The following is a 72089-nucleotide window of genomic DNA, read 5'->3' as shown; positions in this document are numbered from 1 at the left end:
AAAGGCATTTATTATTTTTTGTTAAAAGATGAAGGTATCCTTTAAAAGTAGCCATTACTACTGGGACAGAGGGGTGAGATTGCCACACACTATCACAGTCCTACTATAAGTCACCGATCACCGCCATTACCAGTATAGTGTCATAGCTATGTAAATTCCACTGTATATGTGTATACAGGGGCGGACTGACCATTTGGAAACTCGGGCACTGCCCGAGGGCCCGGGGTCAGTAGGGGGCCCCATGAGATGCCCTGGTACCTTTTTCATAGGCTTTTTTGAGTTTGGGCAAGGACACAGGGGCCCCATGATCCCCTATTGCCCAGGGGCCCCATGAGTTGTCAGTCCGCCCCTGTGTGTATATATATTGCATGTGTGTATATATATACGTATATACTGTATATATATATATATATATATATATATATATACTGTAGTTTGTAGACACTATAACTTTCACACAAACCATTTAATATGCACTTATTACGATTTTTTCACTAAAAACATTTGATTTTATTGGATATGTTTTCTAACCAAAAGTAGAAAATATTGTTTTTTTTCCAAAATTTTCAGTCTTTTCTGTTTATTTGTGTGAAAAAACTGATATAAATGTCTTTTCAGTACAGTGTTGCATGATTGCCAGTTAAAGTACTGCAGTGCTGAATAGGAAAAAATGTTCTGGCCATGAAAGGGGTAAAACTTTCCCGGAGCTCAAGTGGTTATCATATATACTGTATATTATAATTCTATTTATTATTATTATTATTATTATTATTATAGTATAGTTTGTGATTATAGACTGTAGACAACTATACTCATTACACACTTAGGCTCGGCTTCCTGACTTGCAATGCTACACAGTGGTCATGTTTTACTGCTCTTTTTTCACTGAAAACAATGCACTCCCTATGTAACAGATACCTTATCTCAACAGTTGTTTAGAAAGGAGGCAGTATAATTGCAAACTGAGTGTTGTCCCCCGTCTAGTGGCTAACCTACAAATTCTATATTTAATACAGTAACACATGTGGATGTGCAAACAATAAAGAATGTGACATACATGTTGCAGAAACAATTGAGTACTGTCCGTGATACTTTATTTATTTTATTTGCACTAACATACAATTTCCAGGACAAGCTTTTGGGGTATGTCCCCTTCTTCAAGGTCCATGCAGTACAGGTTGGACCTTGAAGAAGGGGACATACCCTGAAAGGTTGTCCTGAAAATTGTATGTTAGTGCAAATAAATAAAGTATCACGGACAGTACTCAATTGTTTCTGTCGCAAGTGAACTAATATGGCTTCAACCACCACATTCATGTTGAAAACCATATAAACATTGCAATAATAAAAATATTTGTGTGGTAAAAAGACACTTTCCAGTTCGTATACTATAATAATGACAATACTTACAAAGACCAATACTGTTTGGTTCTTCATTATTTACTTCTTTTCTCCCTATTGATGTCGTAGACTTGTCCTCTTCAGAAAATGTTGAGCTTGTTGACATTTCTTCATTCCTAAGGTTTTTTTCACTGGTTAGTGGTGACTTGGTAACTTTTACTGGGATAGCTGTGCTTAGAGCGTGATTAGAAGATGGAAGTGGACTGATATTTTCTGTATTAAATGTAGTTGTTGTGGTTGAGTAATACTGCTTTTATAGACTATTGTAGTTGTCATGGAGTGTTGAAAAATTGATTTGCTCTCAATTTTTATATCACTGGTTACCAGATGGAGAGATGTTGGCTGATTCTGGGGCCCAACACTACTAGACAAAAATTGGATGACATTGCCAGTTCTTTTCTGCAACTCCATAGACACCGTGCTGTATATTTATTGGGTAGAAACAACAGTGTGGATGGTTCTAGATGTGCTTACTAAATAAGTGGATAAATGTTGTTGACTCTTAGTCAACACTTGGTGCTGATTTGTTTGCTGCCTGCCAATAGTGATATCAGTGGGTGAAAGATGAATGGTGGTCTCATTTGTTTTCCATTGCTCTGTACTGTACTGGGTGCAATATTTCCATCAGTAATTTCATTATTGTTATGTGATGATGACAAAGTGAAGACTTCAGATTTAGGTGTCACCATCTCATGAATGTCCATGGGCAGCTGAGTAGAGGTTTTAGTCTTGATTGTACTAAGACTACTTATTATAGGTTTGGGTGATTGTGGCTGACTCATGTTGGTTACTGTGATATGTTGACCATTTGTTAATTATATTGTCATTAGATAGAGTTTGGATAAATTTAATTTTTCTTTTGCATTTATTAGGCATTGTGATATATATATATATATATATATATATATATATATATACAGTTGCAAGAAAAAGTATGTGAACCCCTTGGGATTACGTGGAGTTTTGCATGAATTGGACATAAAATGTGCTCTGAACGTCATCTAAGTCACAACAATAGAAGAACACAGTCTGCTGAACATAATACTACACAAACATTAGATGTTGCCATGGTTTAATTGCACATAACATGTAAACATTCACAGTGCAGGGAGGAAAAAGTATGTGAGGCCCTAGCTTAATGACTTCTCCCAGAGCTAATTGGAGCCAACCTTGACTCCAATCAGTGTGATGATATTGGATGTGTTGCTGACAGCTGTCCTGCCCTTAAAAAACACACACCTGTTTTGGGTTTACTGGTTTCAAGAAGCACTGTCTGATGTGAACCATGCCTCGCAGAAAAGAGCTCTCAGAAGACCTACGATCAAGAATTGTTGACTTGCATGAAGCTGGAAAGGGTTACAAAAGTATCTCCAAAAGCCTTGATGTTCATGTGTCCACGGTAAGACAGACTGTCTACAAATGGAGAAAGTTTAGCACTGTTGCTACTCTCCCTAGGCGTGGTCGTCCTGTAAAAATGACTGCAAGAGCACAGCGCAGAATGCTGCATGAGGTAAAGAAGAATCCCAGAGTGTCAGCTAAAGACCTACAGAAATCTCTGGCACATGCTAACATTTTTGTTGACACATCTACAATAAGGAAAACATTAAACAAGAATGAAGTACATGGGAGGACACCACGGAGGAAGCCATTGCTGTCCAAAAAGAATATTGCAGCACGTTTGAAGTTTGCAAAAGAGCACCTGGATGTTCCACAGCACTACTGGCAAAATATACTGTGGACAGATGAAACCAAGATTGAGTTGTTTGGGAAGAACACACAACACTATGTGTGGAGAAAAAAAGGCACAGCACACCAACATCAAAACCTCATCCCCACTGTAAAACATGGCGGAGGGAGCATCATGAATTGGGGCTGCTTTGCTGCCTCAGTGCCTGGACGGATTGTTGTCATTGATGGGAAAATGAATTCCAGAGTTTATCAAGACATTTTGCAGGAAAACGTACGACCATCTGTCCGCCAACTGAAGCTCCGCAGAGGATGGGTGATGCAACAGGACAATGACCCAAAGCATACAAGTAATTCAACAAAACAATGGCTGCAACAGCACAGAATACGCCTTCTGGAGTGGCCCAGTCAGAGTCCTGACCTCAACCCGATTGAAATGCTGTGGCATGACCTTAAGAGAGCGATTCACACCAGATATCCCAAGAATATTGCTACACTGAAACAGTTTTGTGAAGAGGAGTGGTCCAAAATTACTCCAGATCGTTGTGCAGGTCTGATCTGCAACTACAGGAAACGTTTGGTTGAGGTTATTGCTGCCAAAGGAGGGTCAACCAGTTATTAAGTCCAAAGGTTCACATACTTTTTCCTCCCTGCACTGTGAATGTTTACATGTTATGTGCAATTAAACCATGGCAACACCTAATGTTTGTGTAGTATTATGTTCAGCAGACTGTGTTCTTCTATTGTTGTGACTTAGATAACGTTCAGAGCACATTTTATGCCCAATTCATGCAAAACTCCACGTAATCCCAAGGGGTTCACATACTTTTTCTTGCAACTGTATATATATATATATATATATATATATATACAGTACATATATGTTGTGTGAGTTTGTTCTTTCCATCATTAGGTGTAATTGCATTGTGGTTGCCTGGAGTGATGATATGTCCAGTTTTAGGTTTGAAGAGGATGTTATGGTCCATTCTTGACTGTTTACTATTTTTATGTGCTCTCTGACATTTATTAGGCATTGTGCTGTACACATGTTGTGTAGGATTTATGTTTTGGATATTGTTATTATCCCCCTTTCTGGAAGATACACCAGAATGATCATTATTTGGATTTGTTTGCCTTTTCTTGCACACTTTTGAACACAAATGTCGTGTCCTTTTCATGCCAAGCATGACTATTTTATCAGAGAACACTTGAAAAAAATTACAGAAAAAAAGGAAAATGATCAGCTCCTAATGGTAAACCACATACTGAATGTCACTTAACTGTTGGAAGAATTATGTTGTAAAATTTTGCCTTTTGTTCTCCTACACTGCATAAACTGTCTGTGTAATCCTGTCTCGAGATGTTTTGATAAATGAGGCCCACTGGAATTTACATTTAATATCTACAGTGGGGTTGATTTATTAAAACTGGAGAGTGCAAAATATGGTGCAGCTCTGCATAGAAACCAATCAGCTTCCAGCTTAATTGAACAAACTGAAGTAAGAAGCTGATTGGCTCCCATGCACAGCTGCATTCGATTTTGCTCTCTCCAGTTTTAGTAAATCAACCCTAATGCTTTTGTATGTATTTCTCTTTATTTAATATGGTCAGTACTGAAAATATAAAAAAAATGATACATTGTGATTATTTTTTTCATAACCAATTCTAAAATGGGAGCTACTTTCTCCTTTTCTCATTACCTGTCTCTCTGTATCTGTTTTGCTAACAGAAGCCTTTTGTTTACAGAGCTTAGTAGCTCAAACTGAAGTTTATACAAGCAAAAAAAATAACAGTAACTCCTCCCCACTCTCACTATACTGCTCATTACAAGCTCATTACAAGCTCTACTCAACCACAGAGTGTCTGAAAGGGAACTGCTTGTGCTGTGCTCCCTATTTAGAGAGCCCAGATTGCTCTGGGCATCCTGTGTCACTGGAGTGCTATTTAAATAAATAAATAAATAAATAAATAAATAAATATATATGTATATATATATATATATATATATATATATGTATATATATATATATTAGTAAAATAAAATGTAACGTGCATCATTGAATGTGTATGGGGATTGCTGCTCTACCCAGCTAGGCCGTGTAGTCAGGAGATAAGGACCGGCCACAGCCTACATGTATCTTCTAAGCCACTCCCCCTGGTGTATAGTCATATACAAAGTCATTAGACCATATGATTAAACCCCCGGTGGGCACAGTGAAACGTATCAGGGAACGTGACTTAGTGGAGACATGTAGGCTGACAGGAGATATAACCGTCCCTTGTGCTATCCAAACTGAAAAAAAATGTTTTGCCTGTAGTACTTCTACTTTAAGAAAACGTTTAAGCCTCTGCTGTTTTTTATTTTTTTTTTGCTGTCTGTGTCTCAGTTGAGAGATTTCACTTCAGTTCCTTAAAGTATGTCTAAATAGTTTTATTCTATTTTGGATAGAATAGGGGAGGGCTACAAATGATGTAATTTTTTGCCATTTGAATATTAGTAAGGAGATGTTCCTTCACTTTCTGTCCTGCAGAGTTAACAGGAAATGAGAGAATACATTTTAAATGTGAGAGAAATCCCTGCTTAGAAAGTAATCACAGGCACAGGGGCGGACTGACCATTCGAGCACTCAGGCACTGCCTGAGGGCCCGGGGTCAGTAGGGGGCCCCATGAGATGCCCCTGGTACCTTTCATTGGCTTTTTCATAGGCTTTTTTGGGTCTGGGCAAGGACACAGGGGCCCCATGATCCCTTATTGCCCAGGGGCCCCATGAGTTGTTAGTCCGCCCCTGCACAGGCACAAGTACCCCTATTAGCAGATTTCGACTCTTTTCTTGTTCTGGTGGCAACTCAGAATTTTGGATTTGCCCTCACTTTCATTCTGGGTGAAATTGGTGATAAGGACTGATAGGGGGAGATTTACTAAAACTGGCACACTCAGAAACTGGAGCAACTGTGCATAGTAACCAATCAGCTTCCAGGTTTTATTGTCAACGCTTAATTGAACAAACTGAAGTTAGAAGCTGATTGGCTACCATGCACAGCTGCCCCAGATTCTGAGTGCTCCAATTTTATTAAATCTTCCCCATAGAGAGAGTGAATCTCTATAATGAGGACACAGACAACAATAAACACCTGCTGGTGCTTATAACCCCTCATCACTCTACATAAATCTAAAATAAAAAAACTTTTTCTTTTAGTTACCATTTAATATTGTAACCATTTGGGTTTTCCAGTTTAGGCTACTGAAAAAACTATTTTTCAGACAGCCAGGAGGTAAAAGATAAAAGAAATGTACTGAACTCCACAAAGACCTCATGTAAACCATGCATTTCAACACAATTCTTTAAATGATGTTAAGAAATTTGTTACCTGCTAGAAGGACAAACATTGCCAGGATGGTTACATTGCTGGTTCCCAAAAATCCTCATAGTTGCTAAGGAAGTGTATTGGATATCGTCTCCGCATTCCAAAATTAAGGATTTAGGTGTTTTGCTCTCTTTATACATTTGGAATGGGTGTGAAGATGTGTTATGGATGATCTCTTTAAATCATTGATAACATAATAGTATTATAGTAAACATTCACCAGGATCCTGATCCCAATCCAAGCGCTGGTGAATTTTAAATACACTAGGTGTGCGGTTGTGTTGTATAAAGGTGTGTGTAACTTTTTATAGCAGATATTAACAGAGATAAGTGATCATAGGTAATATAGGCAGCACCGGCAATGACAATAGATGCCTACAAATTGCAATGTTTTCAAAAGGTAGCAAGCTGGAATGTTGACAGAGAGGTGGTTGTGGATGTTTTAGACAGAATCCTAATGGTGGGGATTTACTAAAACTGGAGTACTCAAAATCTGGTGCACTTGTACATGGCAGTCAATCAGCTTCTAACTTCAGCTTGTTCAATTAAGCTTTGACAAAACCTGGAAGCTGATTGGTTTCTATGCAGTTTCACCAGATTTTGCAATCTCCCGTTTTAATAAACAACACCCAATGTGTATGGTAAAGCATAACCCCAGGCAAAAATTGCTCTTTTTTGATTTGTTGTATATACAATTGGAAACATTTTGTTATATCTGCTTGGTAAGTGCAGCAAAATACCCTTATATCCTCCATGAAATCTTGTAAGCTGATAATGTCCTGATAAGCTGATAATGTCTCTGTCCCTGATGACTGTGGAGTTAGTATTGTTCTTAGCTGTCTCTGTGGACAACAGACAACCTCCCCTCTCTGTTATGGAAAAGGGGGTGGGGGAGGTGTTCTATAGTTGTAACACATTTCCTTCCTTCATGCTCCTCTATGCATAAACTAAAGTGAGCGTTGTCACCCTAGGACAGGATAACCAGGTAAAAATACACACTAGGTGTATGGTATTTATTTTTAACACACATACATTTTATATAACTGTACTGCTAACTTGGCACCACTTTCTAATAAACTGAAAGCAAGAGAAGGTTTACACTCATGATTACATTACAATCAGTTGATTTCTGTATCTTATTCTTTTTGGATAGATACAGATTTCCCCTAAAATACATCAGCAGAACATATCTCTTACTCTTTTATCTTATCATAATGCAATAACAATTGAGAATTATTACTGTATTACACCCAGTAAAATCACCTTGAAGTTTGTGGAGGGAGCTGCTGCCGAAAGTGAAACTCCAAAGAATGTTTGCATAATCTTTGTCAACCTACAAGATTCCCTTTCTTATAATTCGGTACTGCTCTTGGAGAGGGATAGTTAAATACTGGAATTCCCTTGTAGTGTTACCCCTGGAGGACCTCGTGGCTTTGTTGGATCCTTCTGCCTGCCTTCCAGTGATGAACCACTCCTGTACCTGGACCTGAGAACACAGATTAACAGTTTTAAATATGCTTTATTACGAAGTCACTACCCTGTAAAGTAAAGGGTGGGTTAGACAAAAGTGATGCAACAGTAACCAGATATACAACCAATATAGTGATAACAGTTTTGACTTGTGACCTGGAAACCTTGTGGAACATCTCTATTCTTTGCTAAGAGCAGATAAGGGCAGGAAGTGCCTGTTTGCATGTCTAAGATGACATCTTGGTGATCTATCACTAATGCTGCAACTGCTTTGCGAGCCCACCCATCATCAGGAATTTCTATCACCACACTTGTCTCTGGTTTTCCATTATTTTCTTCACACTACCTGGCAGCAGTGATTGGGTCCATGTTGGCTACTGACGTGGTCATCACTCTGTGATAGGATTCAGAAGGAATCCCGGATGATGCCCCCACTTGTGAATGAGGCCTAATTATACTCTCTGCTATAATGCAGACCTGTTACACTGACTGTTACATTGCCCTACATATACAAAGTACAGGTTTGTTCTGGGGTCTATTTATGACATTGTTCTATGTGCTGTCGTAGTTTCATAGAAACTATACCAACACATTTTTCCTGTCTTGTTTTCATGGTAATACCTTTTAATATGTTACACATGCATTGTCTTTGTGTTTGCCTATATATAATTGTGTTCTTTCCTCACTCTGTAGCTAGGGCATGTTCTTTGTCGTTAGTCCCTCCCTTCTTCATGCTTAGTCTCCATTTTTGTTTTCCTTATGTACTGTGTTCAGCTGGAGATATACACATCATGTATTTTTGACCTGATGATTTGATGTTCATCTGTATGATCTTTATGAATTTTTGAGTAAAACTTTCTACGATTTGCTGGATGTCATTTGGATTTAGAGTCACTGTGTGCTAATCCTACTGAGGTTGTGAGTATGACATCTCATTCACTGGGCCAGTCCGAGATTCCACTTGCAGTGCTTAGATTGGAGAGGCAAAACACTTTTGTTGTGCGATACTCCAAAGGAGTTCTGTTCAAGGTACAGTTCCAGTGTTTCCTCTTGCCTTGTTGACCAGAATCAGCATGCTTCATACATATTGCGGAGCGTGCAGTGCAATATAACAAACTTCAGAGAAAGAATACCAGATCAGAATACTGATTACTATACTACAGTATTATACAAAATTCAGATAATTTCCATCCCCTCCATGCGGGGGGGGGGGGCTTGGGGAGGCAGAGGAATTACATTTAAAGGTTTGGTTTTAAGGTTGGCTTTAAAAACTTTGTACACCCAGCATGTTTCTCCAGATAAATTAAGGAATAATTAAGGAATGGCACAATTAGGGATACAGCTGAGCTATAACATAATCAATGAGCCTTGAGAAAGGAGCAGTTACGCTCTGAAACATGTAGCTACTCTCCCCACAGTGTGTCCCTCCCAGGTGTGACAACATTTCCAGTCTTGTGTAGTCCATGATTCTCCGAGGTGGCTCCAGGCTTTCTGGTTTTGTTCCTGTTAAAATTATACTTTTTAAAAATGCATTAGGTTACATGCATAAGTGTGAACCGTGTTACTGATTAAAGCAAACTAAATAGCAATGTAAGTTCATCCAGTGAGCACCCATATGATAATTTGCTTAAAAAACAAAAACAAAAAAAACCTGTGTTGAAGTAGTTAGATAATATACTTACATTTGAAGCTCCTAAAACATCAGCAAGCTTGTGAGTGAGAATGCTCCACTCCTCCATGTAGACAACCTTTAAATCAGCTAAGTAACTCCTCTTCCTATTTTACACCAGTAATTCACCATTATTCCTCGCTATGCCTGGAATCCCTTCAATACTATCATGTACTGTAGGTTTTTTGATTATGTCTCTGACTCCAGCTCTTGACTTATCTTGATTGTTGATAGTGCACAGATAGATAAATCCAACATTAATGGTGAAAAAAATGTGAAGTGTTGTATCCTGTGTGCCAGGCTCTCATCTACTGTGCCTAATGATATATCCAGCCTTTAGTAAATCTATAATCCTATTCTCTAATGTAATATGTACATCAAAGCAAAAGATCACATACTGTTAGTACTACTGCAGGGCTGGTGAGGACACTTTTGATACAAAGTTCCTGCAGCCCACTTATGTGTTATGTTGCCAACTATGCCAAGAAATCAACCATTATTTACAGCTGGTATCCAAGGAAGGATTTTATCCTTCAGTCCTTCTTAATCAGTGCAACTAGAGTTACACCTGAAATTATGCCTAGTATAGATCTTTGTGGTTACTCTTTTGTATATGAACAACCCAGAATCCCTCTACAGTGTATTGGTTTTTGTATTATGTTTCATCTCCATGCCTGTCATCTGGAGATCTTCATGTAAGGCAATCTGGTGAGAACAATAATTCTAGCATCAGAACTTCTGTGTGACTCTAAACTGGTAACTTGTAAAGGCTTTTAGAACATTGCCTATGAAGATTTTTAGGTATCATAGTTTGGTACCATTCCACGTGCATAAGCAATTTTAAAGCGTGACATGTTTGCTATCTATTTACTTGATGTAACATCATCTTTTATATTTTGCAAAAAAGGGTATTATATTGTGCTTTTGTGCATTAAAATTAATTAAAGTGTTTGAAAAACCACTGCGCAAATACAATGTGACATAAAATGTATGCAAAACCCACCATTTTATTCTCTAGGGCCTCTGCTTAAAAAAATATAACGTTTAGGTGGAACACTTCCTCCTGCCAAACTTCGATGACTTGCTGCTCCTTCCCAAATGTCCTCAAATCCCACATTGTGATAGTCCTAACAGCCGCGTCTTGCATTGCCCTGGTCCTGAGATTTTCTATTCTCTTCTGAAAGTCACATGCCCTTTCCCTCTCTCTTCCACTCTCTCCATCAGTCTCTCCTAGTTCTCCCCCCCTCTCTTTTTTCTTTTTCTTTTTTCTGTTCACCTTTGTCTCCTTCCTCATGCCTCATATGGAACCCCTAAATGTTCAGTGGGAACAGTGTTCCTTTTCAATTGCTCATTCAGGTCCCATCTTCCCTTGTAGCACTGTGCCCCTTTATGTTTTCCTATGGTTCCTTGCAACAAGTCTTTTATACAATAATCCTCCTTCTCTGTAGGACACCAAGTTTTCTTTTTGTATTTATTTATGTTTGTACATGTTAATGGACTGTCCTATGCCTGTTTCCTTCTCATGTATCTGAAATTAATAAAAAGTTTGAACATGGAAACAAATATATCATGTTTGAAGATTTCAAAGTACTTTTCTAGCAAAGAATTATGTTTTTACATGTAGGAGAGGAATGTCAGAATTGGCCTGGACTGTAGTGGTTAAATAAGAATATTATTAATATTAATACAAATAATGATGATAATAATTATATATACCGTATTTGCCGGCGTATAAGACGACTTTTTTGCCCTGAAAAACATGCCTCCAAGTGGGGGGGTCGTCTTATACGCCGGGTGCACTTCAGTTGGGATAGACATAGCTGCCATAGTGGCCTTCCGATACTCGCCCGGTGCCCATAGTGGCCTCCCGATGCCCACCCACCTCATTCTACATACCATCCAGTATCGCGCGGTATCCAGTGTGGCCGCGGCGGGTCATCAGCATGGCTGCGGCGAGCATCAGCAGCGATACAGGGGTGCCAGCCTTTTCGGCGTGACCGGCCCGTTCTGCTCGGCGGGAAGCAGTGGCGCTCCGGCCCGCCCCTTATCTACGCAGAGCTCACACATGTGGACTTGTGCACTAGTGCCAATTACAGGGAGATGCAGGGACTGGCCGGAGGCGCTGCGGTCGCGTTGTGGCCGTACAATGGTGACAATGACAGGTACTGTAATGACACTAATACTAATGGAACTCATGTGAAACCGGTAACAATAAATGCACACAGGGGTATACTTTTATACATTTTACAACTTTCTCCTCGCCCCCTCCCCCCTTCTTATGCATACCTTGATAAATACTCCCTATCCAAATCTCTTATCAGGTCATAATATACCGTATGTCACTTGGTATTAATATATGGTACGGTACTATAATACTGGTACTATCCATAATATGGATTAAAGGGCGGACCAGACTGCTGCTAGTGACATGGAGACAGGGAGACAGGGAGGGCATCTACCCGTCCATAGGGTTCACTTGGAGTGTTGCTTGCGCTGAGGAGGGAGTGTGTTTTCTTTAGTGAATTACGTTTAATAAACTGGCACTGTTTTATGTTTACTGTACATATTTGATAACATACAGCCTTGTGACAGTTTTCCTGCATGTCATAAGTATTCGAATATAAATTAACATGTTGAAATCAAATCTGATGTTCTTTTACGTTTTATTTGGTGTGTGGAAGGTGTGCGGAAGAGGGGGTAGTCTTATACGGCGAGTATATAACAAACTCTATATTTTGAGTGGAAATGTTGGGGGTCGTCTTATACGCCCAGTCGTCTTATACGCCGGCAAATACGGTATATATATATATATCTATATATAGATATATATGTGTGTGTGTATATATATATATATGTGTATATATATGTGTATGTCTATGTGTATGTATATATATATATATATATATATATATATATATATGTGTATGTCTATGTGTATGTATATATATATATATATATATATATATATGTGTATGTATATATATATATATATATATATATATATATATGTGTGTGTGTGTGTGTGTAATTTAAATCCTATTATATTCGTAGCTTTATGTATTTGTATTTGTTTGCCCCTATATATTTTACTAATAAATGTGTTCATAAGTTCAACTTTTTTTGCCTCCAGATGCAGAGCTGAAAAATAACAGACATAAGGTTAGTACAAACATTTTTACATAATAAAGAAAGTAACTGACAATCAGATACAAAATTGTTTAATACATCACAAATGAAAAAGATTACAAACAAGCATTGCATGAAATGTTTGGGAAACAGGTGTCATTTATTCAGTCATATACACACTGACCAGCAGATATCACTGTTGCTTCGCATCTGTCTACAGCCAAGCCATGGTAAAGTTTCTTACAGAACCACATTCCATGCTGTGATCTCATTCACAGTTCTCAAGATCCTTGAACTAACAATGTTTAGCATGTACTACAAGTACCAGCTTGTTTTTTATATTTACTTGTTTACATTTCCTACAAGGCTCAAACGAAAACATTAAAATCATAACAATGTCAACCTTGTTACATAGTTACAAAGATTTTAAAAATAATGTTCATGGGGACTTTTGTGACAGAGTTGGTGAAACTAAACAGGTATTGCACAGTTGTGTGTGTTTGGAGGACCTTAGGTCAGTAAAGATCCAATGGGGACATGTATATAATAACCAAGATATCATTACATCTTGAAGCTTAGGGGCCCATTCACACCATGATGCAGTGCGTTTTTGTCAGTGTAGGCACTTGTGTTAAGCAGACTGTTAACTTCACCTTCATACAAAAAAATAGGTCCTGTGTGATTTTTAAGAGCTGATCAATGCCAGTACACAGAGCATAAGTATCTGTGTGTATAACAGGTCCACTGTAGTGCATTGAAGGGCAATGCATTGCAATGCGTGCCCCTGCGTTATGGCAATTGTGCATTATAATGTGAGTTTTGGTGTGAATGAACCCATAATTTTACTTGTCCATAAAAATGTATTGTCCATTAGAAATAATGTGTCCACAGCAGTTAAATTATATATGAGCCCTTATTTGCTCAGTATAAGCAATGTACAAAACCGCTTGAAGTGATTATAATCCCACACCTTGTAAAACAACCCATTCAGTTTAAAATAGAAATGAAAGGAAAAACAGTTGTGTATACATATAAAAACATTATAAATATTGTTTTCCACTTTGTTAAAAGTGATCACATACCCTCTGTTCTTAGCTGCATAAGGAGCTCAGAGTGCTGGCAGAAGAGAAACAGCAATACACTGATCTTCCCAGTGAATGGCTGTGTGTGTGTTTGTGTGGGGGGGTAGTAGGGTTGGGGGAGTGGGGAGGGGGGGTCAGGATAAGGCTGGCCATACATTTCGGATGAAAAAGCGTTCGGAATTTGAACCATGTATGGCCTGCATTAGTCTGATCATTGGAGGCGAGCAGACTGAGTTCTCAGCAATGCTAGAAAACTGACCACAGTGTGCTGTCATTCCTAGTGTGGTCAGCTTTTGACTGGCAGGAACACCCAGTATTTCACACAAAGGAAGCAATACAAAGAGAGCAAGATACTTTTTCATACAAGTACATGTTACAGCAGGCACATATCAGGAATATGAAATGGTGGATTTACATATTCTTTAACAAGTGAAGTATATATTTCCTTCTTAAAATAGAAAATACTGTATGTGCATGCCATTACTTCCATCACAAGCCATAACATAAGAGATTATTTCCTCAAATAAGGCGTGTGGGCCCATGCAAATCATTTCTTGGTAGTCTGTCCATGTGTGCATCCAAAACCAAAGTTGGCCATACACTAGCAGAATTTTGTTTTAAGAACATTCATTCAATGTTCTAATCCTTAGTGGCCCAAATTAATGTTCACTTTGGACCGCAGGGATTCAATAATTCAAAGGAGCAGGAAGGAAAATGTTTTTGTTTTGGAAAGTTCATTTGTTCCAAAATTGAATTTTAAAGGCAAACAAAACTTTGAAGTATTTTTCGAATGACAATTTTCAAGTCATTGAACATATTGAGAATTTTCATATTCTTTTTTGTATGAATGTTCTTGTGAAATTTTTTTGGAAACCATCTGTATTGAGAATTTTCGTATTAATTTTCATACAAATATTCTTGCAAATATTCTTTCAGAAACCTACTAGTGTATGGCCAGCTTAATGGTTTATAACCAGGGGCAGACTGACAACTCATGGGGCCCCCGGGCAATAGGGGATCATGGGGCCCCTGTGTCCTTGCCCAAACTCAAAAAAGCATATGAAAAAGGTACCAGGGGCATCTCATGGTGCCCCCTACTGACCCCGGGCCCTTGGGCAGTGCCCGAATTTCCAAATGGTCAGTCCGCCCCTGTTTATAACATAGATACAGCATCATAATATAGAACAATTTTTTCCAAATTTTACTGCTTTATTTGTTGGCCATCAGCAGTGCAATGCATGAAAACAATAGCTGCTGTGCAGTAGAACTTGCTGGTCATCCCCAGTTGGCTGTTATCTCTGCTCTAGTATGTTTGAGGGTATGTAGTTTTTACAATAAAAATAAGTGCTTTTATTGAATACCATGTAAAGTGATATACTACACGTGGCTACTAACTGTCCTGCACTGACTTAAAGGCATGGTATATTAACTTATTTATATTTAGTTCTAACAAAAGTTTTTTTTTTAAATCAAGTGAATATGAAATACTGCTGATATGTGGTGGGCTCGGAGTTGGGTATCCATTTTTTAGTTCATCGAGAAACTACATTTTGAGATAAGCAGTAGGAGAGATCAGATTACACAGACTATGATTTACTATAACTAGAGAGTGCAAAATCTGGTGCAGCCCTGCAGAGAAACCAATCAGCTTCCAGGTTTTATTTGTCAAAGCTTATTTGAACAAGCTGAAGTTGATACCATGCAGAGCTGCACCAAATTTTGCACTCTCCAGTTTTAGTAAATCAACCCCTATGAGTTGACTGAGAGAACAAATACCCCACTTTGTTAGCGGTGATGTGCAACTTGCCCTCCAGAGGATTTACCCCCCTTCCCGACTAGGCCATTTTTGAGCTAAGGCGCTGCGTTACTTTAACTGACAATTGCACGGTCATACAACATTGCACATAAATGAAATGTATGTCCTTTTTTTCCCACAAATAGAGCTTTCGGTGATATTTGATCACTTCTGTGTTTTTATTTTTTTGCACTATAAACAAAAAAAGACCGACAACTTTGAAAAAAACACAATATGTTTGACTTTTTGCTATAAAGCATATCCAATGAAAAATTAAAAAATCTAATTTCATCATAAATTTAGGCCAAAATGTATTCTGCTACATGTCTGTGCTAAAAAAAATCCCAAAACGTGTAAATTAATTGGTTTACGTGAAAGTTATAGTGTCTACAAATGGCAGTATATATACTGGAATTTTAAATTTTGTTATACTAGTAATGGTGGCAATTAGAGATGAGCGAAGAAATGAAAAATTCGATTCGACTGATTCGGCGAATTCGTGGACAATATTCAATTCGAGTCGAATAAATTTGCTGTGAATTTAACTTAAAAAAGGGTGTTTCTAGGCTTCAGAGAGACTTAATATTAGTGCAGAACACTGTACCTTTAATTTAAATGCCCTTGGAGTCTGCTGGGGAAGAGAAATAATACTGTCACTCAGTATGACATGCAGATGAGTGCCGTCGATCTTAGAATCACCGCACACTTCACTCATTTGGCCAGTCACGGGGCCAAAACCAGTGTTTGGAGCCACAGTGTGGCAGTGGAGGCAGCAGCAATGGGAGGCCATACAGCAACCTATGACAAAATGGAAACCAGCAGGAGTGTGAGGAGACCTGAAAGTGGCACATGGCAGAGTGGGAGCAATGGGAGGCGGTACAGGGACCCAGGTCACACTGTGGGCCCAGCAGCAGCGTGACCAGGCGGTACGGGGGCCCATGGCAGATTTGGGGCCTGGCAGCACCTATGGGAGGCCTGTAATCTGCCAGCACCCTATGACAAAATGGAACCCTGGGCTGGGGCAGGCAGAACCGCCGTATCTTTATCACGGTTTTCCCAGGCCACCGAATGGCGACGCTGCATATGCTGACGCAACGCTGTAGTCCCAACATGGGCCCCCTGGCCACGCTTGACTTTCTGGCCACATAGTCGACATACGGCTACGTTTACTTCCTCGGGCGGCTTGACGAAAAATTGCCACACCGCAGAGTAGGAAACTTTGCCTCCGCTACTCCTCACTGGCTGACTGTTACTTCCTCCGTGCACACCGGCACCACTACTGGCCGTGGTGGTAGGCTGCAGTGGAGCTGGTGCTCTACTCCGTGGCCGTTTGCCTCCACTGACACTGCTGCGACCCTGCTGCCTCCTGGCAGCAGCAATGGGAGGCCGTACAGGGACCCATGAGAGACTCTGGACTTGGCAGCAGCATGAGGAGGCGGTATATAGGGGCCCATGGCAGATTAGGGGCCTGGCAGCAGCTATGGGAGGCCCGTAATCTGCCAGCACCCTATGTCAAAAAATTCAACACACCAGCAGTGTGAAGAGACCTGAATGTGGCACATGGCAGAGTGTGGCGATGGAGACAGCAGCAATGGGAGGCCGTACAGGGACCCATGAGAGACTCTGGACTTGGCAGCAGCATGAGGAGGCGGTATATAGGGGCCCATGGCAGATTAGGGGCCTGGCAGCAGCTATGGGAGGCCCGTAATCTGCCAGCACCCTATGTCAAAAAATTCAACACAACAGCAGTGTGTGAGGAGACCTGAAAGTGGCACATGGCAGAGTGTGGCGATGGAGACAGCAGCAATGGGAGGCCGTACAGGGACCCATGAGAGACTCTGGACTTGGCAGCAGCATGAGGAGGCGGTATATAGGGGCCCATGGCAGATTAGGGGCCTGGCAGCAGCTATGGGAGGCCCGTAATCTGCCAGCACCCTATGTCAAAAAATTGAAAACACAAGCAGTGTGAAGAGACCTGAATGTGGCACATGGCAGAGTGTGGCGATGGAGACAGCAGCAATGGGAGGCTGTACAGGGACCCATGAGAGACTCTGGACTTGGCAGCAGCATGAGGAGGCGGTATATAGGGGCCTATGGCAGATTAGGGGCCTGGCAGCAGCTATAGGAGGCCCGTAATCTGCCAGCACCCTATGTCAAAAAATTCAACACACCAGCAGTGTGAGGAGACCTGAAAGTGGCACATGGCAGAGTGTGGCGATGGAGACAGCAGCAATGGGAGGCCGTACAGGGACCCATGAGAGACTCTGGACCTAGCAGCAGCATGAGGAGGCGGTATATAGGGGCCTATGGCAGATTAGGGGCCTGGCAGCAGCTATAGGAGGCCCGTAATCTGCCAGCACCCTATGTCAAAAAATTCTACACACCAGCAGTGTGTGAGGAGACCTGAAAGTGGCACATGGCAGAGTGTGGCGATGGAGACAGCAGCAATGGGAGGCCGTACAGGGACCCATGAGAGACTCTGCACCTGGCAGCAGCATGAGGAGGCGGTATATAGGGGCCTATGGCAGATTAGGGGCCTGGCAGCAGCTATGGGAGGTCCGTAATCTGCCAGCACCCTATGTCAAAAAATTCAACACACCAGCAGTGTGTGAGGAGACCTGAAAGTGGCACATGTTTGAGGCATGATTCATGGCGGATTTAGTCAGTTGTGTCAGGAACTGGTGGTTTGAAATCCAGACTAATCCACGCCTGATTCATTTTCACAAACGTGAGTCTCTCCACACTTTGGGTGGACAGTCGTGTCCTCCGCGGAGTTACAATACCTCCTGCCGCACTAAACACGCGCTCCGATGCCACGCTACTGGCCGGGCATGACAGCCTTTCAAGGGCAAATTCAGCTAGTTGGGGCCAAAGGTCAAGTTTCGTTGCCCAGTAGTCAAGGGGATTGTCTACCTCGGTTGGCAGGGTGCTGTCCAAGTAGGCCCAAGCCTGTTGTTTGAGCTCCTGCTCCAGGTCCACCTGATGCTGCTGCTGCTGCTGCGGCTGGTTAGTAGTTTCCTCACTGCGCTGGTGAAGAAAGCTACTCATCATCGACTGCAGACTGAGGCAGCCGCTGCTGGTGGAGCTGCCACTGCTCCTACCACCCCACCCCTCCCCTGCTGCCATGCCAGCGGAACGCGAGCGCACAGGGCCCACAGTGTCTGAGGATGGACGTTGGCGCACAAAGGCAGAGACCAACTGACTACATAGGTGGTTTTTATAGTACGTAATTTTGGCCTCCCTCTCAGCAGGTGTGAAAAAGGCCACCATTTTGGACCGGTAGCGAGGGTCCAACAAGGTGGACAGCCAAAAGTCATCCCTCTGTCTGATGGTTATTATTCGGCTGTCGCTACGCAAGCAACCGAGCATGCTATGGGCCATTTGTGCCAAGGAATGCGAGGGACTCCCTGCCTCCATCTCCACAGCATACTGCCACGGTGCGTCTGGGTCCTCTGTCTCCTCCTCCTCCTCCTCTACCAGATGCTCCTGCTCCTCCACTCCTGTCCGCTGAGTGGAAAAACCACCCATTTCACTCAATAATTCCTGAGCACAAATGTCCTCCTCTACCTCCTCCTCTTCTTCCTGTCCTGCCCCCACAGGGGTCATGTGGCGTTGAGATCTGTGCGCCACGTCTACCGCACCCTGACCAGCCATTGTTAACAGCATTTGTTCCAGGACGTGCAACAGAGGAATGACGTCGTTCATCCCATAGTCCTGCCGGCTCACGAATAGCGTGGCCTCCTCAAAGGGCCTGAGCAAGCGGCAGGTGTCACGCATGAGCTGCCAATGGCTGACATCTAAGTTACACAGGGGAGTACCTTTATCCGCTTGTAACATAAGGAAATCGGTGATGGCCTTTCGCTGCTCGTAAAGGCGGTCTAACATGTGTAGGGTTGAATTCCACCTTGTTGCAACGTCGCAGATCGAGCGATGCTGTGGAATTCCGTTCTGCCGCTGCAGCTCAATGAGGGTGTTCTTTGCGGTGTAGGAATGGCTGAAATGCATGCACAGTTTACGTGACATTTTAAGGATGTCTTGCAGTGGGATGGTGGATTTTAGGAACCACTTGACAACCAGATTGAACACGTGAGCCATGCATGGCGCATGGCACAACCTTCCTTGACGCAGAGCAGACACCATGTTCTTTCCGTTGTCGGTCAACATGGTTCCGATTTTAAGTTTGCGCGGAGACAGCCATCTGTCGATTTCTCTGTTCATTACACTCAGCAGTTCCTCCCCTGTGTGACTACGTTCGCCAAGGCATACCAGGTGCAGCACAGCGTGACACCGTTGCGCCCTGCACATGTGATATGCCGGTCGGGTAATGGGACTTGGCACGGGGGTGGCGGCTGAGGACACGGCGGAAAAAGAGGTGGTAGAGGCGAACATGTTTGCTGGACCAAGGACGTGCAAACGTGGAGGCAAAAGCGTCGTGACCTGTCCAAGTTGCTGGTGCGGCTGTGCCGGCACCACGTTCACCCAGTGGGCCGTAAATGACATGTACTGTCCCTGACCGTAGTTACAGCTCCACACGTCGGCACTGCCGTGCACTTTGGCAGAGACCGACATGCTCAAAGACTGGCCCACCATCTCTTCTACATGTGAATGCAGGGCTGGCACTGCCTTTTGGGCAAAGAAATGACGGCTTGGCACTCTCCACCGCGGCGCGGCACAAGCCATCATTTCTCGGAAAGGTGCTGAGTCCACCAGTTGGAAAGGGAGGGACTGCAGCACCAGCAACTTGGACAGGAGGACGTTCAGCTTTTGCACCGTCGGGTGCGTGCTCGCAAACTGTTGTCTCTTGGAAACGGATTCCAAGAAAGACTGTTGACGGAATCCGAGAAGAGGAGTAGCAGGAGAAGGAGCATCTGAACGAGCGGAAGATGCCAACGAGCGACAACTCCCCTCAGCAGAGGTGTTGGAGCCTTGACTGGCTGATAGAGGGTGATTGACGACGTCGGGTGACGGAGCAAGTAACGGAGCGGGTGATGGAGCGGGGGCTGGGGCAGGCAGAACCGCCGTATCTTTATCACGGTTTTCCCAGGCCAACGAATGGTGACGCTGCATATGCTGACGCAACGCTGTAGTCCCAACATGGGCCCCCTGGCCACGCTTGCATTTCTGGCCACATAGTCGACATACGGCTACGTTTACTTCCTCGGGCGGCTTGACGAAAAATTGCCACACCACCGAGTAGGAAACTTTGCCCCCGCTACTCCTCACTGGCTGACTGCTACTTCCTCCGTGCGCACCGGCACCACTACTGGCCGTGGTGGTAGGCTGCAGTGGAGCTGGTGCTGTACTCCGTGGCCGTTTGGCTCCACTGACACTGATGTGACCCTGCTGCCTCCTGGGCAACCCACCGACTGTTTCGCTCGCTGCCAAGCTGGCACCCTCTTCTCCTGATGATGCGGAAGAAATTGCCTGATGACGACGAGGCAGCCAAGTGCGATCAACCTCCTCATCATCAGGTACGGTCTCCGCCTCACTACTAGCCCCCTCGGCTGCGTCTGGGTCAGGAGACAGACCTGTCTCTAGACCGGCTACAGAGCCACTCTCCTCGCCAGTACTTCTTCGCCTGGCTGCTGAAAAGGCCGATGTCTCCCCCCGTTCCTGACCGCCCTCTGTTAGCTCTTCCTCACTGTACAGTGGGGCTGAGCCCACAGCATGCGATACTTCGCTTGGTGAGGGAACAGCAAAGGACAGGGGCAGGTAGAGGACATGTGATTTCAGTGGGCTTGCTCCCGGGCCATGCCAACTAACGGTTGTGTCTGACGTACCCACCGACCGTTGGCTGTAGGTGTCAGAGGTGACCTGGGAAGAGGAAGACGACCGAGCCAACCAATCAATGACGGCAGGGTTGTCGGTGGAGACACGACCGCTGGATGACACCGGGAGCACTGGCCTCTGGCTGCGAATAGTGCTGCCTCGACCCCTTCCTCTGCTGCCACGTCTGCTCGCTCCTAAAAAATTGCCTCCTCTGCCACTCCTCTGCATGTTGTCTGACATACTCTTTAATTCAACGATTATGTGTCCCTGAGTAACAATTCTCTGGCACTCAGTAACAATTCTGTCTGTCCCTGAGTAAAAATTCTGTGGCCCTAAGTAAAGTTTCTGTGGCCCTGAGTAACAATTCTCTGGCACTCAGTAACAATTCTGTCTGTCCCTGAGTAACAATTCTCTGGCACTCCGTAACAATTCTGTCTGTCCCTGAGTAACAATTCTCTGGCACTCAGTAACAATTCTGTCTGTCCCTGAGTAAAAATTCTGTGGCCCTAAGTAAAGTTTCTGTGGCCCTGAGTAACAATTCTCTGGCACTCCGTAACAATTCTGTCTGTCCCTGAATAACAATTCTCTGGCACTCAGTAACAATTCTGTCTGTCCCTGAGTAACAATTCTCTGGCACTCAGTAACAATTCTGTCTGTCCCTGAGTGAAAATTCTGTGGCCCTAAGTAAAGTTTCTGTGGCCCTGAGTAACAATTCTCTGGCACTCAGTAACAATTCTGTCTGTCCCTGAGTAACAATTCTCTGGCACTCAGTAACAATTCTGTCTGTCCCTGAGTAACAATTCTCTGGCACTCCGTAACAATTCTGTCTGTCCCTGAGTAACAATTCTCTGGCACTCAGTAACAATTCTGTCTGTCCCTGAGTAACAATTCTCTGGCACTCAGTAACAATTCTGTCTGTCCCTGAGTAAAAATTCTGTGGCCCTAAGTAAAGTTTCTGTGGCCCTGAGTAACAATTCTCTGGCACTCAGTAACAATTCTGTCTGTCCCTGAGTAAAAATTCTGTGGCCCTAAGTAAAGTTTCTGTGGCCCTGAGTAACAATTCTCTGGCACTCCGTAACAATTCTGTCTGTCCCTGAGTAACAATTCTCTGGCACTCAGTAACAATTCTGTCTGTCCCTGAGTAACAATTCTCTGGCACTCAGTAACAATTCTGTCTGTCCCTGAGTAAAAATTCTGTGGCCCTAAGTAAAGTTTCTGTGGCCCTGAGTAACAATTCTCTGGCACTCCGTAACAATTCTGTCTGTCCCTGAGTAACAATTCTCTGGCACTCAGTAACAATTCTGTCTGTCCCTGAGTAAAAATTCTGTGGCCCTAAGTAAAGTTTCTGTGGCCCTGAGTAACAATTCTCTGGCACTCAGTAACAATTCTGTCTGTCCCTGAGTATGAATTCTGTGGCCCTAACTAGCGTTTCTTTGTCCCTAAGTAACAGTTCTGTGGCCCTGAGTAACAATTCTGTGTCTGTGCGAGTAACAATTCTGTGGCCCTAAGTAACAGTTCTGTGGCCCTCAGTAACAGTTCTGTGTCTGTGCGAGTAACAATTCTGTGTCTGTGCGAGTAACAATTCTGTGGCCCTAAGTAACAGTTCTGTGGCCTTCAGTAACAATTCTGTGTCTGTGCGAGTAACAATTCTGTGTCTGTGCGAGTAACAATTCTGTGGCCCTAAGTAAAGTTTCTGTGGCCCTAAGTAACAATTCTCTGGCACTCAGTAATAATTCTGTCTGTCCCTGAGTAACAATTCTCTGGCACTCAGTAACAATTCTGTCTGTCCCTGAGTAAAAATTCTGTGGCCCTAAGTAAAGTTTCTGGGGCCCTGAGTAACAATTTTCTGGCACTCAGTAACAATTCTGTCTGTCCCTGAGTATGAATTCTGTGGCCCTAACTAGCGTTTCTTTGTCCCTAAGTAACAGTTCTGTGGCCCTGAGTAACAATTCTGTGTCTGTGCGAGTAACAATTCTGTGGCCCTAAGTAACAGTTCTGTGGCCCTCAGTAACAGTTCTGTGTCTGTGCGAGTAACAATTCTGTGTCTGTGCGAGTAACAATTCTGTGGCCCTAAGTAAAGTTTCTGTGGCCCTAAGTAACAATTCTCTGGCACTCAGTAACAATTCTGTCTGTCCCTGAGTAAAAATTCTGTGGCCCTAAGTAAAGTTTCTGAGGCCCTGAGTAACAATTCTCTGGCACTCAGTAACAATTCTGTCTGTCCCTGAGTAACAATTCTCTGGCACTCAGTAACAATTCTGTCTGTCCCTGAGTAAAAATTCTGTGGCCCTAAGTAAAGTTTCTGTGGCCCTAAGTAACAATTCTCTGGCACTCAGTAACAATTCTGTCTGTCCCTGAGTAACAATTCTCTGGCACTCAGTAACAATTCTGTCTGTCCCTGAGTAAAAATTCTGTGGCCCTAATAACGTTTCTGTGGCCCTAAGTAACAATTCTCTGGCACTGAGTAACAATCCTGTCTGTCCCTGAGTATGAATTCTGTGGCCCTAACTAGCGTTTCTTTGTCCCTAAATAACGATTCTGTGGCCCTCATTAACAAGTCTGTGTCCCTGAGTAATGGTTCTCTGTCCCTAAGTAACTTTTCTCTGTCCCCAATTATCGTTTCTGTGGCCCTAACTCTGTCCCTGTCACTAGTACAGAGCGGTCTGCCTCTGTTCAATGACTGCAGGCAAATGAAGAATTCCAAAATGGCCGCTATTTATAGCTCGACCATTACACAGTGCTGGCTGGCTGCTGATTGGCTGATGCGATCACATGTAGTTGAGGAATGCATTATGGGTCAGTGCGCCTTGTCTGCGCGCCTTCCCAGACATCCCCGCTCCGTCGCCGCACATGTCAGCCGCCATTTTCTGAAAAATTTCGATTCGCGCGTCCGAATTAGGCTATTTTTCGGATTCGGCACGAATCGAAATTTTTCCGATATTCGACTCGAATTCCACTTCGGATACTTCGATTCGCTCATCTCTAGTGGCAATCAGTGACTGATAGCGGGACTGTTGCAGGCATTCTGACACTGGGTGGGAACTGATTAACTGCCACTCACATCCCCAGTGACATTAATACAGTGACCAGTGCTAATAAAAAGCACTGACACTGTACTAATGACACTGGGCAGGAAAGTGTTAACATCTGGGGTGATCAAAGGGTTAACTCTGTGCTGTGTGTATTTTGCTAGGGAGACATGATATATTGTTTCCCTCTGCTGTGCAGAGAGATACAAAGCAGCATGTCCATGCTGACAGGAGAGAGACCTGTTTAAACACAGGTCTCTCCCCTGTCAGCTTTCCCTGACGATTGCTGAACGCCGGCCGGGAAATCACCGTCCGGGACCTGGTGATTGACATCTCCAGCTGCCAATTGCGGCGCACGCCCCCTACCCGGAAAAGCAAATCACATATACTGTATATATATATATATATATATATATATATATATATACACGTGATTTTGCTCAGTCCTTCTGCCCTGTAGAGGTATTTCTGCTATAGGGCAGAGGGCAAGTGGTGTTTATACAGGCTGTTAGCCAGGAAGCAAGAGAAGCTGATTTCTCAATTAAAAAGCCCAATGTTGTCTAAAAGAACTACTACCAAGAGCATGCTTTGCATTAAATATTTATTGTCAAAAGTTTTTATATGAATAATGAAAAATGTATAAATATCCATTAATTAAAATATAACTTAAAAAAATAAAGTTTTCAAAATCACGACTTTTTTTTAGCTACCACTTAATTACTTATTCCAGCAGGTGTTCAATGATTGGATACCTGTCAGTTGTAGAGTATTTTTTTTTGGTTGACAATCAATCAGAAGGCAGTAAGTAAAATGAGGGCACATATTTCAAGAGACAACTTTCCTAAAGCATTGGGTATAGAACAACAGCTACTGACTTGGGAGAGAATGCAACTAAATCAAGTTATAGGATCTTCCAGGTTTTATTGCCAAAGCTTAATTGAACAAGATGAAATTAGAAGCTGATTGGCTATCATGCACAGCCGCATTGGATTCTGAGTGCACCAGTTTTAATAAATGTTCCCCTTTATGTTCTATGAAAATTAGATATTAGATAACCATAAGTATTTTTTTATGATGCTATAAATTAAACAGCTTAGAGTGAATCCGTATCTTTCTGTAGTTTCTGTTCACGTATATATGGGGTAAAAGGTATATGTATTTACCTTCTGCTTTGTTAGCTGGGATAAATGGTGAAGCAAAAGACACCTGTCTTGCCTTCCTATAATAAAGCTTTTGGTGCCTCTCACTGGAGGGCGAGGGGAGTGTGAGTAAGCCTAAGTTCACATTGCAGTGGGTCCTGAGCCCTGTTTTTGCAGCGGCACAGCAGCCCATTCATTTGAATGGACTACTGTGTCTGTAGGGAATGCAGGGAAAACTTCCCTGACCCTCTTTTAAAAAGCATGCACATGAAGCTGCATGCTATGGCACCATGCACAGCATTTTACGATGTTGGAGGCGCCATTAAAAAGTAATGGCACCCCTGTGCGTCTGCAGGTTGGGACCATGTGTGATTTACACACATGCCTGGACTTGCTACAATTTCCAATGCATTCCCAGACTTTGATTAACCACACACCATGAAATATAGCCTTTTCTCCTAAGAATTAGGAGAACATGCTTGCTTGCTGAGTATGAGCAAAATACAAACACCACTTAAAGCCACTGCTGACCAAACAACCAAATTGTATTTATATATTCCTTTTGTGCATAAATGCTATAGGGCCCTTAGAGTTTACCACTAGATCTAGATCCTTTGATTTAATAACCAACATACATTGCTTGAAATTGCTAGCTAAGGTGAAACTATGCCCCAAAGATACTGTATATGATAGCATTTTGAACTTTTAAATTTAGCAATTTAACCATGATCTACAGAGTGTTAACAAGATTAAACAGAAATAGAAAACATTTGTCATTGGAGTAGCTCTCTTCTTGGTGATGCGTTTTGTATTTGTGAAGAACTGCGTGGAACAAGTTTTTCAGAGGAACATATTCCGAGCTTTAAATCAAGTGCATAAGAATTGCTTAGGAATGGCCTCCTGCATTTATGATGTAATCACTTTACACAGTTATCATTGGCTATCCTAAGCGATAGATTATGTTCAAATGTCAGCTAAACATTTCCTTCCAGGATAAGGAAATGTCCAGAGGCAGGTGCATTTCAGTGCAAAGATTTCTGAGGACTGTTCTTTGTCATCAAGTGTTTCTCCATCATGAACTTGTTAAGATGGCAACATCCTAAGGCACGTGAGATCTGGATGAGATAAAAATGAAATGTTGATGAGGAAATGATTGACTGTCTTAACATTGAATTACGAAACTTTAAAATAAATTAACACCATGACACCGTGATAAGAACATTTGATTGTTGGCTTCTGAAGGGGCATGACTTTTTCTGCCATATATAAAAATTAGGTTGAAACAAATAGTCTATCTACCAGGAAAATTTTGACTCACTGTTTTGATTAAAGAATCATGCAGCTGGGTTGCGTCACAACACATTGTAGATTTGGTGTATGCCCCACTCACCTCCAGAAAGAAGACCCTCCCCCTGCTACCAAAGAGGAAAGCCCTGTGATACCACTCAACCAGCAAGAAGACTGCACTGAAAAGGTAAGTATATGGTGTTTTAAAAAAAAGATCGGGATGGGGGGACAGGGCTTGGTCTTCAGGAAGAGAGGCATTTTAAGTGCAGAAATGTAGATCTAGCGTTCACTTTGAATTACCGGTGAGTTTATTATATCTCTGGGTACTGTATTGGTGAAATATCTGCGCTATGTGAGTTCCCAGGTCTCCACACCTGCTGTGCCCATTATGCAGGACTCCCAATCTGGTTACATTTCTTTGTTTTTTTAATTTTCACTATAGAGAATGCTACAGAAGAAACAAAGGGCTAGTTCAGCTTACTATGTTCCAAATATAACTAAGATGTCACTTTTGGATGGCATGACTCTTTTAATGTCCATTTGTTGGTATGGAAAAACAATGGAACACCATGTTGTAGGAGGATCCAACCATGCCTGAGAAGCCTGCACTACTCCAGGACCCACCTAAAACATGGCCAACTCAGACCTAGCACACAGGTCACCGACAGTCCACAGCCCACTCAGAACTCTGTTGCACATGTACATGTATAGTGTATCTTAGACATGGTGTGCCCTGAATACACCATCATTATACTCAAGGTCACCCTTAGCAACAACTCTCCTCTGGCTGGGGACACTTCTTCCATCAGGCCAATGTCTTCCAAATGGTTACAGAATAGAGCTCTCCTACTTTTCTGTCCACCACCAACCTCTAGACTTACCAGGTTTTCACAGAGTTGCTCCGAGGGATCCTACCTTCCAATATGCAACAGTCTAGCAATAGGCTAACAGGGGTGCTATCTCACTTAACATCATCAAAAGTACCAGGGATTCATTTCAGACACTTCAAGCAGCTACAGGCTTGGTACAACTGAATTTAATTGAGGTAGTTCCTATTCATAGTTCTTTTAAGTGCAATATCTTTCTCTCAAAGAAAAGAATTCTTCCTTATGTGACAGTGTGCCTTCAGGCCCCAGTAGCAGGGGTGCCCAATTGGGGTAGGAAAAAAAGTTCCAAATCCTTATCCCTCTCTCTGAGCAGGCTCTTTCCTTCCAATCAGCTGGCAGAATCTGAAACTGGCTTGTCTCCACCCTACAACTGGAAAAGGTTGTAAAGCCAACTGCTTTCACACATTTGGCTGGCAAGGTAGCATGTAGGCAGAGGTTCTAGGAAATGATTCTAGGAAATGATTCCTAGAAGGCTTCAAATTAGAAATCCTTCTTAACGGTTGACAAATTAACGCCTGCCTACATGGTACCTTGCCAGCCAAATGTGTAAAAGCAGTAAATTGTGATATATCTATAAAGTGTTCCCCACACATGCTCAATATGTAGTCATTTTATTAATCTTTAGTTGTAAGGATACATGATACCTAATTACAATGGAGCAGTGTGGAAAAGGAAAGACCTGAATTAAAAAGAAAATAGGGAATGTTTACTTACAGGCATGCTTTTCCATATTTTCCTATTTTATAATACACATACAGAATTGTGGCAGCTATTTTTATTTTATTGCAATCTGCAAGCCACCTTCTTTAAAAAAAACAGCTCCTTTAAGATCTATGACACATAGGGATTAGTTAGATGTAGGGTATAGTTAGAACCATTGTAAATTTTGCCAATGGAGAGATTTCCTTTCACTTTCTGTCCAGGAGATGCAACAGAAAGTGAAAGGAAACCGTTGTCAGCAGTATAGGTGCCTCCACTGGCAGATTTACCCCCACCTTCTAATTTCACAAATTTTGGATCTACCATTTTTTGACTCAGAAACAATGGTCACCAAGCTAAAGAGATGGCAATTCTTCCCAGCAAGGACACAAGCAGCATAAAACAAGAAGAAAATAATGGTCTTTTCAATTGTTGCAGGTTTACTACTAACATCAATAAACACCAGACTGCTCGTTTTAACTGCTATAGCAAGAAAAAAGTTCAGCTCCCTTTTTTAAATTATGGCTAGTAAGACATTTGAGAAAGTACTGCAGTAAGGGACAGTATTTTTGCTTGTCAAAAATGTGCAACTGTTCTAATTTACAATGATTTATTGTGGCTCCTTTTTATTAAACTATTACATTTTAGTAAAAAATGTCTTTAGCAATTCAAAATAGTTGTTTTCTTTGTCAACAGGATTCTTACTAAGCCAAGCAGCCATAGTGATGAGATCTCAGTAAAAATGTTGACTAATAGGGGTTGCTTAGCAGAACCTGTGCAATGTGTCAGTATGAATGCCATTTCACCTTTCATAAGTCAGAACAATTACAGAGGACCTCCCCCCCCCCTCTCCACATCATCTAAGAATCTCTTCATGGCCATTGACCTATATAACATGAATTGGGACTTTTTTTTGGTCCTTTACTATTTTTTTTTTGCTTCAGGGGTGGACTTGCCCTCCCACCTCCATGCTCACCTAGGTGAGAATAATCTGTTCTTGCTGCCTCAGCCTCGTGGGATTCAGTGTCATATATCCCATCCTAGGAGGCTGCAGGAAGGTTGGAGCTGTAGTTGTCATTGGAGACCAGCTGCTGAACCCAGAAGAGGACAACCAAGATAGTGTGGGACCCAGACTGCTACATCTGATCAGCAGATCACAGCAAAACTGAGCTGAGCAGCACCACTGGGCTGGTGAGTATCTGAATCCAGGACAATGCTGCTTGATAGGTAAATGGAGCTAAAAAAATCATAGGAGTGACTGAAGTTCCTCTTTAAATATATTTAAAGTGGTTCTAAATGCTTCTGTGTAGCTCCCCCCTCAGCCTCCCTAGTACTTACCTGAGCCCAATCGCAATCCAATAATGTGCATGAGAGCAGCGGCTCACCCGACTCTCCCCATCTTCATTGGCTCAGTCACAGCCAGAGAGGAGGAAGAGGGGGAAGCAGGACTGAGGCACACTCTGTGTGTCGTATAGACAAAAAGAGCCAGCTTAGGAGTAAGCCCGTATGAGTTTCCCCATAGCAAGTGGCTTGCTATGGGGACACTCAGCAGGCGGGAAGAGCCAGGAGTGCTGGCGGAGGACCCAAGAAGAGGAGGATCAGAGCTGTTCTGTGCAAAACCATTACACAGAACAAGGTAAGTATGGCATGCTTGTTATTTTTTCTATTTACCTTTAGTTTCACTTGATTAATGATTTATTAATCCTGCCTGTCCTTCCTGTCCATAATCTGCATAGTAATTTTTCCTTAGCAGGATGTATCATGCTGGGGTTACTTTAAAGCATAATTAAAAGCAAAACTTTTTTAGATATAGTGGAAAAGGAATTATAACACCTGTCAGGTTTTTATTGCTGTGTCTCTGTTAGGGCGAATCACTCTCTCTATTTCTTCTGTTTATTATTATCACTGAAGTGAAAGTGAAAAATAAAATCACAAATTTTGAGTTGGCACTAGAAGGGGAATAGAGTGGAAACCTTTCAATATGGACACTGGTTTTCGCGGCATTGGTGACATCAGGAATAGCTTCTCCCTAATGGGACAAAGATGGCAAAACAAGGGGTGTAACCATCCCTTACACTATCCAAATTGAAAAAGTTCTACTTTAATAAATATCCTCCCATTGAGAGCCACCAGTCAGTACTTTGCACATCTTGAGGCTCTCAATTCCAGCTGTCACTGATAGCTCCAGTCCTCACTGGTGTTGCAGATCCAGTCAGAGTGGTTCCTGATCATGTCATCTCTCTGCCAGTTATGATGATATAGTGTTCATTTACATGTTGGGGATTTATTAACAAAATAATATTCAGCTTGTAGGTTCAACTACAGGCAGAAGGTGGCAATGTGCCTCTATTCAATACTGTAATTGTCAATTTCAATTACAGTATTAAAATTCATAATAAACAAAAAATAAAAACAGACTGAAAAATAATAAGAGTCTGGAGAAAATTACTTACTGTGAAGATAAAGCCCAAGTAAAAGAGAAATTACTATATTCAGCCAAGAAGAATGGCTTGTTTTTGATGAAGATGCTGTAAGAACAACAAAGATAAGTCAGTCATATGCTTTATACTTATTGTCTATATATTTGCATTTATGATTTTACTTACAAGTAGTTTTTGTACTGGTGGACTGGCTGAAAGATGTTGTTCTTGTTGATATTGTTTGGTTAGTGATGCCAGTGACTGAAGGTGATATGGTGCTCCTGGTTGTTGTAGATTTGGTACTGGTTGCTGTGTTGGGAAGTGCTGTAGTTGAGTTTGTTTGCTGCCTACTAGCAACTGTAGTAGAAGATAATGTGGTGATCCTGGTGGCTGTAGATTGGGTACTGGTTGCTGTACTGGGAAGTGCTGTTGTTGAGTTTGTTTGCTGCCTACTAACAACTGTAGTATTAGATAATGTGGTGTTCCTGGTAGCTGTAGCTTGGATATTGGTTGCTCTACTGAGAGGTGTTGTAGTTGAGGTTGGTTGCACGCTACTAACAACTGTAGAAGATAATGTGGTGCTTCTGGTGGCTGTAGCTTGGGTACTGGTTGCTGTACTGGGAGGCATTGTAGTTAAGGTTGTTTGCTGACTAATAACAGCTGTAGTAGAAGATAATGTGGCACTCCTGGTGGCTGTAGATTGGGTACTGGTTGCTGTACTGGGAAGTGCTGTTGTTGAGTTTGTTTGCTGCCTACTAACAACTGTAGTATTAGATAATGTGGTGTTCCTGGTAGCTGTAGCTTGGATACTGGTTGCTCTACTGAGAGGTGTTGTAGTTGAGGTTGGTTGCACGCTACTAACAACTGTAGAAGATAATGTGGTGCTTCTGGTGGCTGTAGCTTGGGTACTGGTTGCTGTACTGGGAGGCGTTGTAGTTAAGGTTGTTTGCTGGCTAATAACAGCTGTAGTAGAAGATAATGTGGTGCTCCTGGTGGTTGTAGCTTGGGTACTGGTTGCTGTGCTAGTAGGTGGGGTTGAGGTTGGTTGCTCGCTACTGACAACTATAGAAGAAGATAATGCGGTGCCCCTGGTGGCTGTCGCTTGGATACTGGTTCCTGCACTGGGAGGTGCTGTTGTTGAGTTTGTTTGCTGCCTACTAACAACTGTAGTATTAGATAATGTGGAGTTCCTGGTAGCTGTAGCTTGCATACTGGTTGCTCTACTGAGAGGTGTTGTAGTTGAGGTTGGTTGCACGCTACTAACAACTGTAGAAGATAATGTGGTGCTTCTGGTGGCTGTAGCTTGGGTACTGGTTGCTGTACTGGGAGGCGTTGTAGTTAAGGTTGTTTGCTGGCTAATAACAGCTGTAGTAGAAGATAATGTGGCGCTCCTGGTGGTAGTAGCTTGGGTACTGGTTGCTGTGCTAGTAGGTGGGGTTGAGGTTGGTTGCTCGCTACTGACAACTATAGAAGAAGATAATGCGGTGCCCCTGGTGGCTGTTGCTTGGATACTGGTTCCTGCACTGGGAGGTGCTGTTGTTGAGTTTGTTTGCTGCCTACTAACAACTGTAGTATTAGATAATGTGGTGTTCCTGGTAGCTGTAGCTTGGATACTGGTTGCTCTACTGAGAGGTGTTGTAGTTGAGGTTGGTTGCACGCTACCAATAATTGAAGCAGAAGATGATGCTGTTTGCTGGCTTCTTACAACTGTAGCAGTAGCTGATGGTAAAGTGGAAGTTAATTTAGTGGTTGGTAGACTGTGACTACTTACACTGTTAGCTGAAATTGTTGTGGTGCTGGGGGATGGTGATTGGTTGCTTGCTCCAGAACTTGTGATAGTTGATGATTTATGACTGTTGGCCACAAAAGTGGTAGTTGATGTTAAAGTAGGCATGGTATTAGATGAAGCCCTTATGGTGGTTGACTGTCTTTGGCTACTAATACCAACAGTGGAAGAGGGCATGGTGGTTGTGGCTGTCTGACTGTATGGTCCTCCACTGGGAATAACAGAAGTTGTGGTGGTTGAAAGATGTTGACTACTGGTAGAGGCAGACTGGTTGTTGGGTCTGGTATTGGTAAAGACAGCTACAGTTGAAGGAAAGCTACTGCTGGTACTGGCAATGAATGATGTTATTGTTGTGGTATTTATCTGGTTCTTGGGTCCCGTATTTGGAAAACCAGATGTTGGGGTGACTGAAGGTTGTTGACTACTAGTGTCAGCAAAGGATGAGAGTTTTACGGTATATGTTGACTGGTTTGAAGTTCCAGTACTGTGTGAAACGGCTGTTGATGACAGTCCTTGTCTGCTGGTGCCAGGAGTTGTGGTTGGTAGATTTTGACTGCTAGCATTGGCAATAACTGGTTGTGTCATAGTAGAAATTGTTTGGTTGCTCAGTCCAGTGTTGGGAAAAACTGGTACAGTTGATGGTTTTTGACTGCTGGAACTGGCTATGGAGGATAGTAATACTGTGGCAGCTGTCTGGTTTTCAGCTGCTTTATTGGGAATACCAGATGTTAAGGTGGCTGAAGGGTAATGGCTACTGGTGCCAGCCATGGATGATGGTGTTATTGCAGATTGGCTGCTAGATCCAATGCTGTGGAAAACAACTGTGGTTGGTGGTTTTTGACTGCTTTTGACATTCTCTGTGTGTAGAGATGCTGACTTGCTAATCTCTGTATTCAAAGAAGTGACTTTCATAGTTGTAGATAATGATTGTCCAGCAGAATTGGTGGTCACTGGTTGACCACTAAACTTTGATACTGAAGATGTCTCCCTATTATTGGTTGATGGTGACACACTACCAGTGGTGAACGTCCTGGTTATTAGTGATGATGCAGAAGATTTGCTAGCAGTTGTAACAAAAGGATATGCTGTGGTAAATGCAGATGTTCTTCCAGAAACACTAGGTGCGCTGGTATAATTAGATGAGTGCTGATTAGTAGTATTGAACCTAGCTGGTGAGCCACTTGTTGGAACAAGTCCTTGACTGGTTTTGGAAACTAGTGAGCTTCCATGAGTTCCAGTACTTTGTGCTGATGCTGTATTGGTTGATAGAGGCTGGACACTGGAACCTATTCCAATAGAAGTATTTTTGCTTTTTGTAGAGATTTTTAATGTACTGAATATTGTTGTTTTGGTAGTAGACTTTAATGAAGTACTTGTAGAACCTGACGTAACAGTGCTTGATTTGCTACTAAACAAAGTTGAAGTACTTGTTGCTGAAGTAACCGTTGGGGTTGCAGTTGGATGTATATTGTTTATCAACTGTTTTATCAATGAAGATAAGTCATTCAGTAGTTTCTTAATGAGATCACCCACTGTTGACAGTGACGAGAGTGCTGTCTGACCTTCAACTGTGTTGACTGTGAAAAAAAGTAGCAATTACATAGGCAGTAAGTTAATTGTAATGATCTTATAAATATAAGTTTTAATGTATATGATTGCATTTTTCTCATGTGCATGCTACAAAAACAGTGATTCCAGTGAAATTCCACCACATGTATCATTAGGAACCTCTAGAATGTTTTTATTGTCATTGTCTCCTTTAAGAAGATTCCCCCTCATTCCCTGCTACAATGCCGAGATGTCCCCAACACAGAAAAGGAGAGGAAATGTTTCCAACCCTTATATTGACAATAAGTGAAGGCAAGGAAAATCTCCCTAAAACTTACCATACAGGCTACAATCTGATTTTTATAATCGCAGGCATAACTAGAACCTTCAGGGCCCTAGTGCAAGAAGCCATGAAGGGCCCCCCCTTCCCTCTGAGCTGGGGACCTTTTACTCAAATCACAGTCCCTTTAATACAGTTCTGCAGCAGGAGTCCCCTTTACATCAGAGTCCTCAGAGTTCCCCTTTACATCTGAATCCTTAGAGTTTCCCCTTTATATCTGAAAAAAGCAGTATTTTTTACTTTTTTACAATAAACCACATCCAGTAAAAAAAATGTAAAAATCAAATTTCTTCATAAATTTAGGCCAAAATGTATTCTGCTACATGTCTTTGCTAAAAATCCTAATACATGTAAATTAATTGGTTTACGTGAAAGTTATAGCGTCTACAAATGGCGGTGTATATACTGGAATTTTTATTTTTTATACTAGTAATGGCGGCAATTAGTGACTTACAGTGGGACTGCGGCAGGCATTCTGACACTGGATGGGAACTAATTAACTGCCACTGACATCCCAATGACACAAATACAGTGATCAGTGCTAATAAAAAGCACTGACACAGTACTAATGACTAGAGATGAGCGAATCAAAGTAGCCGAAGTGGAATTCGAGTCGAATATCGGAAAAATTTCGACGCGCGAATCGAAATTTTTCCGAAAATGGCGGCTGACATGTGCGGCGACGGAGCGGGGATGTCTGGGAAGGCACGCAGACAAGGCGCGCTGACCCATAATGCATTCCTCAACGACATGTGATCGCATCAGCCAATCAGCAGCCAGCCAGCTAGCACTGTGTAATGGTCGAGCTATAAATAGCGGCCATTTTGGAATTCTTCATTTGCCTGCAGTCATTGAACAGAGGCAGACCGCTCTGTATTAGGGACAGGGACAGAGTTAGGGCCACAGAAACGATACTTGGGGACAGAGAAACGATACTTAGGGACAGAGAACTATTACTCAGGGACACAGATTTGTTAATTAGGGCCACAGAATCGTTACTTAGGGACAAAGAAACGCTAGTTAGGGACACAGAATTCATACTCAGGGACAGACAGAATTGTTACTGAGTGCCAGAGAATTGTTACTTAGGGCCACAGAAACGTTATTAGGGCCACAGAATTGTTACTCAGGGACAGACAGAATTGTTACTGAGTGCCAGAGAATTGTTACTTAGGGCCACAGAAACGTTATTAGGGCCACAGAATTGTTACTCAGGGACAGACAGAATTGTTACTGAGTGCCAGATAATTGTTACTTAGGGCCACAGAAACGTTATTAGGGCCACAGAATTGTTACTCAGGGACAGACAGAATTGTTACTGAGTGCCAGAGAATTGTTACTTAGGGCCACAGAAACTTTAGTTAGGGCCACAGAATTGTTACTCAGGGACAGACACAGAATTGTTACTGAGGGCCACAGAACTGTTACTTAGGGCCACAGAATTGTTACTCGCACAGACACAGAATTGTTACTCGCACAGACACAGAATTGTTACTGAGGGCCACAGAACTGTTACTTAGGGCCACAGAATTGTTACTCGCACAGACACAGAATTGTTACACAGGGACACAGAACTGTTACTGAGGGCCACAGAACCGTTACTTAGGGCCACAGAATTGTTACTCGCACAGACACAGAATTGTTACTCGCACAGACACAGAATTGTTACTCGCACAGACACAGAATTGTTACTGAGGGCCACAGAACTGTTAGTTAGGGCCACAGAATTGTTACTCGCACAGACACAGAATTGTTACTCGCACAGACACAGAATTGTTACTGAGGGCCACAGAACTGTTACTTGGGGCCACAGAAACGTTAATCAGGGACACAGAATTGTTACTGAGGGCCACAGAACTGTTACTTAGGGCCACAGAATTGTTACTCGCACAGACACAGAATTGTTACTCGCACAGACACAGAATTGTTACTGAGGGCCACAGAACTGTTACTTGGGGCCACAGAAACGTTAATCAGGGACACAGAATTGTTACTGAGGGCCACAGAACTGTTAGGGCCACAGAATTGTTACTCGCACAGACACAGAATTGTTACTCGCACAGACACAGAATTGTTACTGAGGGCCACAGAACTGTTACTTGGGGCCACAGAAACGTTAATCAGGGACACAGAATTGTTACTGAGGGCCACAGAACTGTTACTTAGGGCCACAGAATTGTTACTCACACAGACACAGAATTGTTACTCAGGGACACAGAACTGTTACTGAGGGCCACAGAACTGTTACTTAGGGCCACAGAATTGTTACTCGCACAGACACAGAATTGTTACTCGCACAGACACAGAACTGTTACTCAGGGACACAGAACTGTTACTGAGGGCCACAGAACTGTTACTTAGGGCCACAGAATTGTTACTCGCACAGACACAGAATTGTTACTCGCACAGACACAGAATTGTTACTGAGGGCCACAGAACTGTTACTTGGGGCCACAGAAACGTTAATCAGGGACACAGAATTGTTACTGAGGGCCACAGAACTGTTACTTAGGGCCACAGAATTGTTACTCGCACAGACACAGAATTGTTACTCGCACAGACACAGAATTGTTACTGAGGGCCACAGAACTGTTACTTGGGGCCACAGAAACGTTAATCAGGGACACAGAATTGTTACTGAGGGCCACAGAACTGTTAGGGCCACAGAATTGTTACTCGCACAGACACAGAATTGTTACTCGCACAGACACAGAATTGTTACTGAGGGCCACAGAACTGTTACTTGGGGCCACAGAAACGTTAATCAGGGACACAGAATTGTTACTGAGGGCCACAGAACTGTTACTTAGGGCCACAGAATTGTTACTCGCACAGACACAGAATTGTTACTCAGGGACACAGAACTGTTACTGAGGGCCACAGAACTGTTACTTAGGGCCACAGAATTGTTACTCGCACAGACACAGAATTCTTACTCGCACAGACACAGAATTGTTACTCAGGGACACAGAACTGTTACTGAGGGCCACAGAACTGTTACTTAGGGCCACAGAATTGTTACTCGCACAGACACAGAATTGTTACTCGCACAGACACAGAATTGTTACTGAGGGCCACAGAACTGTTACTTGGGGCCACAGAAACGTTAATCAGGGACACAGAATTGTTACTGAGGGCCACAGAACTGTTACTTAGGGCCACAGAATTGTTACTCGCACAGACACAGAATTGTTACTCGCACAGACACAGAATTGTTACTGAGGGCCACAGAACTGTTACTTGGGGCCACAGAAACGTTAATCAGGGACACAGAATTGTTACTGAGGGCCACAGAACTGTTAGGGCCACAGAATTGTTACTCGCACAGACACAGAATTGTTACTCGCACAGACACAGAATTGTTACTGAGGGCCACAGAACTGTTACTTGGGGCCACAGAAACGTTAATCAGGGACACAGAATTGTTACTGAGGGCCACAGAACTGTTACTTAGGGCCACAGAATTGTTACTCGCACAGACACAGAATTGTTACTGAGGGCCACAGAACTGTTACTTAGGGCCACAGAATTGTTACTCGCACAGACACAGAATTGTTACTCAGGGACACAGAATTGTTACTCAGGGACACATAATCGTTTAATTAAAGAGTATGTCAGACAACATGCAGAGGAGTGGCAGAGGAGGCAATGTTTTAGGAGCGATCAGACGTGGCAGCAGAGGAAGGGGTCGAGGCAGCACTATTCGCAGCCAGAGGCCAGTGCTCCCGGTGTCATCCAGCGGTCGTGTCTCCACCGACAACCCTGCCGTCATCGATTGGTTGGCTCGGTCGTCTTCCTCTTCCCAGGTCACCTCTGACACCTACAGCCAATGGTCGGTGGGTACGTCAGACACAACCGTTAGTTGGCATGGCCCGGGACCAAGCCCACTGAAATCACGTGTCCTCTACCTGCCCCTGTCCTTTGGTGTTCCCTCACCAAGCGAAGTATCGCATGCTGTGGGCTCAGCCCCACTGTACAGTGAGGAAGAGCTAACAGAGGGCGGTCAGGAACGGGGGGAGACATCGGCCTTTTCAGCAGCCAGGCGAAGAAGTAGTGGCGAGGAGAGTGGCCCGGTAGCCGGTCTAGAGACAGGTCTGTCTCCTGACCCAGACGCAGCCGAGGGGGCTAGTAGTGAGGCGGAGACCCTACTTGATGATGAGGAGGTTGATCGCACTTGGCAGCCTCGTCGTCATCAGGCAATTTCTTCCGCATCATCAGGAGAAGAGGGTGGCAGCTTGGCAGTGAGCGAAACAGTCGGTGGGTTGCCCAGGAGACAGCAGCAGGGTCGCAGCAGTGTCAGTGGAAGCAGTGTCAGTGGAGCCAAACGGCCACGGAGTAGAGCACCAGCTCCACTGCAGCCTACCACCACGGCCAGTAGTGGTGCCGGTGTGCACGGAGGAAGCAGCAGTCAGCCAGTGAGGAGTATCGGGGGCAAAGTTTCCTACTCGGCGGTGTGGCAATTTTTCGTCAAGCCGCCCGAGGAAGTAAACGTAGCCGTATGTCGACTATGTGGCCAGAAAGTCAAGCGTGGCCAGGGGGCCCATGTTGGGACTACAGCATTGCGGCAGCATATGCAGCGTCGCCATTTGGTGGCCTGGGAAAACCGTGATAAAGATACAGCGGTTCTGCCCGCCCCAGCCCCCGCTCCATCACCCGCTCCGTTACTTGCTCCGTCACCCGATGTCAATCGCCCTCCATCAGCCAGTCAAGGCTCCAACACCTCTGCTGAGGGGAGTTGTCGCTCGTTGGCATCTTCCGCTCGTTCAGATGCTCCTTCTCCTGCTACTCCTCTTCACGGATTCCGTCAGCAGTCTTTCTTGGAATCCGTTTCCAAGAGACAACAGTTTGCGAGCACGCACCCGACGGTGCAAAAGCTGAACGTCCTCCTGTCCAAGTTGCTGGTGCTGCAGTCCCTCCCTTTTCAAGTGGTGGACTCAGCACCTTTCAGAGAAATGATGGCTTGTGCCGCGCCGCGGTGGAGAGTGCCAAGCCGTCATTTCTTCGCCAAAAAGGCAGTGCCAGCCCTGCATTCACATGTAGAAGAGATGGTGGGCCAGTCTTTGAGCATGTCGGTCTCTGCCAAAGTGCACGGCAGCGCCGACGTGTGGAGCTGTAACTACGGTCAGGGACAGTACATGTCATTTACGGCCCACTGGGTGAACATGGTGCCGTCACAGCCGCACCAGCAACTTGGACAGGTCACGCCGCTTTTGCCTCCACGTTTGCACGTCCTTGGTCCGGCAAAGATGTCCGCCTCTACCACCTCTTCTTCCGCCGTGTCCTCAGCCGCCACCCCCGTGCCAAGTCCCATTACCCGACCGGCATATCACATGTGCAGGGCGCAACGGTGTCACGCTGTTCTGCACCTGGTATGCCTTGGCGAACGTAGTCACGCAGGGGAGGAACTTCTGAGTGTAATGAACAGAGAAATCGACAGATGGCTGTCTCCGCGCAAACTGAAAATCGGAACCATGTTGACCGACAACGGAAAGAACATGGTGTCTGCTCTGCGTCAAGGAAGGTTGTGCCATGCGCCATGCATGGCTCACGTGTTCAATCTGGTTGTCAAGCGTTTCCTAAAATCCACCATCCCACTGCAAGACATCCTTAAAATGTCACGTAAACTTTGCATGCATTTCAGCCATTCCTACACCGCAAAGCACACCCTCCTTGAGCTGCAGCGGCAGAACGGAATTCCACATCATCGCCTGATCTGCGACGTTGCAACAAGGTGGAATTCAACCCTACACATGTTAGACCGCCTTTACGAGCAGCGAAAGGCCATCACCGATTTCCTGATGTTACAATCGGATAAAGGTACTCCCCTGTGTAACTTCGATGTCAGCCATTGGCAGCTCATGCGTGACACCTGCCGCTTGCTCAGGCCCTTTGAGGAGGCCACGCTATTCGTGAGTCGGCAGGACTATGGGATGAACGACGTCATTCCTCTGTTGCACGTCCTGGAACAAATGCTGTTAACAATGGCTGGTCAGGGTGCGGTAGACGTGGCGCACAGATCTCAACGCCACATGACCCCTGTGGGGGCAGGACAGGAAGAAGAGGAGGAGGTAGAGGAGGACATTTGTGCTCAGGAATTATTGAGTGAAATGGGTGGTTTTTCCACTCAGCGGACAGGAGTGGAGGAGCAGGAGCATCTGGTAGAGGAGGAGGAGGAGGAGACAGAGGACCCAGACGCACCGTGGCAGTATGCTGTGGAGATGGAGGCAGGGAGTCCCTCGCATTCCTTGGCACAAATGGCCCATAGCATGCTCGGTTGCTTGCGTAGCGACAGCCGAATAATAACCATCAGACAGAGGGATGACTTTTGGCTGTCCACCTTGTTGGACCCTCGCTACCGTTCCAAAATGGTGGCCTTTTTCACACCTGCTGAGAGGGAGGCCAAAATAACGTACTATAAAAACCACCTATGTAGTCAGTTGGTCTCTGCCTTTGTGCGCCAACGTCCATCCTCAGACACTGTGGGCCCTGTGCGCTCGCGTTCCGCTGCCATGGCAGCAGGGGAGGGGTGGGGTGGTAGGAGCAGTGGCAGCTCCACCAGCAGCGGCTGCCTCAGTCTGCAGTCGATGATGAGTAGCTTTCTTCACCAGCGCAGTGAGGAAACTACTAACCAGCCGCAGCAGCAGCAGCAGCAGCAGCAGCAGCAGCATCAGGTGGACCTGAAGCAGGACCTCAAACAACAGGCTTGGGCCTACTTGGACAGCACCCTGCCAACCGAGGTAGACAATCCCCTTGACTACTGGTCAACGAAACTTGACCTTTGGCCCCAACTAGCTGAATTTGCCCTTGAAAGGCTGTCATGCCCGGCCAGTAGCGTGGCATCGGAGCGCGTGTTTAGTGCGGCAGGAGGTATTGTAACTCCGCGGAGGACACGACTGTCCACCCAAAGTGTGGAGAGACTCACGTTTGTGAAAATGAATCAGGCGTGGATTAGTCTGGATTTCAAACCACCAGTTCCTGACACAACTGACTAAATCCGCCATGAATCATGCCTCAAACATGTGCCACTTTCAGGTCTCCTCACACACTGCTGGTGTGTTGAATTTTTTGACATAGGGTGCTGGCAGATTACGGGCCTCCCATTGCTGCTGCCAGGCCCCTAATCTGCCATAGGCCCCTATATACCGCCTCCTCATGCTGCTGCCAGGTCCAGAGTCTCTCATGGGTCCCTGTACGGCCTCCCATTGCTGCTGTCTCCATCGCCACACTCTGCCATGTGCCACTTTCAGGTCTCCTCACACACTGCTGGTGTGTAGAATTTTTTGACATAGGGTGCTGGCAGATTACGGGCCTCCCATTGCTGCTGCCAGGCCCCTAATCTGCCATAGGCCCCTATATACCGCCTCCTCATGCTGCTGCCAGGTCCAGAGTCTCTCATGGGTCCCTGTACGGCCTCCTATTGCTGCTGTCTGCATCGCCACACTCTGCCATGTGCCACTTTCAGGTCTCCTCACACTGCTGGTGTGTAGAATTTTTTGACATAGGGTGCTGGCAGATTACGGGCCTCCCATTGCTGCTGCCAGGCCCCTAATCTGCCATAGGCCCCTATATACCGCCTCCTCATGCTGCTGCCAGGTCCAGAGTCTCTCATGGGTCCCTGTACGGCCTCCCATTGCTGCTGTCTCCATCGCCACACTCTGCCATGTGCCACTTTCAGGTCTCCTCACACACTGCTGGTGTGTAGAATTTTTTGACATAGGGTGCTGGCAGATTACGGGCCTCCCATTGCTGCTGCCAGGCCCCTAATCTGCCATAGGCCCCTATATACCGCCTCCTCATGCTGCTGCCAGGTCCAGAGTCTCTCATGGGTCCCTGTACGGCCTCCTATTGCTGCTGTCTCCATCGCCACACTCTGCCATGTGCCACTTTCAGGTCTCCTCACACACTGCTGGTGTGTAGAATTTTTTGACATAGGGTGCTGGCAGATTACGGGCCTCCCATAGCTGCTGCCAGGCTCCTAATCTGCCATAGGCCCCTATATACCGCCTCCTCATGCTGCTGCCAGGTCCAGAGTCTCTCATGGGTCCCTGTACGGCCTCCCATTGCTGCTTTCTCCATCGCCACACTCTGCCATGTGCCACTTTCAGGTCTCCTCACACACTGCTGGTGTGTAGAATTTTTTGACATAGGGTGCTGGCAGATTACGGGCCTCCCATAGCTGCTGCCAGGCCCCTAATCTGCCATAGGCCCCTATATACCGCCTCCTCATGCTGCTGCCAGGTCCAGAGTCTCTCATGGGTCCCTGTACGGCCTCCCATTGCTGCTGTCTCCATCGCCACACTCTGCCATGTGCCACTTTCAGGTCTCCTCACACACTGCTGGTGTGTAGAATTTTTTGACATAGGGTGCTGGCAGATTACGGGCCTCCCATAGCTGCTGCCAGGCCCCTAATCTGCCATAGGCCCCTATATACCGCCTCCTCATGCTGCTGCCAGGTCCAGAGTCTCTCATGGGTCCCTGTACGGCCTCCAATTGCTGCTGTCTCCATCGCCACACTCTGCCATGTGCCACTTTCAGGTCTCCTCACACACTGCTGGTGTGTAGAATTTTTTGACATAGGGTGCTGGCAGATTACGGGCCTCCCATTGCTGCTGCCAGGCCCCTAATCTGCCATAGGCCCCTATATACCGCCTCCTCATGCTGCTGCCAGGTCCAGAGTCTCTCATGGGTCCCTGTACGGCCTCCCATTGCTGCTGTCTCCATCGCCACACTCTGCCATGTGCCACTTTCAGGTCTCCTCACACACTGCTGGTGTGTAGAATTTTTTGACATAGGGTGCTGGCAGATTACGGGCCTCCTATAGCTGCTGCCAGGCCCCTAATCTGCCATAGGCCCCTATATACCGCCTCCTCATGCTGCTGCCAGGTCCAGAGTCTCTCATGGGTCCCTGTACGGCCTCCCATTGCTGCTGTCTCCATCGCCACACTCTGCCATGTGCCACTTTCAGGTCTCCTCACACACTGCTGGTGTGTAGAATTTTTTGACATAGGGTGCTGGCAGATTACGGGCCTCCCATTGCTGCTGCCAGGCCCCTAATCTGCCATAGGCCCCTATATACCGCCTCCTCATGCTGCTGCCAGGTCCAGAGTCTCTCATGGGTCCCTGTACGGCCTCCTATTGCTGCTGTCTCCATCGCCACACTCTGCCATGTGCCACTTTCAGGTCTCCTCACACACTGCTGGTGTGTAGAATTTTTTGACATAGGGTGCTGGCAGATTACGGGCCTCCTATAGCTGCTGCCAGGCCCCTAATCTGCCATAGGCCCCTATATACCGCCTCCTCATGCTGCTGCCAGGTCCAGAGTCTCTCATGGGTCCCTGTACGGCCTCCCATTGCTGCTGTCTCCATCGCCACACTCTGCCATGTGCCACTTTCAGGTCTCCTCACACACTGCTGGTGTGTAGAATTTTTTGACATAGGGTGCTGGCAGATTACGGGCCTCCCATTGCTGCTGCCAGGCCCCTAATCTGCCATAGGCCCCTATATACCGCCTCCTCATGCTGCTGCCAGGTCCAGAGTCTCTCATGGGTCCCTGTACGGCCTCCCATTGCTGCTGTCTCCATCGCCACACTCTGCCATGTGCCACTTTCAGGTCTCCTCACACACTGCTGGTGTGTAGAATTTTTTGACATAGGGTGCTGGCAGATTACGGGCCTCCTATAGCTGCTGCCAGGCCCCTAATCTGCCATAGGCCCCTATATACCGCCTCCTCATGCTCCTGCCAGGTCCAGAGTCTCTCATGGGTCCCTGTACGGCCTCCTATTGCTGCTGTCTCCATCGCCACACTCTGCCATGTGCCACTTTCAGGTCTCCTCACACACTGCTGGTGTGTAGAATTTTTTGACATAGGGTGCTGGCAGATTACGGGCCTCCTATAGCTGCTGCCAGGCCCCTAATCTGCCATAGGCCCCTATATACCGCCTCCTCATGCTGCTGCCAGGTCCAGAGTCTCTCATGGGTCCCTGTACGGCCTCCCATTGCTGCTGTCTCCATCGCCACACTCTGCCATGTGCCACTTTCAGGTCTCCTCACACACTGCTGGTGTGTAGAATTTTTTGACATAGGGTGCTGGCAGATTACGGGCCTCCCATTGCTGCTGCCAGGCCCCTAATCTGCCATAGGCCCCTATATACCGCCTCCTCATGCTGCTGCCAGGTCCAGAGTCTCTCATGGGTCCCTGTACGGCCTCCTATTGCTGCTGTCTCCATCGCCACACTCTGCCATGTGCCACTTTCAGGTCTCCTCACACACTGCTGGTGTGTAGAATTTTTTGACATAGGGTGCTGGCAGATTACGGGCCTCCTATAGCTGCTGCCAGGCCCCTAATCTGCCATAGGCCCCTATATACCGCCTCCTCATGCTGCTGCCAGGTCCAGAGTCTCTCATGGGTCCCTGTACGGCCTCCTATTGCTGCTGTCTCCATCGCCACACTCTGCCATGTGCCACTTTCAGGTCTCCTCACACACTGCTGGTGTGTAGAATTTTTTGACATAGGGTGCTGGCAGATTACGGGCCTCCCATTGCTGCTGCCAGGCCCCTAATCTGCCATAGGCCCCTATATACCGCCTCCTCATGCTGCTGCCAGGTCCAGAGTCTCTCATGGGTCCCTGTACGGCCTCCTATTGCTGCTGTCTCCATCGCCACACTCTGCCATGTGCCACTTTCAGGTCTCCTCACACACTGCTGGTGTGTAGAATTTTTTGACATAGGGTGCTGGCAGATTACGGGCCTCCCATTGCTGCTGCCAGGCCCCTAATCTGCCATAGGCCCCTATATACCGCCTCCTCATGCTGCTGCCAGGTCCAGAGTCTCTCATGGGTCCCTGTACGGCCTCCTATTGCTGCTGTCTCCATCGCCACACTCTGCCATGTGCCACTTTCAGGTCTCCTCACACACTGCTGGTGTGTAGAATTTTTTGACATAGGGTGCTGGCAGATTACGGGCCTCCCATTGCTGCTGCCAGGCCCCTAATCTGCCATAGGCCCCTATATACCGCCTCCTCATGCTGCTGCCAGGTCCAGAGTCTCTCATGGGTCCCTGTACGGCCTCCCATTGCTGCTGTCTCCATCGCCACACTCTGCCATGTGCCACTTTCAGGTCTCCTCACACACTGCTGGTGTGTAGAATTTTTTGACATAGGGTGCTGGCAGATTACGGGCCTCCCATTGCTGCTGCCAGGCCCCTAATCTGCCATAGGCCCCTATATACCGCCTCCTCATGCTGCTGCCAGGTCCAGAGTCTCTCATGGGTCCCTGTACGGCCTCCTATTGCTGCTGTCTCCATCGCCACACTCTGCCATGTGCCACTTTCAGGTCTCCTCACACACTGCTGGTGTGTAGAATTTTTTGACATAGGGTGCTGGCAGATTACGGGCCTCCCATAGCTGCTGCCAGGCCCCTAATCTGCCATAGGCCCCTATATACCGCCTCCTCATGCTGCTGCCAGGTCCAGAGTCTCTCATGGGTCCCTGTACGGCCTCCCATTGCTGCTGTCTCCATCGCCACACTCTGCCATGTGCCACTTTCAGGTCTCCTCACACACTGCTGGTGTGTAGAATTTTTTGACATAGGGTGCTGGCAGATTACGGGCCTCCCATTGCTGCTGCCAGGCCCCTAATCTGCCATAGGCCCCTATATACCGCCTCCTCATGCTGCTGCCAGGTCCAGAGTCTCTCATGGGTCCCTGTACGGCCTCCCATTGCTGCTGTCTCCATCGCCACACTCTGCCATGTGCCACTTTCAGGTCTCCTCACACACTGCTGGTGTGTAGAATTTTTTGACATAGGGTGCTGGCAGATTACGGGCCTCCCATAGCTGCTGCCAGGCCCCTAATCTGCCATAGGCCCCTATATACCGCCTCCTCATGCTGCTGCCAGGTCCAGAGTCTCTCATGGGTCCCTGTACGGCCTCCCATTGCTGCTGTCTCCATCGCCACACTCTGCCATGTGCCACTTTCAGGTCTCCTCACACTGCTGGTGTGTAGAATTTTTTGACATAGGGTGCTGGCAGATTACGGGCCTCCCATTGCTGCTGCCAGGCCCCTAATCTGCCATAGGCCCCTATATACCGCCTCCTCATGCTGCTGCCAGGTCCAGAGTCTCTCATGGGTCCCTGTACGGCCTCCCATTGCTGCTGTCTCCATCGCCACACTCTGCCATGTGCCACTTTCAGGTCTCCTCACACACTGCTGGTGTGTAGAATTTTTTGACATAGGGTGCTGGCAGATTACGGGCCTCCCATTGCTGCTGCCAGGCCCCTAATCTGCCATAGGCCCCTATATACCGCCTCCTCATGCTGCTGCCAGGTCCAGAGTCTCTCATGGGTCCCTGTACGGCCTCCCATTGCTGCTGTCTCCATCGCCACACTCTGCCATGTGCCACTTTCAGGTCTCCTCACACTGCTGGTGTGTAGAATTTTTTGACATAGGGTGCTGGCAGATTACGGGCCTCCCATAGCTGCTGCCAGGCCCCTAATCTGCCATAGGCCCCTATATACCGCCTCCTCATGCTGCTGCCAGGTCCAGAGTCTCTCATGGGTCCCTGTACGGCCTCCCATTGCTGCTGTCTCCATCGCCACACTCTGCCATGTGCCACTTTCAGGTCTCCTCACACACTGCTGGTGTGTAGAATTTTTTGACATAGGGTGCTGGCAGATTACGGGCCTCCCATTGCTGCTGCCAGGCCCCTAATCTGCCATAGGCCCCTATATACCGCCTCCTCATGCTGCTGCCAGGTCCAGAGTCTTTCATGGGTCCCTGTACGGCCTCCCATTGCTGCTGTCTCCATCGCCACACTCTGCCATGTGCCACTTTCAGGTCTCCTCACACTGCTGGTGTGTAGAATTTTTTGACATAGGGTGCTGGCAGATTACGGGCCTCCCATTGCTGCTGCCAGGCCCCTAATCTGCCATAGGCCCCTATATACCGCCTCCTCATGCTGCTGCCAGGTCCAGAGTCTCTCATGGGTCCCTGTACGGCCTCCCATTGCTGCTGTCTCCATCGCCACACTCTGCCATGTGCCACTTTCAGGTCTCCTCACACACTGCTGGTGTGTAGAATTTTTTGACATAGGGTGCTGGCAGATTACGGGCCTCCCATTGCTGCTGCCAGGCCCCTAATCTGCCATAGGCCCCTATATACCGCCTCCTCATGCTGCTGCCAGGTCCAGAGTCTCTCATGGGTCCCTGTACGGCCTCCCATTGCTGCTGTCTCCATCGCCACACTCTGCCATGTGCCACTTTCAGGTCTCCTCACACTGCTGGTGTGTAGAATTTTTTGACATAGGGTGCTGGCAGATTACGGGCCTCCCATAGCTGCTGCCAGGCCCCTAATCTGCCATAGGCCCCTATATACCGCCTCCTCATGCTGCTGCCAGGTCCAGAGTCTCTCATGGGTCCCTGTACGGCCTCCCATTGCTGCTGTCTCCATCGCCACACTCTGCCATGTGCCACTTTCAGGTCTCCTCACACACTGCTGGTGTGTAGAATTTTTTGACATAGGGTGCTGGCAGATTACGGGCCTCCCATTGCTGCTGCCAGGCCCCTAATCTGCCATAGGCCCCTATATACCGCCTCCTCATGCTGCTGCCAGGTCCAGAGTCTCTCATGGGTCCCTGTACGGCCTCCCATTGCTGCTGTCTCCATCGCCACACTCTGCCATGTGCCACTTTCAGGTCTCCTCACACTGCTGGTGTGTAGAATTTTTTGACATAGGGTGCTGGCAGATTACGGGCCTCCCATAGCTGCTGCCAGGCACGTAATCTGCCATGGGCCCCCGTACCGACTCCTCATGCTGTGACGTTGCAACAAGGTGGAATTCAACCCTACATATGTTAGACCGCCTTTACGAACAGCGAAAGGCCATCACAGATTTCCTGATGTTAAAAGCGGATAAAGGTACTCCCTGTGTAACTTAGATGTCAGCCATTGGCAGCTCATGCGTGACACCTGCGCTTGCTCAGGCCCTTTGAGGAGGCCACGCTATTCGTGAGTCGGCAGGACTATGGGATGAACGACGTCATTCCTCTGTTGCACGTCCTGGAACAAATGCTGTTAACAATGGCTGGTCAGGGTGCGGTAGACGTGGCGCACAGATCTCAACGCCACATGACCCCTGTGGGGGCAGGACAGGAAGAAGAGGAGGAGGTAGAGGAGGACATTGGTGCTCAGGAATTATTGAGTGAAATGGGTGGTTTTTCCACTCAGCGGACAGGAGTGGAGGAGCAGGAGCATCTGGTAGAGGAGGAGGAGGAGGAGGAGACAGAGGACCCAGACGCACCGTGGCAGTATGCTGTGGAGATGGAGGTAGGGAGTCCCTCGCATTCCTTGGCACAAATGGCCCATAGCATGCTCGGTTGCTTGCGTAGCGACAGCCGAATAATAACCATCAGACAGAGGGATGACTTTTGGCTGTCCACCTTGTTGGACCCTCGCTACCGTTCAAAAATGGTGGCCTTTTTCACACCTGCTGAGAGGGAGGCCAAAATAACGTACTATAAAAACCACCTATGTAGTCAGCTGGTCTCTGCCTTTCTGCGCCAACGTCCATCCTCAGACACTGTGGGCCCTGTGCGCTCACGTTCCGCTGCCATGGCAGCAGGGGAGGGGTGGGGTGGTAGGAGCAGTGGCAGCTCCACCAGCAGCGGCTGCCTCAGTCTGCAGTCGATGATGAGTAGCTTTCTTCACCAGCGCAGTGAGGAAACTACTAACCAGCCGCAGCAGCAGCAGCATCAGGTGGACCTGGAGCAGGACCTCAAACAACAGGCTTAGGCCTACTTGGACAGCACCCTGCCAACCGAGGTAGACAATCCCCTTGACTACTGGGCAACAAAACTTGACCTTTGACCCCAACTAGCTGAATTTGCCCTTGAAAGGCTGTCATGCCCGGCCAGTAGCGTGGCATCGGAGCGCGTGTTTAGTGCGGCAGGAGGTATTGCAACTCCGCGGAGGACACGACTGTCCACCCAAAGTGTGGAGAGACTCACGTTTGTGAAAATGAATCAGGCGTGGATTAGTCTGGATTTCAAACCACTAGTTCCTGACACAACTGACTAAATCCGCCATGAATCATGCCCCAAACATGTGCCACTTTCAGGTCTCCTCACACACTGCTTGTGTTTTCAATTTTTTGACATAGGGTGCTGGCAGATTACGGGCCTCCCATAGCTGCTGCCAGGCCCCTAATCTGCCATGGGCCCCTATATACCGCCTCCTCATGCTGCTGCCAGGTCCAGAGTGTCTCATGCCATGTGCCACTTTCAGGTCTCCTCACACACTGCTGGTGTGTTCAATTTTTTGTCATAGGGTGCTGGCAGATTACGGGCCTCCTATAGCTGCTGCCAGGCCCCTAATCTGCCATGGGCCCCTATGCCACCTCCTCATGCTGCTGCCAGGTCCAGAGTCTCTCATGGGTCCCTGAACGGCCTCCCATTGCTGCTGTCTCCATCGCCACACTCTGCCATGTGCCACTTTGAGGTCTCCTCACACACTGCTGGTGTGTTCCATTTTTTGTCATAGGGTGCTGGCAGATTACGGGCCTCCCATTGCTGCTGCCAGACCTGTAATCTGCCATGGGCCCCCGTACCGCCTGGTCACGCTGCTGCTGGGTCCACAGTGTGACATGGGTCCTTGTACCGCCTCCCATTGCTTCCACTGCATGTGCCACTTTCAGGTCTCCTCACACTCCTGCTGGTTTCCATTTTGTCATAGGTTGCTGTATGGCCTCCCATTGCTGCTGCCTCCACCGCCACACTGTGGCTCCAAACACTGGTTTTGGCCCCGTGACTGGCCAAATGAGTGAAGTGTGCGGTGATTCTAAGATCGACGGCACTCATCTGCATGTCATACTGAGTGACAGTATTATTTCTCTTCCCCAGCAGACTCCTAGGGCATTTAAATTAAAGGTACAGTGTTCTGCACTAATATTAAGTCTCTCTGAAGTCTAGAAACACCCTTTTTTAAGTTAAATTCACAGCGAATTTATTCGACTCGAATCGAATATTGTCCACGAATTCGCCGAATCTGTCGAATCGAATTTTTCATTTCTTCGCTCATCTCTACTAATGACACTGGGCAGGAAGAGGTTAACATCTGGGGCGATCAAAGGGTTGACTATGTGCTGTGTGCTGTTTTACATGATGTGCTGTGTGTGTTTTACTAGAAAAACATGCTGCTTTGTATTTCTGTGCAAAGAAACACAATGCAGCATGTCCTTGCTGGCAGGAGAGAGACCTGTGTTGTTTACACACAGGTCTATCCCCTGGCAGCTTTACACGGTGATCGTCGGGTGTCGGTGGGGAATCTCTGGCCGAGACCTGGTGATTGACATGCCTAGCTGCCAATGGCAGTGCGGGTAGGGCGGCTTGCCTGGAAATGCAAAGGAGCCAGCTCTCTCTCTCTCCTCTACCATCCGTACGGGGGGGATTAACTGTCAGCTCTGGGATCTCAGTTCAGAGCCCTGCCGTCAGCAACACTGCTGAAGATGGACAGTCCGGACTTATGGGACCCCGCACAGCGCACAGTGGTGGAACTCCAGAGCCAGGTCGCAAGAGCGACCTTTACGACCCTGGTAGTTCCACCACTGTTTATATTCTAAATTAGATCTGTTGGCAACTATGTTGAGCAAGGTGCTCTATGACTGAATGTAAACTAAATGGATTGTCTAGGTAAGCCTTCACATTAAATAGTCATAGTAGGTCTAATGGAAATTGTGAAGAAGAAATTGTAAAATAATAAAAGAGAGGACAAAGCTCCTTGTCCTAATGAAATATGCATTTGTTACTTATAAAATACTTGTAAAAAGGCACTTACTCATGTAAAGGGATTACTTGCTTGTAAAATACACAGTCAAGTGAATCAGGCATGATCAGGCCAGTCATAAAATCTTCATATACTGTATATAAAAACACCATCAGCAACCAGCATTACAGTTTATTAGAGAGTTTTTAGTACTGAATATTGAAATTTGATAAAGGTTAATTTATTTATGATTCTGGCCTGCCATTGCCTTTTTTAACCTGACTGTTGATTTAAAACGTGATTCATTTCTTAAATCTTGTGACAAACTTTTTACACATATTTTGTAATAAATACATATTTATTGAGGACAAAGTGCTTTGTCTGTTCTTTTGTTCTTTATACATAACAGACCTCTCTATCAATGGCGTGAGCTAAGAGGTTTGGGCACTAAATGGGGGTCTAGTGTGGTCACACCTACAAAGACTCTGGCAGTTGTTGTTAGCATCACAGAAATCAGTTCTGGACTTTATCATACATTGTTAAATAAGTTTGGTCAGCTTAAAGGGGTAACCTTTACCAAAAAATGATGCAGCTATGGGGCTTCTGTAGATTAAAAACACATTGAGCAGCTTGATCAAAGTTAAATAATGCCCTTGATGTAGGTGTGGGCCATTTATGTACCTCATGAAGCTTGACTGGAAAAGTCCTGGTATGTTGCTAAGGATGTTGCTATGAGGCACCTAACTGTTACTGATCACCACCACCATCACAAGAGTAAGCTCTTTAACACTGAGCTCAGAGCTACTGTATCAGGTGAGAGAAATCACAGTTAAAGGGTTTGAATCCAAGAAAGAGCTCACTCCTGTGATGGTGAAGGTGATCAGTAACAGATAGGCGTCTCTTAGCAACATCCTTAGCAATGTCCTAAGAGTTTTCCAGTCTGGCTTAACAAGGTTTGTACAGTAAATGGCCTACATCTATAGCAAGGGCATTATTTAACTTTAATCAAAGCTGTACATCTTGTTTTTATCTACAGATGTCCCTTTTCTACATAGGCAGTTTTATAATAAAAGTAAACTATGCCTTTATAGTGATTCTGTCACTCTACAAAAGATACCCAGGAAAGATATACCCGTTAAAGAATACTGTAAATACTTACTTTTTCTGCTGCTCACACCACAGCTCCAGTGTTGAGCAATGGTTCCCAAAAGTCCTTTGGGCAACCGATACTACTGGGTTCCCTGCAGCTCTCAATGATTCCTCCTTCTGACCTCTACAGGAGAAAGTAAGAGCTATGGAAGACCCAGGAGATTTTCTTTCCCAAAAGTGTTGGTTTCCCAGTAGACTTTAAAGACCATTTCCCAGCTTTGGCAACATGGGTAGCAGGTAAGGTAAGTATTTACAATCTTCTTTTATAAATATAGCTTTGCCGAGTTTCATTTGTATAGTGGCAGGGTTGTTTTAATGGTTTTAGAGGTCCTAACTCTTCCCTGCTCTATCCAAAGCAAAAAATGATGGCGTTCCACTTTCAAGCATAGGAAGGTTACACCAAAGAGCTTCCCAATGGAAACAGTAAGTCTATTGGAAAAGCATTTTCATTTAACATTAACATTTTGAAAATTGAAAAATTCACAAAACTGATGTTTGAGCTTTGTGGAAAAATTCATAAAGCCGATTGTTAATAGTTGCTACAGTCTTTGCTGGTAAGTTAATGAATGTAAGCAGAAGTATGTTGTATCATAATAGGAATATTTACTCAAAATAAGGTATCAAGGAAGAAAAACCCAAACTTAGAAACCTTCATATTGGATTCAGAAAAAACGAATAACATGTTACTGGGAAAAAAATCAAATAATCAACCAATCAATCAATAAAAAAAAAAAAAAGTAGCAGCCAATGCTGTTTATCATCAAAGAAATACAGTATGCAACCTTATTCAAATCAAAACAAAATATGCAGGTGTATTTGCCATTTTTCAGAAGCTTTACCCTCAGTTTTAGCTGTGGTCCCATAAACTTTCTATTAGGTTACATTTTTTTGGCACTTTTTCAGATGCAGCATGCAGAACTTCCAGAAAATGCACCAAAATGAGTGACGTAATAGAAAGTCTACGGGACCATGGCTAAAACACACGAAAACCACTGATACACCTGCACTGTGGCCAAAGCACAGCATTATGAAATCTGCCTTACATTTGGACACCATTGATTTTAAAACCCCTTTTTAAATTGCTCAAAAATATTTTAGTGGTATACATATTTAGAGAAATGTAATAAACGTTGTAAATCCTGGTCAGAAGACTTGGACTTGCAAAAATTACAATTCAGTACATAATCCATTTTATTTTTATTTCTGCACTTAAAAAATAATTGCTTAAATTAAATTTTTTAAATTTAATCCCTATAAACATAAAGACAAAAACACTCATGCTTTTCCTTTACCACTTTTACATTTTGGCTAATGCAGTAAACTGCAATCAGACCATTGAAAGATAACTGGTGATTAAGGCTAGGGTCACACCTTTCGTCTTGTGAACACAGGATTCCTCTTGCATTTTTACATTACACACATAGGACATCTCAGTCTTTTGAATGGGCTGCCCTATGTGCGACAAAAGCCCATGTACCTTTTTGGGCATAGAACATTTTTGGAGCATTTGTTCTACGTTTTGATGTTCACGGAATGCTCAGATGTGCCTTAAGGTAGTCTGGATTACTGTTTACTTATTTTTTATCATCTCTATGCAAACATGTTTTTCGCTTCTGTTCATTTGTGGGGTGTGATATAGAAAAAAAACATTTATATATATATATATATATATATATATATTTTTTTTTTTTAAATGCCTCGGTTTCATGTGTAACAATTTACACCATGCTTATCACAGAAATATATAATTTTATGATAAACAGGGAAAAACAACAGATCAACATTTTTACTTATTACCACCAGTATCATCAGTTGCTTTAACACTATACCTGGTCAAACTGTGATAGTGTCTTTTTGTTTTTAGAATACCTACTTATAAAATGTACTTATAAAATATAACTTGAAGGATATTATGAAGTGAGTTGAAATAAACCAAAAAGCCCTCCGCTAATCAATAATTTGACAAAGAAAGTATAAAATGTCTTTTCCATCATCCATAAATTTGTATGGGTGTGTGTGTATACACAAAATATATATATATATAAAGAGCAGAGCCCTTGACCCCCTCGTGTTTTGTCTTGTTACTGTATTGTCTCATGTACTGTCCCCCACTATAATGTACAGCGCTGAGCAAACCTATATAAATACTGTATAATAATAATATACTATATTGCCAAAAGTATTGGGACACCCCTCAAAATCATTGGATTCAGGTATTCCAATCGCCTCCATGTGGCCACAGGTGTATAAAATCAAGCACCTAGGCATGCAGACTGTTTCTACAAACATTTGGGAAAGAATGGGTCGCTCTCAGGAGCTCAGTGAATATAAGCGTGGTACCATGATAGGTTGCCTGTGGCTCTGAGGAAGAGGCAAGTCCTCGAAACGGTCAGCCTTTTGGATGTCTAAACTCCCTATTGCAGACTGTTACTCAGCGCGGTGTTGACCCAGCTGTTCTTTTATGATGTGCCTTGACTATATTGTCGTTTGTGAGTACAACACCTACTTTATTTTTTATTAAACATTTTTTATGGTAATGCACTAGGCCTGTGTGACCTCTCTTTGTTCTTTCCCCATTCAGTATATTTGGATTCCCCCGGTCCATTTGAGGGCAGCAAGGTGTGCATGTTCCAGGACATTCTTAATGTGGTTGTAGCCTGCATCGAGTCCATCCCCAAGCGCAGGAGCATTTGTGTTTGCTGGTTCATGATAGGTTGCCACCTGTGCAATAAGTCCATTTGTGAAATTTCCTTGCTACTAAATATTCCACGGTCAACTGTTAGTGGTATTATAACAAATTGGAAGCAACTAGGAACAACAGCAACTCAGCCACGAAGTGCTAGGCCACGTAGAATGACAGAGTGAGGTAAGCACATGCTGAAGAGCACAGTACGTAGCAGTTGCCAACTGTCTGCAGAATCAATAGCTAAGGACCTACAAACTTTGTGTGGCCTTCAGATTAGCACAACAGTATATAGAGAGCTTCATGCAATGGGTTTCCATGGCCGAGCGGCTGCATCCAAGCCTTACACCACCAAGTGCAATGCAAAGCGCCAGATGCAGTGGTGTAAAGCAGACCGCCACTGGACTCTAGAGCAGTGGAGACGTGTTCTCTGGAGTGACCATTCATGCTTCTCTGTCTGGCAATCCGATGGACATGTCTGGGTTTGGCAGTTGCCAGGAGAACAATACTTGCCTGACTGCATTGTGCCAAGTGTAAAGTTTTGTGGAGGGAGGATTATGGTGCAGGGTTGTTTTTCAGGGGTTGGGCTTGGCCCCTTAGTTCCAGTGAACGGAACTCTTAAGGCATCAGCATACCAAGACACTTTGGACAATTTCATGCTCCCAACTTTGTTTGGGGATGGTCCCTTCCTGTTCCAACATGACTGCACACCAGTGCACACAGCAAGGTCCATAAAGACATGGATGAGTGAGTTTGGGGTAGAGGAACTTGACTGGCCTGCACAGAGTCCTGACCTCAACTCGATAGAACACCTCTGTAACGAATTAGAGCGAAGACTGTGGGCCAGGCCTTCTTGCTCGACATCAATGCCTGACCTGACAAATGTGCTTCTGGAAGAATGGTCAACCATTCCCATAGACACACTCCCAAGTCTTGTGGACAGCTTTCCCAGAAGAGTTGAAGCTGTTATAGCTGCAAAGGATGGGCCAACTCATTATGGAACCCTACGGCCTAAGGCTGGGATGCCATTAAATTTCATGGCAATATAGTATATTATACTGTGTGTGTGTATATATATATATATATATATATATATATATATATATATATGTGGGTGTGTGTGTATGTATATATACTGTATTGTAAGTAAGGAAAATGTTATTGTGAAATCATTTGCACCATAGCTAAAATGTAAATTTTTTTATGATTCATGAAGGGCAATATGGGTGAGGGTGGTTAATATTTCCTTATACTGCATATAGTCATCATTCTGTTTCCTGCCTTTATTGCAGCTTAAACGATTTGCATATATGGCTGTGACCCAAACTGGCAGGATTAGTATCATATATTGAAGGGGTGCTATAAATTTCCAAGGGCAAATATATCAAAGTCTGCATGTCTGTTCCTGGAAAGCTGGTAAAGTGGCAATGTCTGAAATGTGTAACACACAAGACGCAAAAGTCTGCTCTCCTGACAAAATAATTCTCACATGAATCACTGCTGAACTGGTATAGTAATGACATTTCTATAAACAATTTTATCCATGCATCCATCCATTCATTAATTATCTCTCTATCTATCTTTCTATCTATCTACCTAATTATCTATCTAGTTATCGAATTCCAATGGGTTTCATTACCTTTTATTTGATGAAAAAAAAAAAACACTTTCCAAACAATTATGTTTTAGACCTTACTTATAAAAACAACATAAGAATAGCAAATGGATCAGTGAGTAAAACAGTACACTACTTTCATACTGACAGTATACAGCACACACACATTTAGCTTTAGTAATATTATTTTATATCATCTTATGCATTGGCAGCTTACCTGTAGTTAGTAGCAGTAAGGATCCTAGGATCCACAATTTGGTAAGTCCTAGTAAATTCATGTTGGGTGGTGCAGTGCTCTTGTGGTTCTCGCAGTTATCTTATAGGTTCTGCCTCAGTAAGAATGTGATCACTGTACTTGTGCAAATATATGTGTGAGGCAAGGAGTGCTGGGGCATGTGATACACACCTGTGACATCACACCTGCCAGTCTCAATGCTGCAAGATTTCATTGTATAGGTCAAATATGTAGCTTTAAGCTAAGGGAGGGGCACTTAAATACAGAGTGCAGTTTATTTTAGGAAAAGAATGTAATGGTTACATGGTTTATAGGATTTTTAAAATAGATAGATAGATAGATAGATAGATAGATAGATAGATAGATAGATAGATACTATGGTAGAAATATTCAGCCAAAAGACCATTGACCATTTGTGAGATCAGGTACTGATGTTGGATGAGAAGACCCAAACCTCAGGGTTCCAAATCATAACAAAGTTGTTCAATAGGGTTGATGTTGAGTTTCTTTACACCCAACTTGTCAAACCATATCTTTATGGAACTGGCTTTGTACAGTAGATAGGAACACAACCATGCTGGAACAGAAATGGGTTTTCCCTAAACTGTTGTCACTAGGTTGGAAGTGTGAAATTGTCTAAAATGTCTTTGTATACTGTAGCACTAGAGTGTATCTGACAATAGATAGATAGATAGATAGATAGATAGATAGATAGATAGATAGATAGATAGATAGATAGAGTATTATGGTAGAACTATTCAGCCAAAAGATCATTTGTGAGATCAGGAACTGACATTGGATGAGAAGACCTGAACCTCAAGGTTCCAAATCATTACAAAGTTGTTTAATAGGGTTGATGTTGAGTTTTGATAGGCAGACAATACACACAGCAAATTTCTTTCCTGCAACCACGGGTTCACTCTTTTTCCCCATCAACACAGACAGCGTTAAAAGAGGAATTCTTTCCACTGAGCCATTGTAAGCACTGGAGAAGACAGTGGGTACTGTTAGGAAGCTATACCAGCCGCTAGTGATAATCATATGTAAAAGCTGGCAAGCTGGTTCTATCCAAATTGATCGATCAATCAACTTGGGTACATTCAGCCTGCCTATATGTGGCTCAAATATTGTCCGGTACCTGCTATGGCAGGCCTTACACCCAGCTTGTCAAACCATATCTTTATGGAGCTGGCTTTGTACATAGGGATACAACCATAATGGAACAAAAAAGGGTCTTCCTTAAGTTGTCACTATGTTGGAAGAGTGCAATTGTCGAAAATGTCTTTGCATACTGCAGCATTAGAGTGTATCTATACCTATATCTCTATTCTATATCTATATTCATTACCTGATGATCCTGTCAGTAACACATTTCCTGTCCTAGGGTGACAATGATCAACCACTGTATGCATCTATGAAGGAGTAGGGTTGCCACCCTGGGTGTTAAGATTACAAAACACCTCTCCTATTTTCCATAATATAGGAGGGAGGAGATGTTTTTTGTAGTACGCAATGAGCTGATAACTTTGATTGAAATTTGTGGTGCCAAAAACCAAAAATGTTACTAAAATGCAGACAATGACATGCATTATTAGCTTAAAGTATGCAATAGTCAGCGGCTCATTACAGAGAGCTTACACAATTGTAAAGGTAGATTAAATGCTGAAACCTTACATTTGCAGTAAGCAATCACATTGTCATCAGGAACAAGCAAGAATAAAGCACGAGGTCTGGGAATGTTGTAGAAAGGCATAATCTTATGTACAGAGTATATTGCCTTAGGTGCTTGTCTTATGATATTTAACCAATGAGCCTATTTGAGTCTGCATAATGAAAATAAAAAAGAAATGGGTTCCCCCTATTGTAATTCAGATGAGTAAACTGTGAACTCAAAAACTGAATCAAAGAAAAATAGGGTGGAACAAAAGAAAAAGAACATGGGGACCAGGAAAAAAGATTAGTATGCAGAAAGCCAGCAATAAGTTGGATTAAGGTAAAAAGGTGGAAAAGATGTGAGAAATGAGAGGAAGAAAGTGTTCAGCATGAGAAAAGATGAAAAGGGAAGGAAGCGGTAAGAAAAAAAAGGGAGGAAACTACAGAGGCTGCAGGGGGGAGGGGGTTGCAAAAACCAAAAGAAGGGAGTGAGGGTTATCTTCTTGTCAGAACTGTAAGAGGCATAATGTGTGTTGAGAAGTAGTGTTGGGTTGTATGTTCGTGCCAAACGTTAGTTTGACTCGAACATCGGCCATTCTTGTGTTCGACAGTGCATTGTGATTGGCCAAACAATGCACCTGACCACAGGTCATGATGATGTCACAAGGGGTGGGGTGACCCTGTACCCTTGTGATATCATCACACTATTTAAAACTGTCATCCCAGCGCAGCTGCAAGATGGTAGGAACCAGCATCAAGTGTGGAGCGTTCTTTTTTTTTTCTTTTTTGGGTCGGCAGTGGCAGCGGGCATCGTGATTGACATTGGATTTACTTTTTGGGACATTTTTTACATTTTTGTTTTTAATAAAGGACTTGTCAAAGACTGTTTCCTGTCATTTTTCTGCTACACTTTTTTTTTTTGTGAATGGGTAGTGGTAACATGTACACATGGGCGGGTGGGATCTGGGGGCCTCCTTGGAAAAGGAGGTTTCCAGATTCCAATAAGCCCCCCCTGCCTGCAGACCCCCACAACTATCAGCCACAGTTGTGGGGAAGAGGCACATGTCCCCATCCCCATGAGGACAAGATGCTTTGGGGGGAGCCCCCCTGCGCCAAAGCACCCCCCCATGATGATGGCTTGTGGCCTCATATGGTTCAGGAGGAGGGGGCACTCACTTGTCCCCCCTTTCCTGACCTACCAGGCTGCATGCTCGGATAAGTATCTGGTATGGATTTTGGGGGGGACCCCTAAAAATCCATACCAGACCCAAAGGGCTTGGTATGGATGGGGGGGGGGCGACCCCACACGGTTAAAAAAAAAATTAATTGCTGGGCAATGCTGGCAATTCTTTTTACATTCAGCTGTCAGCGAGGAACACTGCTGACAGCTGAAACAGTAAAGAATGTTTTTAGTATCTGTGTGGTATCTTACTGCATACTCACATGAGGTAAGATACCGCTTAGTGAATTGTTCCCTCTGTTCGAAGTTTGCGGTTGAACTTTCATTATGTTTGGCTGTTTGACCGTGAACCAAACAGGGTTGGGGGGGGGGTAGGTTTAGCCCATCACTATTGAGAAGGGGGAATAGTCAAGCTATGGTTTAGCATGAGATTGGGTTGAGAGGTTTAGGATTTAAGTGAGGAGGGCTCCAGTTAAGTTCGGTAGATATTGCATTTTGATGCTATGAATGCGACCAAACCAAAAAATATAGGTATAAATAGCAGTAAGTCTCTGAGATGTTTTAGAAGAATGTAAGCTTTATACAGAGAGTTGTAAGTATTTGTGATGCCCAGATATAAAAGTGTGGATGACCACTTAACAGAGAACTGAGCTTGTAGACACTGTAAGAAAATTGAAAAGAGGGTAACATTCAGATCATTAGATTTAGATTGGTTCACAGTGGGATTCCAGACAAAGAGACAACTTTGAAAGCATTGCTAATAGGTTTGGGAGGAAGGTTTGTGGGTGCAGTACACTGTCGTCGTGGTTTTTGCTTGGATTACCCATGGTTTTCCATAGACTTTATATTATAGCCCACGTTCTGGAAGCGTTTTCTGAAAGCAAACCAAAAGTCCTGCATGCTGTATCTTTGGTGTGCTTTCAGAAAACATTCTAAAAACGTAGGCCATAATAGAAAGTCTATGGGAAACCATGGATAACTTGAATGAAAACTGTGGGTACACTGTGCTGCAACCGCATTGTGGTTTGACTAGTGTGAAAGTTGCCATAATGTTAACCTCTGCTGGCAACACCTGTACACAATCATTTGATAGGGTGTTCCATACCTTTGACCATGCAGTGTAGATAAACAGATTTTATACAATATACTGTGGTAACACTATAAATGACACATGTTCTAGGTTATCTAAACTGCCTAAAGGGTAACTCCACTTTCACTGGTAAAAAATATAACAAATAAAAAATGGTTATAGAATGTACAATTGTTACACAAGTCATACTGTAACTGAATGTGATTAAAACGTACCTTTATTTTTCTGCAGCGCTGTAACTTTCTGAAAAATGAAAGGCAATAGGGTGAGTGTCGGACCTTCTGTGCACAGTAGGCGTACAGAAATTCCCCAGAGATGTAATTTCCTGGTTGTGTGATTGACTCACTGATTTTCCCAGAAGTCTGCACTAAATCAGATTTTACAGTAGGTATGCGCTTCAACAAAAATTTAATTTTTGGTGAGATACTCCCAAAGTGTTAATCACTTTTAAGGGGATGCTGCCTCTGCAGCTTTCCTCATTAGAACACTGCAAGTACATCAGCTGATTATTAATGAAACAGTCCCTCCCATTGAAATTCACTCTGCACACAACACATTTTTCTTAACTAGTTCTTGCCCGTTCTCCGCTGATCATCTCTGTTTCCTAAACCACTAATGATCAGAGATCAGCAACGATCCTCAGGATCGCCGCTGATCTCTGTTTCATAAAAGGACACCATATTTAGATAGTTAGGTGGAATCTACTATTTTTGTGTTCAGCAAGCAACAAAGAGGTATTTAATAGTATTTTAGATTTAGGTGGGGGGCAGGGCCGGACTGACAACTCATGGGGCCCCCGGGCAATAGGGGATCATGGGGCCCATGTGTCCTCACCCACACTCAAAAAAGCCTATGAAAAAGCCAATGAAAGGTACCAGGGGCATCTCATGGGGCCCCCTACTGATCCCGGGCCCTCGGCCAGTGCCCAAGTGCTCGAATGGTCAGTCTGCCCCTGGTGGGGAGTGTGATTGCGCTGATTGATCACAGTTGCTTAAGTCATGGCTCTTTCCTCTGCCTCTCCAGCATTCACTAGTGTCAGGCTTTTGCAGGGTGGTGGAAGGCAGCAGTGTACTAAGAGGCTGACCCAGTTGCCGGTCAGGCATCTGGGCAAATCCTGACATTATTGATGGGATTCCTGCAGAGCCTGGACCAGCTCTGTGATGTCAGCTGACAGCGAACTTTAGCATTAATTTAGTTTTACTGGCCTGTACAAGAAAGAACAGACCAGTCAAGTAAGTCTTCAATGCGGCACACGTTCAATAATTGGAGAAGTAATTAGGAAGAATGGAGTGCATGACTTAAGATGCTCTCTGCAAGCTGGTGAAAAGTTTGTAGGTAGGCTATGTGGCAGTGCTGTGTCCTGACATGGTGTAAAAAGTGTTATTAATCCAGGATTCTCATCCAGGCAAATCAAGGGGCTCTAGGGAACTTGTGCCATTCAGAGGAAACAGACTTTTCAGTTTCCTCAATAGTTGGTAAAGCATGGTTTGGGGCCTGGAGATTTTTATGGAGATCTGGGAGGGATGAAATCTCCAGTCCTTGGTCCTGGTTTTCAGAGCCACCAGAAAATGAATTGGGCAGGTGTGCGCTGGGCTTTTAGTAGTGACTCAACTATGCTCTGGGCTCCACCCCAGGAGACAGAGGAGGTCTCTGCCAAGAGTCAGGAGGTTTCCATCTAGGAGGGAGGTGGAAACCAGAGTAACGGGGCTGCCAAGTGTATGAACCGAACTGGTATATGAAGACTGTCAGTAGGAGACAGACAAGGGCCTAAAGAGTAAGACCAGAGCATCATTGCTCCTGTAAGCCAGGAGTCTGCCTGCATATTTCTTTGCAAGAGAGAAATGTTGAAGACCCCTGTGAGGGAAAGTAAGTGAGTGGCTGAGTCCTTAAAGCTTGAAGCGAGTTTTCACATCTGGTAAAAACCTGAATGGTTCTCTGTATAGATTCCGATAAGCATGTACATAAAGCTAAATAAGGGGGCAAGTTTAAACGATTTCCAACTAAGTCTGTACAGCTGTAACTGTTATAGGGTGAATGGTCAAATTTTTGCATAAGCCCAGACGTGACTGGTTCTTTTTCAAGGTAAAACTTCTCACTGTAGTATGTACCTCCATCTTTCCAGCAAGATGAAAAAAAGAAAGATCTCTCTTTTGTAGCATTTCTTCTTAAATAAATGCGGACTACTATATGGAGACACTATTAGGGACAGCATAATTTGATTGTAGCGATGGGTGGAGCAACTAAGTGGATATGATACTGATGTTCCCAACAGATATATAAAGCCATGAATATATATGAATTGCATTTCGAGCAACTATACAAAACCTAAATAGCAGTGACTGTTTTAAAGATGAACTCCAGTCAAACAGCTATTAATATAGCTGAAATGCATGTACAGTTGTGCTCAAAAGTTTGCATACCCTAGGAGAATTGGTAATATATAGTATGAACCATTTTCAAAGAAAACATAAGTGAGAAGGCAAAACACATTTCTTTTCTTATGGGACTCATGTTCAACTGTAGATCATAACAGAATGGTACAATCATAAAACAAAACATGGCAACATGTAAACAAATGAAATGAACCCTGTTTAAAAGTCTGCATACCCTTAGTTCTTACTACAGTGTATTGCCCCCTTTAGCATCAATTACAGCATGCAGTCTTTTGTAATAGTTGTCTATAAGACCCCACATTCTTCCAGGTGGCATAGCTGTCCATTCGTCTTGACAAAATGCCTCCAGGTCATGCAAAGTCTTTTGTCGTTTTGCATGAACCGCACCTTTGAGATCTCCCCAGATTGGCTTAATGATATTAAGGTCAGGAGACTGTGATGGCCACTGCAGAACCTTCACCTTTTTCTGCTATAACCACTGGAGGGTCAACTTAGGCTTGTGCTTAGGGTCATTGTCATGCTGTAAAGTCCAAGAGCATCCCATGAGCAGCTTTTGTGCAGAAGAATGCAAATTGCCTGCCAGCATTTTCTAATAACATGCTACATTCATCGTGCCATCAATTTAATAAGATTCCCCGTGCCTTTAGAGATCACACTCCCTCCAAAACATGGATGCCACCACAATGCTTCACAGTGGGGATGGTATTCTTGCGCTATAGGCCCTATTGACCCCTCTCCAAACATAGCCCTTTTGGTTGTGACCATAAAGCTCTAATTTGGTCTTGTCACTCCAGATTACAGTGTGCCAGAACCTGTGAGGCATGTCAAGGTGTTGTTGGGCCTATTATAACTGGACTTTATTTTGGCATTGGTACAGTAAAGGATTCTTTCAAGCAGCTTGACCATGCAGTTCATTTTTGTTCAAGTATCATCGTATAGTGCTCCATGAAACAACCACACTGTCTTTTTCCAGAGCAGCCTGTATATTTCCTGGGTTTACCTGTGGGCTTTTCTTCTCAAACCAATGTGTATCCTAAACAATTAATTTGGAAGCTGTGGTTGCACTCTTTTTTTGGTCTACCTGATTTTGGCTTGGTATCAAGAGATCCTTGAATTTTGCCACTTGGTTGAACAGTATTGACAATGATTGAACTGTATTGACTGGTATATTCAAGGCTATGGATATCTTTTTATATCTTTTTCCATCTTTATAAAGTTCCATTACCTTGTTATGCAGGTATTTTGACAGTTCTTTCTGCTCCCCAAGGCTCAGTATCTAGCCTGCTCATTGAATCCATGTGAGAGCTAACAATCTCATTAAGTTTTTATATACAGACACTGATTGAAATTTAAAAAGCCACAGATGTGGGAAATGAACCGTTAATTGCCATTTTAGCCTGTGTGTGTCACCTTGTGTGTCTGTACCAAGGCCAAACATTCCAGGGTATGTAAACTTTTGATCATGGCCATATGGGTGTTTTTTGCTATCATTGTGATTTAAAAAGGAGCCAAACAACTTTGTGATAATAAATGGCTTCATATGATTACTATTCTTAAATAAAAGTTTTTTGGCATGATCAGTCATATTTTCAATATCCATGCCTAAATTTCATGATTTCTGCCAGAGTATGCAAACATTTGAGCACAACTGTATGTGAACTGTTTCACCTGGAGATTCTCCTTTGCCAGGTATGTGATCTAGCCTCCCTTATAAGAACCAGAGCTAAATGGCTGAAACCACTTTTGTCCACTACAGTTAAAGACTAAGTTAATCTTTAGAAAAAAGAAACATGCACCGCAAAGCATTGCAGCCATAATCAGTGGTTTGCGGGTGCAATGTCAGGCTCCTGCAGAAATGTCCTCCACCTTTCTTGACCATACCTCTGTATAGGTTTTCTGTTAGAAATCTGGAGGAATGGTCAATAGGCTATGAGGGCTCTCATCAGAGCCTTCACACTCCATTAAAATCTACAAGCTGTCTGCTACAGTGGCAGACAGTAGTTTATTCATTTACAGATTGGTGTCAAGGAATGATGTGGCTGTACAGAGCCCCACACTTCTGTGCCTATTTTTATTGTGACAATGGCTGTGGGGGGAGTAGAACCCCCACTTGCTGTCACAGGGGGAGGGGATTGGGGGGGGGTGAGGAGGGGAGGTGCTTGAGCATGTTACATATTATACCCCAAATATAAGTGTAGCATTTAACATGAACTTACCCTTTAAGCAATAAAGCTTGGTCCTTGAACCCTTCCCCAGCCTGCTGTTTGAACATTAATGGAACATCACTTCATGAATGTGGTCATCAGTTTGTTCACCCTGACTCTCTTCCCATTTTTAAGTTCTAACTGTGTAACATTGGTTGTACATGATGGAACAAAATCTGGCTGATTCAGCAGGGATCCATGTTGATCTTCTGATCGACTTCTGTTCAACCGCACTGTTGGATAAAAGCCACTCGATCTCCCCTCTGTCAGAATGGAATAGTACAATGGGGTAATCCCCCATCCAAACTAAATGTGTGGATGGGGGAATTGGGTCAGTTTTTTTTTCACTCAACCCGCTGGTTGAGTGAAAAAAAATGACCCATGTATGGCCAGTTTTAGACTGAAGCAGCAAAGCTTCATGGCTTACAATGTTGCCCCATCCCTCCCTCTCTCAATCTGAGAAAGTTTAGGGGCTGACAGGAAAGGTATAAAAGACCATTTGGGTAAACATATTGGCTGTATTTAACATTAAAATGCATTTAATGATTTGTTTTGAAAAAATACTACATTTAATGAAAAGATGTAATATCTTCCTGGGGTGGATTTTTAAGCAGAAATCTGCACAAAGAAATATTGATGCTTAGCTTCTTATATAGGTAATTTGTTTATGAAGGTTGTCTATTTGTAGTGTCAGTGGTAGCTTGTATCAGACCATGGGTTGTGTGTAAACACCATACCTTATTAGCGGCAAAAGCATTTCATTACGTGACTCTTAACCAAGATTGTCTGTGCTGAAATAGGTGAAAGTAACATTTGGTATTACGCTTCTTCATTGTAACCCTCCCGCCACAAAGACAGAAAAAAAAGTACAAATAGATTAAATAAGAACAAGTCAAACATGGAGAGTCAGTCATTCAATAGATATTCATGAACACTGCTGCTGCACCTATCTATAGCAAATATTTGATTTTTACAATAATGACTAACAGCAGATTTGCCATTGTCCAATGCAATCTATACATATTTAAAATATACCTTCATATTATTTTATTATAAAAAGAGAATCCATTTAGATTAACCCCTGGTTATTACTCTAATAGTATAGAAGCTAGCCATCATTTCACTGAATGTCAAATATCATAAACTAAAAAGGAAACATAATAATTAGCATGATACATGTAGAGCTAAAAGCAGACATGAAAGATGCATGTAATATTTACACATCTAGATTCTGTTTGGTGGATCCCTAGTGAAGTAGAACTAGAATGTATACAAATGATTCATAAGAATATAAATGTCATATGAAGATAGGTGGAATCAATATGGTGCAATATTTCATATTTCCTTCTAATTACTATGCAAAGCCATCATCCTCATTTTGTGCATATGCTATGATATGCTTGGCACTGAATTTAAATCATGGGCATTATTTACATTTTTTAAAAATAAAGGACTAAGTGACTTTCTTTACTTTTTTTTTTGGGGGGGGGAGGGATGAGTAGTAAGGCAAACTAATGTATCTTATACTCATTCCCATAAGGCGGCAGATATGTGGATGCCCCTTATTAGAAAGGGGCTTTCAAGTTCCAATAAGTTCCTCCCCCTGCAAACCCCCACATCCCTACTGAGGGACAGTATGTGGGGATGAGGTCCTTGTTCCCTAAACATAGAGACAAGGTGACTTGCAATGGGTGGGATGCTTTTCTACTTTATATAAAGGGACCCCAAGTATCCATTCATCCTTGGAGATTGAGTACAGGGTGCATTAGAGTCTCTTATTACTCACTCCTCCCAAAACATTAAAGTAAATAAAGGCAAACATACCATGAAAAATACAATTATTACAAAATGGAAATAATATCCCACTATGTAAATCCAGTATCAAGCTTCACTCATGTCCAACAATGTAGGCCCATCATCAATCATGACTACCCATCATGATGACCACCCATTCCTAAAGATGTTGCCCCATCAAATTGTCTGGGGATCCTGGGTGACATAATTGCCCAAATATGATCATAACCATACACTTTTCACTTATCACCAAAGTAAGGGGATTCTGAATGTACCTAACATTGGTGGAAGTGGAAGGAAAAAGAATTCCCCCTTACTTTGGCAGCCAGTCTGACACAATGTGCCCTCTTACATCAGCAAGATGAAGAAAATTTGGCTTTTAACTTGGTGGAACAATGGAAAGAAGAATAATTTCCTCTTGTAATAATGGTCACTAGGAGAAAGGAAGACGATTACCCTAGTGATCAGTACGAAGATACACGCACTTACCATTGGTGGTCTTTGTTTTTTTTTACTACCATGCTTATACAGTATTGTCAACATTTATATTGTCTCTTGTTCTATTCATTAAAAAAAATTATATCAGCATAACCTACATTTTCCCCTAGCTTTGGAAAGAAAGTGAAATGTGTAAATCCTTTTGAGGGTCTTCTGGGTCAGCAAATTAGAAAGCACTGAAATAATGAAGAAAAATACAGCCAGCTGGCATTTTAGGGAAAGACATCCTATGTATTTATCACAAGAAGTATTTGCTCTGAAAAGAGATCATGAGAAATAGGATGACAAATGATTTGGAAGCTTAGCTGTCACATATTTCAGAAGAATGCCATATAGTGAAGCAATTCTATTTTCAAGAATGTATAATCTACTTTAGGAGCAAAAAAATGGTCAAAGTGGTTTGTCCTTGTGAAATATATATTTGCTTAAATATAAAATGCAGAGCTTTAAATCCTTGACATAAATCCAAAGCCAGCAATAGCAGTGTTGTATAGCTAATGTGTTTCTGGTACCATGGCACCTTCCTCAGAACCGATTAAGGATTTAAAATTCTGGCTTGATCCTGTTTAAGTCAGACTGTGGATTTTGCAAGAGATCAATTCCTTTATTCTTGTGATGACCTTTTTACAAGTATTTTTATAATAAACAGACATTTCACAAGGACAAAGAGCTCGGTCTATTTTTTTTTTTGCTCTATTTGTATAACAGACCTCCCTGTCTGTGGTGTAAACTACTTGTCCTCTGTGAAGTTGGACACTAAATGGCGAGGTCATTATAGTGTCCACACGTTAAGGGTGGTTGTATTTGTAAAGATTCTGGCAGTTACTAATTCACAACAGCTTTATTCTGGGTAATAGGACCCCATAGGACCCAAATGCTCTTCTAGAGAAGCTAGTTCCTAATTTGTAACCAAATATCTCTATCCCTCTTTCTCCTTAGTTGTTCCACTTTCAGGTCTGATGTACAAATCTGTATGATGAAATGCACTATTTAAAGTGGAGCTCCAATTAAACTTACATTTAAAAAAGGTAAAGGTAATCTAAACATTCTACCTGTGATTTTTAGCTGCAGATGTGTGTTGCAACAGTCAAAACATAGTAGATAAATAGAAAACACTTAACCACTTGCCCTCCAGAGGATTTACCCCCCTTCCTGACCAGGCCATTTTTTGCATTACGGCCCTACGTTACTTTAACTGACAATGTCCTGGAACCCCATACAACTGATCTAAGAACTTTAAGGATTTTAAAAACTTTCTCTACAACTAAAGGTATGACTACGTCAATGGGCAGGGGCACCGAGGGGCACTCAGAAGGCACTCTGCGTTAGTAATGGATGTCTGTAGAGAATCAAGCTGTAATATTATTCATGCATAACTTTAGTATAGAACTTTGTTTTAACATCATTTGCCTGGTCTGAAGTTATTTGAGGACATAATTAAAGGGGTGCATGCATGGCATATATATATGGTTCACACCAGGGGACAAGACACTACGAGAGAAGATGCAGTACAAAGTCTAATGTACCAGAGAAAGCTATATTGCCATTGCCAATGACTACAGTACTTGTGTTAAAGTGGCACAGGTGGTGGAAGACCCCAGCAAAGAAGGAGCTTGTGTGGTTAGGCTCCTTCCCTAGCGATCAGTACCCCAGTCTCAGGTCCAATTTGAGGTAAGGGGCATTCTAGGGATCCAGCTTATAGGTCACCAAAAATGGACTGAGGCCTCAGGGGAGAATAAACACAGATTATGTACAGCGGTTGAGTCATCTGGGATTCAAGTTCAATCACAAATAGAGTCAAGTATTTAATGTACTGATCAGTGTCACTGGAATGGGATGATGTGTAACTAAGCTGGTAGTGTCCGATGCATGTCACTTGGTTCCGACTCAAAAATGCTGCATGGAAGGAGAAAAAAGTATTAAGGAACTGTTATCCATAGTGTACAGAGTCTAGAACTAAAGAAATGTGCCGCAGAATCTAAAAGTTAAAGTGTTACTAAACCCACAGCAGTAAAATCAGTCTGTATATGCAGTCAGACTTGCTTGTTATAGTCACAATGGAACCTAAGGGGTTAATCCTCTACATTGTGTGAAAAACAATGTTTGATCCTGTCTTCTCTGATCCTCCTCGTATTTTACTGTCCTCAATCCATCTGCCATAGTACAGAGCAGCAGTGGAAAGTCTGTACATGCTCTGTTTAGGGTGTATTGCTAGAGAGGTTTTTTTTTTAGGAGGGTGCATGTGATTGGCACAGGGCCAGCTCTGCCTAGACAGAAGGTCAGTGGTCATGCAGCCTCATAGAGCAGTCAGAGGAGAATGGAACCTCCTACTACAAGATTAACCAGTGCTCAGCCAGACACTGATAGAAGGCACAAGATTGCTCTAACTGCTAATGAGAAAAGGTATTTAGCAGTTTATATTTACTAAAATAATTGCATTTCCATGTTATGTGTGCTGTGGAAGACCAGATATAATGAATGCAGGGTCCTGGGTTTTGTAACACTGTAACTAATGTCTGTTTGGAGAAGTGTCACTCATTACAGAGAGCGTCACCTTAGTGCCATCTCTGTGTTTTGGCAAATGTCACAGTAAGCCTGTAGGAGCGTGAGCATGCACACCTCCTCGTCACCACATGGGCACTGCCTACAGAGTTGCAAGGCATTGATTGGATGCTGTGTGACTTGGAACAAGCTATGTGAATGAACACATGGACATATGGAACTGTTAACCAGTTTGGCTCCAGAACAATTTTTTTATTTTTCGCATACATGTAAAAATCTAAATTTTTGGCAATAAAGTACTTAAACCCCCAGAACATAATATATTTTATGAAAGCAGATGCCCTGTAGAATAAACAGGTTAAAAAGGTGATAGTTGCAAATTTATGTCACATGATATTTGTGCAACTGTTTATTAAATGCAAATTTTCAAAATATAATAAAATAAATTTTAATGCAAAAACACACAAAAGAATACCAATTTTTGGTTAAAATATAAAAGATGAGGCGGTATTGAGAAAATAGATACCAAACATCCCATGTACAAAAATAAACGCCCGTGATACCAAAAACTATTGTGTTCAAAAATCACCATAGGTTACACATTAAAAGCATTTACAGCTCATACGTTTAGAGTTAACTAGGAGCTCTTGTGCTAGAATTATTGTTCTCAGTTTGACACTCACAGTGATATGTCACACGTATGGTGCTACTGTGATTTACATATGCGTGCACACCCTGGGTTTGGGTTTGCGCATGTGTGCGGGGCAACAGGGGTTGTGGCAATTTAAAAAAAAAAAAAATATATATATATATAAATTAAAATTTAATTATTAAAACTTTTTTCTTTTATTGTTTTTATTTATTTTTACCTAATGGCCATCACAAGAGGTTAATAAATTCCTATGTGATTGCATTGGGCAGGTGACAAATACTCTTTATGGAGACATTAGGGATCTAATAGATCCCAATGTCTCCCCTGCCTTTTCACACCATCTAAGCACAGATCGGCTTGGTTAGATGTGTTACCTGGTTGTACTGGCCAGGAAATGTTGCGTCACTTCCAGTTTCACTGTTTGCATGTGGGATTGAGGCCTCAGTCTCACAACGCTCTACCCTAGCCGACAGGTGTGTTCCCGGGCTCCAGTAAGAGCGGAGATCCTGGTAATCATGGGAGGAGGGGGGCCGCCGGCAGAAAGGGTGGAGACCATACAGAGAGCTGACCCTACAAACTGTAGACACAACATGTGAACCCATCATTACAAGGTAAGGCAAGCAAACAACAAAGGAAATATAAGTACATCATTGCCTTGTTAAAAGCCACAAACAGAAAAACCTTTTGTCATAATACCCACCTTCAGTCCTGCACTATTCCCCAAAGACCCATAGAAGTGTTGCTCTTCCAGCAGATGGTTCTTCTCTTCTGTGTGTCTAAGCTATCATGGCATTACCTTCTGAAGGTGTATTATCCCCCAGGCATAGGCCCAGAGTACTAGTTGGCTAAAGTTACAATGCGAGCGCTCTTCAGTGTAGGAGTAGGGACCGCTCAATGACACCGTTGAAGGAAAAAAAGGCTTTGTGAGGTCATTGGAGTAGCCAGAAGACCCTTGGAGAAAGCTTTTTGTTTTTAGAGCTGTTGGTAAAGATGTACGGTACTTTGCAGACTGTGATAAATTACCCACAAACCTGCCCTACCAACCCACATGGAAGAAAAATATATTTTAAAAATATTCTTCCTAAATATATTGACATATATTTGAAATGCTACAATTTTGGCCATATTCAATATATTCCAAACCATATTTCAATATATATGTATATTTATATATATATATATATATATATGTATA

At 44.0% G+C, this 72089-nt stretch overlaps 1 protein-coding gene across 1 annotated transcript; it reads right to left on the bottom strand.

Moving 5' to 3' along the window:
• Positions 1-24973: 24973 nt before the first annotated feature.
• On the bottom strand, positions 24974-57048 carry LOC149460349 (uncharacterized). Its single transcript, XM_089679864.1, has 4 exons — positions 56911-57048; positions 31008-34184; positions 30855-30929; positions 24974-26643 (listed from the first exon to the last, which is right to left on the bottom strand). The coding sequence occupies exons 1-4, from the start codon at positions 56969-56971 to the stop codon at positions 26612-26614; spliced, it is 3345 nt and encodes a 1114-aa protein (XP_089535990.1). The 5' UTR covers positions 56972-57048; the 3' UTR covers positions 24974-26611.
• Positions 57049-72089: the final 15041 nt, after the last annotated feature.

This window comes from Staurois parvus, unplaced genomic scaffold (genome assembly GCF_062004578.1).
Source record: "Staurois parvus isolate SC_StPar_1 unplaced genomic scaffold, SC_StPar_1.0 ptg000232l, whole genome shotgun sequence".
Classification (NCBI taxonomy): Eukaryota; Metazoa; Chordata; class Amphibia; order Anura; family Ranidae; genus Staurois; species Staurois parvus.
Note: the sequence above shows the minus strand (reverse complement) of the source record. Positions and strands in the feature narration are given on the sequence as shown.

Coding starts and splice junctions, on each gene's coding strand:
- LOC149460349 (XM_089679864.1), bottom strand. CDS start 56,971: ATGAATTTACTAGGACTTACCAAATTGTGGATCCTAGGATCCTTACTG. Junction 34,185..56,910: donor CTTACTGCTACTAACTACAG/GTAAGCTGCCAA, acceptor TTTTTTTCACAG/TCAACACAGTTGAAGGTCAG. Junction 26,644..30,854: donor ACTTGGGCTTTATCTTCACA/GTAAGTAATTTT, acceptor TATCTCATCCAG/ATCTCACGTGCCTTAGGATG.